The 72,089-nt window shown below is 37.6% G+C and overlaps 1 protein-coding gene across 1 annotated transcript; it reads left to right on the top strand.

Moving 5' to 3' along the window:
• Positions 1–53,178: 53,178 nt before the first annotated feature.
• LOC116261599 (probable disease resistance protein At4g27220) lies at positions 53,179–55,989 on the top strand. The gene has a single exon (XM_031640444.1). The coding sequence runs from the start codon at positions 53,179–53,181 to the stop codon at positions 55,987–55,989; it is 2,811 nt and encodes a 936-aa protein (XP_031496304.1).
• The last annotated feature ends 16,100 nt before the right edge of the window (positions 55,990–72,089 follow it).

Below are 72,089 nucleotides of genomic sequence, written 5' to 3'. Positions count from 1 at the left end.
CAGAGACAAGAAATCAAATTGCAACATATGTTCTTGGCATGATAAGAATTTGTGGTTCTTTTTTACATATTACAGGTTTAATCTTTTCATGTGAGAATGTTCTTCTGTTATCTTCATAGGTTGCAACACATGCCAAATTTGAAACAACGCTTTATAAGCTATCAGCAAATACTGCAATGCATTCATGAATTAAGGAAAAAAATAATTACTTTACTAAATTTAGCACTATATCAAACCCTTCATGCCTTTTCTTCTTGTTTCTAAGATGGAAAACTCTTTAAAAATCATATCAAATCAATTCTGCCTCTTTCTTTCATTTTTCATAAATCTGCGGTGTATATATAACTTGTTTTTGCATTCTATGTTTTCTGCGTTGGTGGGTCTGCAGGTTGAATGTTATAATAAAAGGAGAAAGGAAAAGGGCAAGTTGCACCTAGCGGCAGCTACCGAGGAAGGCTGCACGGAAGCCATGTATGCTCGTGGAATTTTTCTCCTATGAGAACAAGGGTCATCAACAATTGCAGACATGAAATGGCAGGAGAGAGCCGCTAAAGCCGGCGATGGCAGAGATGCCAGCCTGGTCAAAAGCAAGAAGAAGGCTGTGCAAATGCAAAGGAACCTATGGATTGCAGACGGACTCCTATAGCCTCAGCCATCGTACTATGCTGATGATGAGTGCCGGCAGGCTGGCAAGAGGTTAAGAAAGGTTGGTGGTGTGAGGAAGACGAAGAAAACGACAGACACTTTTGCTCATCTCTATGTAGATCGATGTACGAGTAAAATAAATTTGTCAAACAAATCTGATCTAATTTTGGCGACGGCATATAGAAATCATATAGCGTATGTAGTTATTTCATCGAAATGGAATAGATGAATAAATTATTTTTTGTTGCTTTTTGGCATAAATAGGCAGACAGTTTTTTTTGTTAGGAAGCATTGTGAGGTTATGCATAAATAGGCAGGTAGTTTATTCGATTAGAAAGCATTGTGAAGGTGTATATAAATAGACAGGTAGATTTTTCGATTCAAAAGCATTGTGAAGGTAAACATAAATAGGCGAGTAGTTTTTTCGGTTAGAAAGCATTGCGAAGGTGTTCATAAATAGGCAGGTAATTTATTTGGTTAAAAAGTTTTGCGAAGGTGTGCATAAATAAGCAGGTAGTTTTTTTTTTCATTAGTATGCATTGTAAATGTATGCATAAATAGACATGTAGTTTCTTTGGTTAGAAAGCATTGTAAAAAAACTACCTCTTCATAAATACCAAAGAGAGAGAAAGAGAGAACAAGTGGTTTTTACGAATTGAAAAATTTGGTAGGAGTGGGTAGGAGAAGCACCATAGACAAGATCATGAACAAGGCTGCCACGAAGAGACCGATTACTCTTGACGTTTTTCAAGGAAAAGTCATTGTAAAGATCGTAGCACGTGTTGTTTTTTCATCGCTGGCCATGTTGTCGGTTCTTGATCTTGTCAACCTGAAGCTCACATAAATTTTCTGTCATCTACAACAGATTCAACTTTCAAGCACCTTGGATGGATTCTCTAAAGGGTGATGCGCAGGTGCAAGATACTACGTGAAGCTGCAAGGGATAGATGGGTGCTCAGATGAGCCACCATTGTGGATGGATCTCGAAGGCTGGGCTGGTGGCTGTACCAGTAGGGCTTATGGCCGTTGGTATTGGATTGTGCAGTGACAAGAAATCAACTAGCAGCCTATGTTTTTAGCATGATAAGAATTTGGGATTCTTTTTTACATATTACAGGTTGAATCTTTTCATGTGAGAATGTTCTTCTGTTATCTTCATAGGTTGCAACACATCCCAAATTTGAAACAACGCTTTGTAAGCTATCATCAAGTACTCCAACGCATTCATGAATTCAGGAACAAGGAAAAGAACAATTACTTTACTAAATTTTAACAGTATATCAAACTCTCCAAGCTTTTTCTTGTTGTTCCTAAGATGAGAAACTCTTTAAAAATCATATCAAATCAATTATGCTTCTCTCTTTCCTTTTTTATAAATATGCGGTGTATGTATAATATGTTTTTGCATTCTATGTTTTTTATGTTGGTGGGCCTGCAGGTTCCACCTAGCGGCAGCTACAAACGCTGCACGGAAGCCATGTATGCTCGTGGAATTTTTCTCTTATGAGAACAAGGGCCATCAACAGTTGCAGGCATGGAATGGCAGAAGAGAGCCGCTAAAGCCGGCGGTGGCAAAGCTGCCAGTTGTTCAAGAGCAGGAAGAAGGCTGTGCAAATGTTACACACCTATGGATTGCAAACGAACTCCTATAGCCTCAACCATCGTACTGTGTTGATGACGAGTGCGGCAGGCTGGCAAGAGGTGAAGCCTTGAAAGGTTGGTGGTGTGAGGAAGACAAAGAAAACGACAGACACTTTTGCCCATCTGTACGCAGATAGATTTACGAGTAAAATAAATTTGTCAAACAAATCTGCTCTAATTTTGGTGATGGCATAGAGAAATCCTATGGCGTGTGTATTTATTTCATTGAAATAGAATAGATGATTAAATTCTTTTTTATTGCTCTTTTGCATAAATAGGCAGGCAGTTTTTTCGGTTAGAAAGCATTGTGAAGTTATGCAAAAATAGGCAGGTAGTTTGTTCGACTAAAAATCATCGTGAAGGTGTATATAAATATCCAGGTAGATTTTTCCGTTAGGAAGCATTGTGAATGTAAACATAAATAGGCGGGTAGTTTTTTTGGTTAGAAAGCATTGTGAAGGTGTTCCTAAATAGGTAGGTAATTTATTTGGTTAAAAAGTATTGCGAAAGTGTACATAAATAAGCAGGTAGTTTTTTTTTTATTAGGAAGCATTGTAAAGGTATGCATAAATGAACATGTAGTTTCTTTGGTTTGGAAGCATTATGAAAAAACTACCTCTGCATAAATATAAAAGTGAGAGAGAGAGAGAGAGAGAACAAGTGGTTTTTACAAATTGAAAAATTTAGTAGGAGAGGGTAGGAGAAGCTCCCTGGACAAGATCATGAAGAAGGCTGTGACGAAGAGACCGATGACTCATGATGTTCTTCAAGGAGAAGTCGTTGTAAAGATCGTAGCACGCGTTGTTTCTTCGTCGCCAGCAATGTTGTCGGTTTTTGATCTTGTCAACATGAAATTCACATAAATTTTATGTCATTTACAATTGATTCAACTTTCAAGCACCTTGGATGGATTATCTAAAGGGTTTCATTTAAAGAGGATGCGAAGGTGCAAGATGCTACGTGAAGCTGCAAGGGATAGATGGGTGCTCAGATGAGCCACCATTGTGGATGGATCTCGAAGGCTGGGCCGGTGCATGTACCAGTAGGGTTCATGGCCATTGGAATTGGTTTGTGCAGTAGCAATAAATCAACTAGCGGCTTATGTTCTTGGCATGATAAGAATTTGTGGTTCTTTTTTACATATTACAGGTTGAATATTTTCATGTGAGAATGTTCTTCTGTTATCTTCACAGGTTGCAACACATGGTCAAGAGCAGGAAGAATGTTGTGTAAATGCTAAGGGACCTATGGATTGCAGACGGACTCCTATAGCCTCAACCATCGTACTGTGCTGATGGTGAGTGCGGCAGGCTGGCAAGAGGTGAATCCTTAAAAGGTTGGTGGTGTGAGGAAGACGAAGAAAACGACAGACACTTTTGCCCATCTCTACGCAGATAGATTTACGAGTAAAATAAATTTGTAAAATAAATTTGTCAAACAAATCTGCTCTAATTTTGGTGATGGCATAGAGAAATCCTATGGCATGTGTAGTTATTTCATCGAAATAAAATAGATGATTAAATTCTTTTTTGTTGCTCTTTTGCATAAATAGGTAGGTAGTTTTTTCGGTTAGGACGGATTGTGAAGTTATGTATAAATAGGCAAGTAGTTTGTTCGATTAGAAAGCATTGTGAAGGTGTATATAAATAGCCATGTAGATTTTTCGATTACGAAGCATTATGAAGGTAAACATGAATAGGCGGGTAGTTTTTTCGGTTAGAAAGCATTGTGAAGGTTTTCCTAAATAGGCAGGTAGTTTCTTCGGTTAAAAAGCATTGTGAATGTGTGTATAAATAGGCAAGTAGTTTCTTCGGTTAGGAAACATTGTGAAGAAACTACCTCTTCACTCTACAATCGAAAATATTATTTGTTACAGCTAAATGAGAAAGACAACCGATGCATGGGAAGCATTGGAAGCAAGAGAGAGTCATTTCTTTTCTGGCCTCGTTAAGGTCCAAATGAGTTCTGACATCGGCCTGAATCTAACCTGAAATTGCACGAGAGCAATGCAAGGACATAAAAATTTGCTTTCCAGAACCTCTAGAAAATCAAGGAATTGTGCAGTCTACTTGACGGCCATAGTTTGCTACAAGGCTGCACAAATTAACTTAGTTGGGATGACTGAAGCTAGTAGGGCTGCTCGATGAACAGAGCTAATGCTTCAGCTCCTCGATAATCAAATCCTCAAAGAGAAAGCTGAGGACAATTTTGTTTATAATTAAACACAAGCTGAATAAACGTATATTACGATTATTAGTGTGCACTAAGAGTTTCCATTGAAATTATTAATTCAAAAAGTAAAGAGTTTTTAAAATATAAGTCTACAAGCTAAATAATATGAAATAATTTAGGTAATAAGAAATCCAAATTCTTGCCTTTTAAAATTAGGTAACAGTTGACTACGACCAGCATGATCGTCTAGGTACAACTTTGCAGGCTAAAGCTGCAGCTCCAGGCCGTCAGCCTTTCTTCGGTCCACAAGTTGACGATCATATATCATTTCTTCAATTTAAATCTGATACAATTTGTTAATAAGATGTTAATGTTTCTCGACATTGGAGCCAAATTGCAAGCCATTGAATTTCCTAGCTCAAACATAAGTTAAATCATCTCCAATTTCACTAATCAATTGTTGCGCTAATTGGACTTTTCCCGACTCTGAATTTGACATTGAATCCCAAAAACAAAAACAAAAAAAAATCTAGTCGCTAATTCATATTCTAATCAATTTTACAAGTGAATCCATTGTTTGTCTAAACACATCTGAGTTTGATCTTGATTGGATTATGCATACATACAATCTTATTTATTTTTGTGCTTGATAAAAATCGAATCAATTTTCACCCAATTCTAATATAATGTGCGATATTGCCAACTCCAAAATCAACATGGTATAACTACGTATTAACAAATCCAAAAACTTATACAATAAAGAAAAGTCCACGTTTCAATTAAGTCAGCCGTAATTAAATCTAACATCTGATGCTTATTCTACTTTCTGCACAATATCATTGATCTCTGAATTTTTCATCAAAATAAAGTACAAAAAAATTGATTCCACAAAAAAAAATTATATTTTGTTTGACATACAATGTCTCCTTTTTTGCCTAGTTCTTAGATTTTCTAGGCTGGTTAGCAGTAAATTTCCAATCGAGACCCTTTTAGATGATTTTATGTAGTGTTGATAACAAAGATTTTATTAAGTCAAATATGATAGGTGGTGGAGGTACATGCTCTTCAGGGACGGGGAAGGGTGGGGGTTTTGGCTATCTTCTTGGTGGTAGGCGGTGTGATGAAATACTACTCACTGTTTACCTCAAATAACTAAAAAAAAAACTTGTGTGCCGATCCCAAGTGTTGAATCTAGAAAATGAATTACATGGAAAAGATCCATGTTTGCATCTCACAATCAGGTCAGTTGGGTGTCAAGGCATTGAATATGATCCAGTTTTGATGAGATCTGTAGGTAACTATTAGTAATATACTAATATCCTTCCGGGTATGAATTTCATAGTCATTCATACAAGATATTCGTTCTGATCCAAATTTCTAATATTGATGGGCAACTTTCCAATGAAAAGGACATCAATAATTTCTCATTTGTGCCGTATGGACCTGGTCCAGATCTGTCACACGCAGTCGCTTTTGAATTTAGATTTGAGTCTTGTGGCGGTAAGTCCAGTCCAACCAGAATTTCCACTCCGAAGAACAAGGCAGAATAAAGAAAAAAAAACAGTTAATTCAATGTGGCTCAAATAGATTCAGCTGAAAGAACCTACCTTTAGTATGATTGTTCCCATCAGAATCATAATTTTTTTAAGCTGTCAAGTTTGATGCATCATGATTTATGAGCCCTTATTGTTTCTCCCTTCATATGCATTTAAATAGCGCCACTCAAAGCTTACCTAATCTTTACTAAATACACTTTGCAGATCGCATTTATTAATATGTTTTGTCCACCGGGTGATTTTTGGGGCCGTGTGTATCAGTCCACACATATTCATTGAATCAATATAACCACATGTGATCCTTACATTCTTACTGCTGTTTTAAATGCGACTTGACTGGATATGAGCCCAATCTTTAAGTCCACCCCTCGTTCGACACCAGCCGGGTCCCACTCTGCCCACCCCTCTTTATCTCTTTCGTGGACTGGCTTTATCTGATAACTAAGCGGGTCGGAATACTGCCTACCCAATTGTTGACCTCAACTACTAATCAGGTATAGATCTGAACCGGACCTGGATTCGATCCTTTCTAAATGCAACATTTAGTTTAGTTTTAAACATTGTATACTTTTCATCTGTTTCTTTTGCTGATTCATTATCGATTAAGTTAAATCCTGATTTAGATTTGAATGCAAACCTACCGGTAGTAGGACGCTTGTCCTGGTCATATGCGCATGGTATGCAAAGTGAAGCAATGTCTCATCCGAATCTAATTTTGAGATCAAAGAATATTGGATTGTCGATTTGAAGAGAGGTAGAAACTTCCCCTTTCCTCGGTATGCGATTGCTTCGACAAACTAAAGTGTAACACATTTATGTTTGCAGTCTATAAGAGTAGTACTCAGAGGAATCGAACCAACGTTTAGACTTTCACTAGCCCACACCTGCTTTAGCCCCTGCTTTGAAGACAATTGTATGTAAAGACTACACATCTATCTCCATCTTCATCAATGGACAACAAAAGAAAAAAGAAACAATATGGTAGTACATAAGATTGGACCTCTTGGGCTGCTTTAATTTTACTATAGTGGTTTGCCAAGGCATCACCATCCTGTAAATTTAAGTCTGCCTACATAGAGGGGAAGACATAGGTTCACGGAATGGAACTTGCAAAGAAGAAAAGGTGCACTAGCAATGCAAATGCATTCTTAAGACAATTAGTGCAAACCCGAAACCAATAAAGAAAAAAAAAACAAGACTAAAGTATGGGAGAATGCATTTTTGTGACAATAAGTGCAGAATTGAAAGTGTAAGGTTGCGTTTGGTTCACCGTAGATCTGAGATCCATGGTAATCTGAAAACTCTAATATCTCAAATCCATGGATTTGAGATCGGACACCTCCCCTCAAATCCGATCTTAAACTCATGGTTTTTAACATGTAGCATGAATTTGAAATTCATGCTATTAAGATCCTTTGATTGTTTAAACTGACAATCTCTCAAAACACATCTTTTGATGCAACCTCAGGTCAAACACAACCTAAAGGAAAAAAAACAAGATGAAAGATAGAGAGTTGATAATGAATAAGTTTTGGAGATGAGAGGCATGAAAGGATCACAGAAGAAGCATTGGTATAAAAGAAGAAGAAGATAAAGTACAGAAAATGGTTTGAGGAAAAGTTTTTGTTCTTGGATTCCACCATTGAGAACAATGTCAAATGCAGACTCTAGATTTTGTATAATCCTGATTCAGGCCCCACCTTTGCTAAACTTGACGTAAAGTGGCCTCAAGTTGCTGCTTGTGTACATGCTACTTGTGATCACGATCCAATAAAATCCTCCATTCTTAAAAAAGAAATGAAGTTTAACCGGAAACACACCAAAAACCAACTCCCAAGATAATTTCCCCTTTAACGTTAAAATTAGTGTTGCTCATCAATCTGATCAATAGACAAGCAAAACAATCATTCGACAAAGTAGGGATTACAAAACGAAAGAACGCAGAGTAGGGAGAGAGAGGTTGGTGTACCTCAACTTCTTTGAAGGACCACGGCACAGCTGGAGGCAATGTCAAAATGGTATCAAAAGAAGAAGGTATAAACAAGGTTCACCGATTGAATAGAAAAAGGCAGAAAAAAAAAGAAGCAACTGCACAACATAGGGATTAGGAAGAGAAAGAACACAGAATAGGAAGAGAGAAGTTGGCGTACCTCAAGAACTTCTAAAATCAACCATGGCAACGGATGGAGGCAGAGCAGCAGTGGTGGTGGAGAGCACGGTGAGCGGTCGAAGAGGAACCCAAAGAGTCAAAGGAGTCAAAGACGAGCAAGCCCTAAGGGGCAACAAATTTATCTCTCACAAAAAAGTCAGACTCTCCAGGCTAGGAATTTTTTTTTTCAGGGGAAGTTTACTCTGGATTTCATTTTTTACCACATCAAATTTAACGGGGTTTGACAACACTGGTTGCATTTGTACGTTTTTTTCATTTTTCACCTGCTGCACAGTGTTTCCCCCAACAATCAAACGGGGCCTTAATCTCATTCCCTTCACCGCACACACACACACACACATATATATATATGTAGTCTTTTTTAGAAGATTCCTAATTATTTGAATATGTAAATTATATTAATTCTAATTTTTTCTTTACGTCTTTGTGAAAATGACGCTGTCTTTATGATATCTTTCATTGGAAAGTTTTCTTTTGTTTGTTTAGCAATTTCAGGACAATTGGTTTCATTTCAAATTCCTACTACCGCAACTGTAATCCAATTGCTACTTGTTTAAAGCAATGGAAATTGTGGTTTTTAATCTGTTTTCTGTGTGGTCATAAATAAATTAAGCTCCGTCTAGATGTTAAATGGAGAAGCTATCCATGACTTGTGTTGCAGATTATTTTCTTTTCTGGGCTATGTGCAGTGTGGCAGCAACACATCTCCTTCTAGAGTGTTCATATTTTAGAAAACAAACAGTTTAAGTGCAATATTCATCTTCTACATCAAAAGAAATTCTCCAGGAGAGAATCAACACATGAAAAGGGCCTCCTGTTAAGCCTAGGGTCAAGCTGATTAAACCACCTGAACCGGTCATCTACTTAAAAGCAAGGTTCCTTTGCTTGTGGCTTCGAACAAACATTCCTCCATTTGCAATCTTTTTCCTTAGGAGACCACTTTTAATGAAAGGTATCGAGTAAAGGTTTCAAGTAAGCTTAACTTGAGAAAGGAAATCATTAGCTAAAATAGTAAGAATGTGATTTAGTGAAAATGAGTAATGTTGATAAAGAACAATGCAATGATATATATATGTGTATATATGTATATACATATATATATATATATATATATATATATATATATATATATATATGTATATGTATATTTGTATGTGTGTGTGTGTGTGTTTGTGTGTGTGTGTGTGTATTGTCCTCTGCAGATGTAAACTTATGATCTGTGAATTAGTTCAAGTTAACAGTCGAGGCAAATATTCTTTCTGGATTTCTCTTTCAGCACCTTTTTAGATCTTTTTTTCAGATTCAGACCGTCACCTAACATCGATTGGTATCTTCATTACTTTCTGTTTCTTGTTCTGATCATAAGCCATCTGTAATGCACCAAGAACAAGTATATATAATGGTTTTCTAAGTTGTGTTATTGTGCATGCTTATTTAACAAGAAATATTGTAACTTCATCAAGATTTTAAGTTAAAAATCTATTTATTGTGTGATTTTAGCAAGAGTAGTGACATCTTGCTTGCCTACTGAAAAATGATGCTGTAGACAAAGGTACTGCCATGGAATTGAAAAGGAAATTCCTTATCCATTTTTTGTACTTATGTTGTTTACATGATTGGTTGTTTATGTAAATTGGTAAATAGAAAGCCGAATAATTTACCGGTCGTGGTTATTTCATGTTGGATCATTTGGTTCTAGTTAAAGTTTGGGTTTTCCTAACTGACATATGTTCTTGATCAAGATCCATGGCCTTATTTATATTTACCATAGGTGATTAAGTTTAATTTTGCTATTTTAACTGTTTACAAGTAAGGATTACCAAGTATATGGAAGAGAAAAGCCTTGCCAAATAAGGGTATGGAGGTGACATGAAAATCATATATCTCTAATTGCCTGAGGCAATCATCTTATGACCCTAATATAGAATTACATGCATATGAGAACCTGAGAATATAATTAAATTATTTTATTCCTTTGTTACATTTGACCATGAATTCCATAGTTTTGGATGGCAAATATTTAATCGTCTTCAAGCAGAGTGAAAGTAACTGCCCGCTACCCAGAATCCAGTCTTCTTTTTTCTTTACCAACATGTGTTGATTCTCTCCTGGAGAATTTCTTTTGATGTAGAACACGAATTTTGCACTTAAACTGATTATTTTCTAAAATATGAATACTCTAGAAGGAGATGTGTTGTTGCCAAACTGCACATAGCCCAGAAAAGAAAATAATCTGCAACACAAGTCATGGATAGCTTCTCCATTTAGCATCTAGACGGAGCTTAATTTATTTATGACCACACAGAAAACAGACTAAAAAAGCTCAATTTCCATTAAACAAGTAGCAATTGGATTACAGTTGTGGTAGTAGGAAGTTGAAATGAAACCAATTGTCCTGAAATTGCTAAACAAACAAAAGAAAACTTTACAATGAAAGATATCATAAAGACAGCGTTATTTTCACAAAGACGTAAAGAAAAGAAAAAATTAGAATTAATATAATTTACATATTCAAATAATTAGGAATCTTCGAAAAAAGTCTCAAAGAATTATGACGATGATTTCATGATCATATTACCCAGTTACTTTTGAATTGTAAACAAGTTATGAATGTCAGTATATTTCCAAAATATCAGGTCTAGTATTTGGTAATTTGTATAACACATATTAGTGATGTGAAGTTTCTCAAAAGTACATTTCAAGATTGAAAATTCATGCTTGTAATGCATGAGATTAGAGGTGAATGATGAAGATGTCATTGTACAGATACTAAGAACCCATGCTTACAGTGGAATCTATGACTTATTTAAGTTTAGCTATAGTATTTGATTAATATAGCTCTTGATTTAAAATTTGATTTTAAAATTGTGAGCAAAGTGGGTATCCATGAAAACAACTTGTTACTTTGTTAGTGATGTTTAATCAAACTCAACAAATAGAATTTCTAAGAAAGAAAATGCTAAAGCAAAAGCAACTTTTCATAAGGACAAATTACTATGCAGATAGCTTTTTGTTTCTTGGCCAGCCTTACGAGTAGCTGAATCTACCTAATCCCCCATATAGGATGTCCAAATTAATGAAGGTGCCAATTAATGAATGTAAGGTCGATGAGAAGCCACAATTTAAGGAAATTAGCTTTAATGGTAAATAATGTTAACCTTTTTATTTCAAGAACTTGAATAGATGTGTCACAGGAATGCATGTTCATTCTCATCCAATAGAAGGAGTGCATTAATTTGAAAGCATCAACATTTGCTTTTGGGCATTAGTTGGAATTAGGAACTGAATGTTGTGGTTCAGTCTCCTACCAAAATCTTTTTATTCAAAGTAGAAAGTGCACCAATTGGGGAGGGTCCTTTCTGGTGAAATTGCAAGTGCTTGAGCTGTCAATGGCCATTTACAGACTTGAAGCTTCATGAAGTCACTTCTTTCAAGCAGCAGAGAGTTGGTAAACATCTCCCAAATACTTCCACAGTGTGGGACCATATTGGACCCTACCCAAATGTGAAGATTAAGACTTAAAATTGGATCCTGTTGAAGTTTTTTTTTTCTCAAGGATCTATGTATATACTTCTGTCTCATATTTATTTGTTACGCTAGTCGATAGCTTTTTTTTTCAACATAAATTATAGCCAATCAGAAGATTTATTCTGAGTAAGTGAGAGGATTACGACCCACTGCCCGAGACAATCTTTTGTCCACTAGAGGGCATATTGAGATCTACCATACTCAAGTCAGTTGTGGGTCAGGTTAAATGATGATTATTTTTGTGCACCCACAAATAACATTTCGAAGTTTTAAATTGCAAAGTTTTTCTCAAGAATAATAGGCGAGTTTAAAAAAATAGAAAAAATATAAACTTAAAAAAAAACTAAAAAAAAGTGAGAAACTAATAACACAAACATCAAAAGATAAGTAAATTTCAACAAATGAAACATAGAAAACAAAAAAAACTGTTTGGCATTAAAAAGGAGAAAAAATGAAAAAAGTGATAAAAACGAAAAAATTTCTTTGAAAATGTGTTAAAACGTGTTTTTTTTTATTTTTAACATTTTTTTAATTTATCAGGTTTTTTTTATGACTATGTTTTTATGTATGTGTATATGCAAGTATGCACATATTTATATGTACATGTACATGCATGCACGTGCATGATGTGCGGAAAGTGGGAGTGAGAGTTGTTTTCTATTCATGACATGGTATTGAGTAATTGGAACTGTTATGTGTTATTGGAAACCAAACTGATGCTTGCATTGATTACTGTTCACTACCCATCATAACAAGGGTCAAGCATTGATCCTTCATTCAAACAATGTGGGGCAATATTTGGAGTCATCATGATCCAGGGATTTGGAATGAAAACAATGAAAAAGAAAAGGCAGAGATCTAAAAATCAAGGAAACCGGATTATGATCAAAGAGATGAAAATGAAGGAAATCACCAAAACCTAGGGATTGCTCAGCCAAGAAAAATGACATATGTTCAAGAGAATGATCGGGAAATTTCCACCTAGGGACCCAACTCTTAGACTTAAGTTCAAAAAATGGGCTCCACATTTTTATTTTCCTAATATGAGCCAACTTTTGATGATAATGTAACAGATAATGTAACTTAAGTTCTGCAAGTGTCTCATGAATTTGCCCCAAACTTGTTGATGAATTATCAAACATGATGCTAAAAGGTTTCATCTTCTTACCAAACTTGTTGATGTTGTTGTCCATGGGGATGAGACCCACTGCATATTGCTACTGTTAGTGGAGAAGAGATTTGGGTATAATTTGGATGACAAGGATAGAAAACGGGTTTGTTTGTAACTCAGTTTCAATTTGGTTCTGGAAATTTAGTTTTTGGATGTTTGGATGGCAGGCTAAAACTTAGTTTTCTAGACTTTTGCATGCTTAATACCGTTTGGATGATAATAACATGGTTTTTCCATGTTTTGAATTTGGAAAATGAATCTAAAATTAATTTGTATTAGATCTAGATAGCCCAAATCTAAATTCAATTTGCTCACTGAGTTATTTTTTGGAGATTGGTTTTGTGATGACTTAATTTAATATATATATATATATATACGATTAATTTGTATTGAATGTAGAATAACAAAATCTAATCTCAATTTACATGGGTGCATAAAAGCATTGGGTAACAATATCAAAATTATGTATAGACCCAAATCCATGGAGCTGAAATAGACAACTTGTGATACCAATGGTGTAAATAATCATAATAACAGAGTAAACTATATTTGAAATTCTTGGTGCAAAAAAGAATTTTTTTTTTCCTTTCCTAAGATGTTTACAAGCGTTTTAAAAAGAAAAAATGCACCTCAAAAATGCACCAAACAAATGATTTCCTCCTTAACTCTAACTTTTCATAAAATAACAAGATATTTCACTCAAAGCAATCAGTAACAAACCTTCAGTGTTCAAAGTAGCATACTGGATTTGAATCCGATCCATGTAGAACTAATACAAAATTTTAATTCCTCTTTGGGTGGCTGAGTTTCACAATAAAAACACTAGGGATGTCGATGGTGCATAATCTAATGTTTGATTCATTTTCAGATTCAACTAGTTTAAGCTTTTGTAAGAAAAATTTAGATTTGATTAGTAAATTGGATTTGGATTTGTTATATGATTTTCTTTCCAATTTGGACTCGATATCCAAGTCTTTTTTCTTTCTTTTAAAAGACAAATTGTAAGTCGGGCCCAATCCTGGCCTGATGCCTAAAATTCAGGCCCCAGCTCCGGTCCGGCCCAATCAATTTAAATTATAAAATAAATATTTTAATATAAAATCATATATAAATATTAAAAGTATAATAAAATAATTATATATTAAAAATAATAAAATATACTTTAAAATTTATTATTGAGCCCATCTGGCCCAGTCCCATAACATTTCCAGCTGACCGGGTGCCATTTTTTTTTTAAGGCTGCTCGAACCCAACCTAGGCGGAGTATCAGGTAACCCACGACGTCCCAATCTTAATAAATTGTCAACCTCCTACTCAATAAAAAAGAAAAAATATATGTAGTTAATGAATAGAATCGACCTCTCTGCAGCTAGTACATGCTTCGTTCCAGCCAATAAGATGGGCTGCAAATAAGTCACATCTCGTTTGAGGTCTTGTCATTTTCAATCCCTATTCATTTAGCTGTGGCTGATCCAACCCATTTCAAACTTCATCTGATTTCATATTCATGCACTTCCACACAGCCAAGTGGATCTGCCTATTCAGGTGTTGCTTTATTAGGATCAAATTTGTGTTGTAATATATATATATATATATATATATATATATATATATATATATATATAGAGAGAGAGAGAGAGAGAGAGACTGGTAAGAACTAGACCAGTTAGATAAAGGGAAAAAACAGACCCCTTAAAATCAAGTATTGTTATTATTATTATTTTTTTGCAATCTAACCTTATGGTTATGGATATGATTTAAGAGTAATTTGATGAGAAACATACCTTAAGTTAGTAGTTTTTTTTCTTACATAATGTTTTTAATAATAAAAAAATGAACTGTTCATACAACATCAAAACTTGGATAGTAAAAAGATTTTTTTTACAAAAATACTTAAACTAAAGCATGATTTATATTAAATTAGCTTTTATATGGTTTTTATCTCTTACTCAAGTGGTCTGGTATCTACCAATAGATATATATATATATATATATAAACTGATTTATATTTAATTACTGTTTATATGGTTTCTATTTCTTACCCAAGTGGTTTGGTATGTACCAATCATTATATATATATATATCCCTGTGCTCTGGTATCTACGCCGTTGGCAACAATAATGTATTATCATGTTTTAGATAACAGAGAAAGAGATTAATATTAAAACTGTGGCACAGTTAAGAGATTGCAGTCGTCTTATTTCATTCAATTTCCCCTATGGTGGTATGAATTATCAAATCCATTTTGTCTTAAGCTAATTAATTCCACATTATAATTTAGTTAGTTGGTTAAGGTTCATAATAATAAAATTAGATCTTTTCTTATGAAAATATCATGCAAGATGCATCTAGAACTAAATCTGAGAAACAGTATTCCAAACATGTTTAAATTCAAAAAACAAGGGTTGCAAAACAGATTCTCATTTATACATCAAAAACCACAATTAAGGAGCTTGCAAAACAACTTAAGGATTTCCAATTTCATAAATTTATGGGGCATGTACGTTCATCAAAAACTGAAATCATGCGCAAGGTTCCCGATCAAACTGATCAGCAGAAGTGTTGGAGAACAGGACCAAGTCTGTCGTCGTCCCATGCCCCATAGATGTATTTCACATCTGAATCTGCATCGGTGATAATTCATTTATCTATCAGAAATAAACGAAGCTCAAGACTTGGTTGGACTCTTGTTTAATAAGTTTTTGATAATCAATGTCAAACTGGTTCAAGTATTGACCCAAGATGATATATTCATGGGCACAGCTTTATAATGATGGTTAACTGATGATAAAATTTACTAACTGTACAATCTCGTGGAAATTTTCCAGGTAGAAAGCAATAAGGTTAGGTGTCTCGATCTTAAATTTGCTGAGGGGATGATAGGCCTTATTGTCACAAATTGAACAACAAAGGAAAAGCTAAACAAAAAATGGGGAGAACCCTCAACATCCAAATGAGTTCTCCATTTGGAACGTTTATGCATGTTTTTAAAGTCAACCCTCAACATCCAAATTAGAATTGGATCGCATTTTGTGATCCTCTTCAACTATTTTAGGTTTCGGACACAATGGGCCAAAGTACCTCAACTTTTTTGATGCTATATTTTATGCCCGTGCCCTACACATCACCAATAGATAAGAAGCTGTATTCTTCTTCCAATTGTTTTTCCCCTTTGCGTGTAGAGAGTTGTTAAAGAGAACTATTAACAACTCTCTCCACGCAAATGGGAAAAACCCTTTTCCTTTTAAAGAGAACTATTAACAGTTCGTAATAGATTAACTGAACTTGAGAAAGAGCTTCCACGTGGCAGCAATCCAATGGCCGGCTAGGCAGTATAGATTTTCCAACATTTTTATTAAAGAAAAACTCGCTTTCGAAAGAAAAAAGAGATGCCCTTCTAAAGTTAGGCTTCTCAATTTCCAACGCACGTCTTAGTGGTAGACAAAATAGTTTGAGACAAACCTACCATCTTCTTTTAGCCATACTTGTTAAGTTTCTAAATCTGACTTGGATCGGTTGAATATTAAGCAGGTTAGGATCAATGAGTGAGGATGTTAATCGATCGTCGCATATTTGGATTTGTTGGATTGTATCTAAAACAAAAACACTATCCAAGCTCGTGCATTTCCTAAAGCAAACTAAGACAGGGGATTCAGAAAGAAAAAAGAATATGATATTTGAAACAAGATAATCTACTTGTTCCTTGACAGTGTAAAAGGAAAAAGCCCATGGATGCTTGAGTTGCAAATTATACCCAACACCTTCGCCTTTATGTAGGATCAGTGAACTCGCAAGAGGACCACAAAGAGAATCATAGCACACCAGGACCAGCTAAGTCATTTTCTTCCTAGCATAGCATTATTTTCCACACATTTAAAAACAAAAACCACTATTCCATAACAAATACAAATATGTGCTATTAACCGTTCTGCTGATGATCTAAGTGTTGGATCCCATACTAATGAAATTAGTTTTCCATTTGCAGGAGTGACTACATAAACAATTCAGCATTTTACAAAAACCTATCTCTTGAAATTATGGTTTTAAAAAAAAAAAGGTTTCCTCCATTGTTGCCAGGGGTGGGCACCGGGCTGGGCACCCACTGGGTAACCGGTAGCTGGCCCAGTCGGGCCTGGTTCGGGCAGCAAAAACCCGTCCCTGCGAGGGTCGATCCATCCTGGTAATATTTAAAAAATAATTTTTGACACTATACAACAATGGAAAGGGATGTAGCACAAGAGGCATCGGTTCTGGAGGGGATCGATAGGTAGGCAAGCCGCATCATTAATAATGCGCTTAACTTGTCAAAGATGACCCATTCCCAGAAGCCACGCCAAAGCGCAGGCTCAATAAAGAACTCCATTTAGAAAGAATCTACTTTCTCATGTGGGATAACCACGATACCAATTCTCTTTCTTATTCTGAGTCCCCCATGCCGTGACTTCTGCTTATAGTAGTGGAATGAATGGAAAGATCTCTTCGGACGGACTGAGAAAGAACTAGGCTGGACATTTTATTATTTTTAATTTAATAATGTGAATTTTACTATAAAAAATTATTTTATAATTAAAAAATATTTTTTAGATTATCAAACAAGCTGGGCTGGGTTGGGCCTGGGCTTGGGTTTCGGCTATCTGGCTGGGCTCGGACCCCGGTCAGCCGGTAATATTTAAATAAAATATATTATTAATTTTAATTTAATAATTTATATTATACTATTAAAAAAATTTATAATTTAAAAAATATTTTTTTTATTATCAAGCCCAGGCATGGGCCTGGGTTTTGGCTATCGGGCCGGGCCCGAGCCTGAGTCTGCCCGATAATATTTAAAAAATTATTTTTTTATTAACTTTTAATTTGATAATATGTATTTTACTATTTTAAAAAATATTTTGTAATAAAAAATATTTTTTATTATCAAACCGGCCAGAACCTGCCTATTTATGCACACATTCACAATGCTTCGTAACCGAAGAAACTCCCTCTTCATCAGTATCCATCTAATTTTACAAGTTTATGTGCATGGTGATGCCTAGTGCATAAATTCATCTCTCCTTGTAAATTATCACATAACTTAAAAGAGTCCTCTGATCGTGTGTTTCTATGCACATTATTATTGAAAATGAACTATCACATCCACAATATCCTAAAATGTCATCAAATGACATCTTTTATGGATACAATTATCTTCCAAAATCTCACATTTTCCCAGAAATAATACAGCAAGAGGCAATATTTTCTTTTTGACGTAATGTAATTTTATTGAAAAATACATCCTAAAAAAGAAAGACATCTCACTCCTAGGTACAATGAAAGAGATCGCAAAGATATATAGAAGCTCGAGTAATAGCTTTGACCAATCCAGGCAACATATATATAAAAATATAGAGAGAGAGAGAGAGATACCTCATACCGTTTTCCGTACTTTCTCTTCTTTTATACCAATGCTTCTTTTGTGATTCTTTCTTGCCTCTCATTTCATTATCAACTCTCTATCATTCATCTTGTTCTTTTTTTTTAGGTTGTGTTTGATCTGAGTTTGCATTAAAAGACGTGTTTTGAGAGATCCTCAGTTTCGACATCTTAATAGTGAGGTAAGTTGAAAGTTAAATTTTATATCCAATGACATTTCCATTAATATGTAGACATTTCCATTAATATGTAGTTACCAGCACGAAAGAGGAGAAAAGTGTGCTCAGCTAGGGATCTGCCAACTAATTTTAGTGCCACAATAAGCCCAGGAAGAACCACAGAAGCACATCCCTGCAGAAATTACACAACAGAATAAAGTAGCAGTAGATTTTACAAAACTATGTGTTAAGCTTTCTGCATAATTCTAAACCAGGTTGCCTAAACTTGTGTAATAAAAAATTACAAACTGCATAAGCATGCCACATGCATGTGAAACTTGTCTAAACCACTAAAGCAGGTTGTTCGCTTCAATTAGTGCTCTGGTGATCCAAAAAAACCAATGTAATAGCTGACAAGTGACAAGACACAGCCAGATCAACTGAGTTCTTAGCAAGACTGCTGAGTCCTGTAAACAGATTTACTGTCTGCAATATATAGCTGACAAGTGATATGCACATAGATAAATTCTAACAAACAATTAGAAGAAATATGTCACTAAGAGCTTCAATCCGAATGCATGTATACATTTAGTATACATTTCATATAGATGCATTACATAGGAAATGAAAATCAATGATCACAGAAAAAAACACTGAAAAAAACATGATACATTCCAATAGATCACCTTATATATATATATATATATAAACAGTGGCGGAGCCACATATAGGCAGGACCAGCCTCATTTATTTATCCATATATAAATAAACAAAAGAAAATTAGTGGGAAAAGTATAAGTGATCCAAAAATTTGGAGAAAATAGAGAACTTAATATTTTATATATTCAAGATTTAGACTGCGTGTGCTAATGCAATTTTCTTCTGTTTATGGATGCAAAAACATTAAAAAAGCGAAATTGATTTCTTTTTCTTTTTTATCTAAGATAACAACATAATGTATTGACTGTTCAATCAAATATGTAAGCAGACCTTGTACGAGCCTCGGTTTAGCTCCTGGCCTCATAAAGAGTGGGCTCATGCCGGCCCAACACTTGAAACCCAAGCCCTGGCACGGCTCGGTTAATATATATATATATATGTATATATATATGATTAATGATAATAAAATATTATAATTGTATAAAAATTAATAAAAATCATATTAAAAAATTCTAATCCAGCCAAACCGGGCTTAGTCGGGCCACCCGGATTGGCCCGATAACTTATTTGGCCGGCCCAGTAATATTTTTCGAACCCGTTGGATTGCTGCCACGTGGAAGCTCTTTTGCAAGTTCAGTTCAACTATTAAGAACTGTTAATAGTTCCCTTTAAAAGGGAAAAGGTTTTCCCCCACCTACGTGGAGAGACTTGTTAATAGTTCTCTGTAACAGCTCTCTCCACGCAAAGGGGAAAAACAATTGGAAGAAGTATACAACTTCTTATCTATTTACAGAGTGGTGATGTGTAGGGCACAATTGGTGATGTGTAGGGCACGAGCATAAAACGTAACATCAAAAAAGTTGAGGTACTTTGGGCCATTATGTCCTGTAAGAATGATTTAGAATAACCAAAACCTAAAATTATTGAAATGCAGCTACCGTTATAATATTTTTAGATGCATGAACTTCCCCTAGTAAAGTTTTGTTAATAATTTATTATAATTAGAAGTTTGATTAGGTAACATACCGAAAAAAATGCCTTAGCATAACTGTTCATATATATGTTCACATCAATACCGAACATATCGAAAAGTTGGACGAATAAGTTGTAAACGAACCTAAAATGTGAATCATCCTTCGGCATCAATACCGACCAGCACCTTGTGATTATTATTTGCCACCATACTTGATATGCTGAATTGCTCACTAGTCACTCATGTAAATGGAAGACTAATTTCATTAGCAATGGGATCCAACACCTCATGTAAAAAATTTGAATAAAAAAAATATTTAAATTTTCTAAAATGGCCATACCCAGTCTGGTACCCATGTCACCATATACCCATGTACCCACTGAAGTAGCAAAATGCCGTCAACAGGACTCTTTTAGTGTCATACATGTTTTGGCCACTATAGCCACAAGTACAGGTCGGTAACTCAGGTCTTTAGCAATGATGTTTTTTTTTTACTGCTACGATTATTGCTACATCGGCGGTGAATTGGAATTTGTGTTATGGGATATTATAGCGGTGACAATATCACCGGTATGGATCTGTACTACTGTTAGTGACTATGGCGTGAGGAAAGATCTATAACGGTGAATATTCTCACTCTATTAGTTCTATTTATTTTTTTCAAAAAGTGGCACTGCTTATAAGCAAGCAACTTCATAAAGTTCATACCCTCATCAATCTGGGCATAGTTAGAAAGGAACCTATGTGAACAGAAAAAAAGTTTGACGCCAATTGTGAACCATGGTTTGCTGCATACAGGTAAATTCAGGAAGTCATTGAGCAGTAAACTACTGAAGGCTACCTAGATCACAAGAATCAGGACAGAAACATGATTACTATCATTTGTTCAAGAAATGAGCATCAAATATCAACCACACAATTTGGGCTAGCATTCATTTGCAGTGTTTCAGCTAAACCATCTATCTAACAGGAACAAAATATTCAACTTTTGAACAGAAAAATGATAGTATTTACCTACTTCATGAAAAATTTCATTGGCATTAATGGAACAGAACAACTACCTAATCAAACTTCTAATTATAATAAATTATTAACAAAACTTTACTAGGGGAACTTCATGCATCTAAAAATATTACAACTGTAGCACCATTTCAATAACTTCTTTAACAAAAACACTATCCAAGCTCGTGCATTTCCTAAAGCAAACTAAGAAAGGGGATTCAGAAAGAAAAAAGAATATGATATTTGAAACAAGATAATCTACTTGTTCATTGACAGTGTAAAAGGAAAAAGCACATGGATGCTTGAGTTGCAAATTATATCCAACACCTTCGCCTTTATGTAGGATCTCTGAACTCGCTAGAGGACCACTAAGAGAATAACTCCCTTAGAACGGTGTCAAAAAGTATCATAGCACACCAGGACCAGCTAAGGCATTTTCTTCCTAGCATACCATTATTTTCCACAAATTTAAAAACAAAAACCACTATTCCGTAACAAATACAAATATGTGCTGTTAACCGTTGTACTGATCATCTAAGTGTTGGATCCCACACTAATGAAATTAGTTTTCCATTTGCATGAGTGACTACATAAGCAATTCAACATTTTACAAAAACTATCTCTTGAAATTATGGTTAAAAAAAAAAAAGTTTCCTCCATTGTTTTCAGGGGTGGGCACCGGGCCGGGCCCCCACCGGGTAACCGGTACCCGGCCCAGTCAGGCCCAGGTTCGGGTAGGAAAAACCCGGCCCGGTCAGGGTCGATCCATCTTGGTAATATTTAAAAAAATAATTTTTGACACTATACAACAATAGAAAGGGATGTAGCACAAGAGGCGTCGGTTGTGGAGGCGGTCGATAGGTAGGCAAGCCGCATCATTAATAATACGCTTAACTTGTCAAAGATAGCCCGTTCCCAAAAGCCACGCCAAACCGCGAGCTCAGTAAAGAACTCCATCTAGAAAGAATCTACTTTCTCATGTGGGATAACCACGATACCAATTTTCATTCTTATTATGAGCCCCCCATGCCGTGACTTTTGCTTATAGTAGTGGAATGAGTGGAAAGATCTTTCTCTTCATCTCTTCGGACGGACCAAAAAAGAAGGAGGTTGGACATTTTATTATTTTTTAATTTAATAATATGTATTTTACTATTAAAAAATTATTTTATAATTAAAAAAATAATTTTTTTTTATTATCAAACAAGCTGGGCTGGGTTGGGCCTGGGCTTGGGTTTCGACTATCGGGCTGGGCCCGGACCCCCGTCAGCCGGTAATATTTAAACAAAATTTTACTATTAATTTTAATTTAATAATTTGTATTATACTATTAAAAAATATATAATTTGAAAAATATTTTTTTTTATTATCAAGCCATGGCACGGGCATGGGTTTTGGCTATCGGGCCATGCCCAGGCCTGAGTCAACCCGATAATATTTAAAAAATAATTTTTTTATTAATTTTTAATTTGATAGTATGTATTAGAAAATGTTTTTTTATTATCAAACAGGCCGGAACCTGCCTATTTATGCACACCTTCACAATGCTTCCCAACCAAAGAAACTCCCTCTTCATTAGTATCCATGCAATTATTTACAATTTTATGTGCATGGTGTTGCTTAGTGCATGAATTTCTCATTCCTTGTAAATTATCACATATTTTAAAAGTATCCTCTAATCGTGTGTTTCTAGGTACTGATTATTTATATGACTGTCTATGATATCTGAATGTAAAAGAAGAAGAAGTGCAAGATGATGATGAACTCAGAAAATGGTGGTTCAAAATATAATTATTGAAAAGTGTGATGCTCCTGGTGCTTCACTTTTTTTTTCCCCTTGTCCTTTATACCTTATCATTAACATCATCATGATTTGCTTTATATTCTTCAGAATTTGTTAAATATATCTCTTGATGTTCTTTTAGAAGAAGTCATATTGTAACTTTTAAAACCAATGAAACAAAAAAAAAATATAAAGGGAGAACGACAACTAATGACAATGTGATATTGAAGCATCCGACTTGCTGAAAATCAAATGTCAAAACGAGGTTCATGATCGAACGAAAGATGAGGAAACGAACCGCATTCCAAAACAATTGCACCCTTTTCTCAAACCAAATAATCCCAAAACTAAGAGGAAGAAAGAGCGAAAGAAAAAAAAGAACGAAGAAGCTTTCTCGTGCACCAACGGATATACCAGCAATTGTAGCTAAATTTTCAACTTGAATTAAAATTTGCTAATTATAGAATAAGAAACTAGAAGGATGTCAGGTGATCAGTATAGAGATGACAGAAGAGGACCGCAAGCAAAGGATCGTACTCATCGCCTAAAATCAGAAACCAACAGCAGCTTCAACGTGCCGAAGAAATGAGAGCAAAGGAAAAACTAAACAGTATGGAGAATTTCGTTCCCATTGGCTCAATTCCCACAAGTCAAACCACAGCATCACTTATCATCGCCAATTTCACGTGATGTTTCCATTCTTCTCTTCGGCTCTCAGTCATCGTCTTCCTCCTGAAAGAAGCAACATGTATTATAACCAGATAGGACACATAAACTGAAGTAAATCGAATTAAAAGACATAATTTTGGCAGAAATCATCAGAAATAAGAAGCTAAACAATCAGTTAGGGCAAAAAAATGGAAATTGGAAAAAACAAAATCAAACGCAATTGAAAATTAAATCGAACAAAAATACTCAACGGGCCATTCCAGCTTCCATTTCTGAGAAAATGAGAGCGCAAGCCGCTCAGTCAATACTAGCAGATTCAGACATCGGTTTCCACTTATCACCGGCAGCCTTACAAGACGACGGTTAAAAAAATAATCAATAACGAAATGAATCAAGCTAGAAAAAGATATGAAGGAACACAAACTGGCTATCAACAAACAAGATCAAAATAAGTTTAAGCCAAAGTTAGGAAACACACAATAAAGTCGCCGGAGCAACGATGAATGGCAAGAGCAAGCAACTAGGCCCGAAAAAGAGATTAATCAGCAAAGAGATGACATTTCAACACAAAACACGAAAGGGTGACAAGAAGAAGATCATCATACATTTGAGAAGCCGGCGCCAGGAGGGAAAGCGCAAGAACCTCCACCCCCATTGCTCCCGTCTTTTATTCAAGCCAGACTCTCAGCGATCGAACTGCCCCCTTACATACTATACAAGTATGCACAGGTGACACGGCCTAGGCGAAGTGGGATTAGGTAGCATTTCTTAAGACCTCGATGACATTTCAGTCACTTTATGCTGAAATAGGCTTTAAGAACATCATTGTAATAGTCGAATCCACACTCAGTACTGCCTTTCTCCCATTAGAGGTCATTAGGTCTGACCAGCAGTGTGCAATAAGGCCGGATTCAGTAATATTCCTACACCCAAACTGAATTTGAGACGTTGACTCCAAAATCTGACTCGGAACCCATAAGCCTGTGCCATTATGTTAATCAAGCAAACTTTAAGAACTTTGCCATTATGTTAATCTAACCGTGTGAGAAATTCACAGGAAGCAAAGACCACTGTGGCAGATTTTTGGTGCTCAATTTTTTTTTTTATTTTTTGTCTCAAGCGTCCATTTAACTTTTTCTTTGTACATCTGTGTGTGTGTTGTATCACATTGAGACAATGGCAGTCTTCCCTTGTTCTGTATGGACGCTTTAGTGAAAGCCACTTTTTTATTAACTTCACGGCCATGAAGTGCTTGAACTGGTTAAAGACATGATTCCATATAAATCAAAAAACTAAAGGGAAAAGCTCACTGTTCACCAAAGGAGCTAAAAGTGTTAAGTATATCTCTCTAGGCCCTGGAATATGATCACTTTTTCTTTGCCTAACACAAACTCCTTGCCAAACTGTTGTATTTCAGGCCGTAGAGATATACTTAACACTTTTAGCTTCTTTGGTGAACAGTGAGATTTTCCCTATAGTTTTTTCCTTTATATGGAATCATGTCTTTAACCAGTTCAAGAACTTCATTGCCGTGAAGTTAAAGAAAAAGTGGCTTTCACTCAAGCGTCCATACAGAACAAGGGAAGACTGCCATTGCCTCAAGGTGATACAACACACACACAGATGTACAAAGAAAAAATTAAATTGACCTCCAATGGGAAAAAGGCAGTACTGAGTGTGGATTTGACTATTACAATGATGTTCTTAAAGCCTGTTTCAGCATAAAGTGACCGAAATGTCATTGAGGTCTTAAGAAATGCTACCTAATCCCACTTCGCCTAGGCCGTATCACCTGTTCATACTTGTATATTGTGGTGGAGGTTCTTGCGCTTTCCCTCCCGGCGCCGGCTTCTCAATGTATGATGATCTTCTTCTTCTTCTCACCCTTTCTTGTTTTGTATTGATTATTTTTTTAAACCGTCGTCTTGTTTGTTGATAGCCATCGCATGCATTTATGGTTTATTTACAGCTTTAATATATGTATATATATGCTAAAACCTAACACAAATTTTCGTCTGGTGGTACTAGCGCCCCTTGAAATAGAAAGAGGAGAATGTTTGTGCGGGACTTGTCATTGTGTGTCGTATCAAAGAAGCAGTCAAACACTTGCCTAGGGATTACGTGGCTCCATGATTGGAGATCGAATCACTCAAGTTAGACTAGAAGGTTAGTAATTAGACGGGTTTGAGATTCGAGGCTGATCTGAAATCCTTACTATTATTTAGACAAATATTGGATTTCAAAGTTGTAGATCATAAAAGATTTTAGGTTCAAGGTCCTTAGGTGATGAACCATAAGTTTTATCACAGACTTTTTGTCATATCAGCGTATATATGGGTCTCAAATCTGAAGCAACTAAATGCCCTTAACGCCCTGTTTGGTTGGAGAGAAAAAGAGGGAAAGGATGGGAAGGGAAGGAAAGGGAGGGAAAGGAAACGGAAGGGAAGGGAAAGGAATAGAATGGAAAGGAAAGGAAAGAGATGATTTAAAAGCTTATTTGGATAGAAAGGAAAGCAAATGAATGGGAGGGGTAGTGTGGAAATAAAAATACTCTTCCTCTTCCTTTCCTTTCCTTTCCTTCTCTATCGGTCCGATTTGGGAGGAATTGAATTTATACTACACAATCCTTCCCTTTCCTTTCCTTTCCTTTCTCTCCTCTCGCAGCCAAACACACTTTGTAAAAGAATTTCCACCAGAGCGAAGAAGGAAATTAACACACGACAAAAATGCAAGGCGAGGTACATGGTTCGATCATATATTGATCTATGTCCACGGAATGATGATCTTCTTTATTTTTTATTTTTCAACTCTCTTTTTTTTTTTACAGATTTCCTGCCTTTGATTTTATACATTGATTCTAGACGTTGGAGAGTTCAGCGTCTCTTTCAACGACAGGATTTTGTTTCTCTTCATAGTTGTCTCCAATAGGAAATCATGCTTTGTTTCCTTCATTGTTGTTGTGTTGTTTTCGTCAAGAGTATCACCTTCTATGGAGAGAGCCATTGATCCACTTTCTATTGTGGAGAGAGCCGTTGGGCTGTTTTCATCATTTTCGTTAACACCCCCGTCAATCTCATCCTATCATTGATAGGGTTGAGATTGAACTTGATGACCTTTAACTTTGGCGTTATTCAATATCTGAAAAACAGTTATAACAAATTATAGAATGTATTCATTTATTGGCCTTTAGGTACTCCTTTTGGTTATCTGTATGTTAGCTAGGTTTTTCACTATAAAGTTATTTAAGAAACTACTTGTTTAGGTTGTCTAGTCACTGATCTAGGGTTACAAGTAACAGTAACGCTGCAACAGGCAAGAAACAAATTTTCTAGGGATTGTACCTTAGAATAGTGAAACACAGTGCTTATAAAGAGTGGTGAGAACTGAGAAGTGTTATGTTGGAGAGGTGCTCTTACTCCTATGAAAAGCTTGCTTATTTATCAAGTAGACAACATTGCAAATCATCAGTAATATTTTCAACAAACTGTGATGTAGCTGCTATGCCCCAGATTCATCCACCACCAGAAAAATGGCTTATAGCAAATAGCCTATTTTGGAATGGTTTGGGTGCTTGGTGGATGCAGATCTATATTGGTAATTGTTTTCGCTGGTATAGGACAAAATCTCCCTCAACTACAACACCTTCCGCAGCAACCTCATTCTGCTGCTTTTTTGTCCCAGCATTTTCCATCATCTTTGACTTTAGCTGCCATCTGTCGGCTCCATTGTTGCTGTACCTATCGCCTGCAGGATTGATCACCACCTGCCATCTTCTGCCAGAGTTGATGACCATCAAAGCATTATCCTTTTGGTTTCGAGAAGAGGAAGTGTCATTCATCACCAGAGTAGTTGTCTATAGAAGCTATTGTACATTGGAGCTATCTTCGCTAGTCAGACCATCCATTATGTCATTTGAGTTAGAAAGAGAGGTAAATAAAGTACTAATGAGGTCCATAGTATATATTTTTTCATCCAAAATTTTAAGAATTTCAGCAATTATTTGATTGTTTTCTGAATCTTCTGATCAATTTTGACTCTAGATTTGTGATTAGACTTAAATTTGTGCATGATTTAGTTGCATGATTAAATCTAAATTTTGATCCTGTTTGCTAATGGTTCCTTGGTGGGTTTGACATGCTACCTTTATAATCATTAATTCCTTCGGAAAATTGAGAATATTGAATGTTGATCATAAGATTGCAGCAATCTATACTCTTTTGACTAGATGGCTCAGCCATATCTACAGATGTGGACAAAATTATGGTAAATGCCCATTGTCAGCATTGAACACTTAACTTTTTGTTTTCTCCAACTCAAAAATGTTTAACTTTTAACCTTGAGGCCAAGCATTTAGTCTTTTCTTGTCATTCTCCTTTCTCCTCCTGATTTTCCCCACTTTTTCATATTTTTTTGTTTTCGAAACTTTAGAAAGTTTTGGTTTCTACACTCCTAAGAGTATCAAGCTATATAAACCAATTTTTCTGCAAGAGTGTAACTTCATTTGTCAGCAGCAATGTTATCCATATTGTACGATACAAACGCGTATCATACGATACGTATGGTATAGGTCAAGAAAACCTATACGATACGTGTTTGATACACGATACGCGTGCATATTGCACGTGTATTGCCCATATCATGCGATACGGAGGCCGTATCACACGATACATGTGATACACCCCCGTATCGTAAGATGCAGGAGTAAAATGAAAAAGGGGCCCGATGGCCCCCTTTTTTGCGTCTTATTTTGAAACCTATGCTCCTCTCTCTCTCTCTTTCTTGTTTCTAAACACTGCAAGAGACGTGCGAATGAGAGATTTTCTTCATTTGCATCAAGATTTGCTGGTGAAGAAGCTTTATTTCTCATTGTGGGGAGTCTCGGGATAGTGGGAAGCTTGGAGAAAGAGGGTTTTTTGGTTTCTAACACCAAGAAGGTAAGAAATAATTCATTTTTACCGTTGAATCATTCATTTCTCTTATTTCTTACATTTATTTGTATGTTTTTACTTGTTTTGTGAAGATATAATGTCGGATCCTGCATGGTAGTGGTGTACAAGGGTGAATCCCAAAGATAGGTTAAGAGTTAAGTGCAATTATTGTAAGCAAATCATATGGGGAGGGATCTCTTGCTTTAAAAACCATATAGCTGGTACACACAACGATGTGGCTCAATGCAATGGCTCCCAAGAGAACCCATTGTCAACATATGTAAAGCACCAGTGTTGGAGCTTCTTAATGCATTGAAAGCAAATAGGATTGAAAAGGAAATGCAAGATGTAGAGGGAGGATATGGGGACCCACATGAAGAGGAAGAAAGTGAAGGTGAAGATGTTGAGCTTGAAGAAGAAGATGTTGGTGTCAGTTTGGGAACAGTTAAAGGGAAATGCATCATGCATGGAGGTGGTTCTTCTGCAACTACAACCAGAAAAAGAAGAGGTGCAATTGCAAGTTCAGTTTCACGAGGATGTGGCAGGAGTCATGGTCGTACTAGTGGTGGTAGAGTACCTACTATGAGGTCGAGTAATATGTCTGGTTCGATCAAGAATTTTTTTCCCAATTATACTGCTGTTGGTGCTCAGCCTGAGATTCGTATAGCCGTGCAATCAAAGGATATTGTTGAAGTAGCAGATGAAACCATAGGAAGGTGGTTCTATGATGCATCCATTCCCTTCAATGCAGCAAACTCTTATCATTTTCAGCCTATAGCAGATGCGATTGCTAATGCAGCAAACTCTTGGTGAAAGAGATGATATGAAGTTGATAGTTCATAGATGCCAAGAAATCACGAAGTTTATTTATAATCATGCTTATGTGTTGATGAGAAAATTCACAAATGGGGCTGAATTGATTCGACCTGCACAATCACGTTTTGCTATAAATGTTTTGACTATGCAAGGTATAGTCAAGCAAATAACTCCTCTCAGACAGATGTTTTCAAGTGATGATTGGGCTGCATATCCACATGCCTATAAAAGGAAGGCTAGGACAGTTGGGGATACCATCTTTGATACTGACTTTTGGGAATCATGTGTGCACTTATTGAAGATTTGTGTACCGCTAGTGAAAGTCCTCATATTAGTTGATAGTGAAGATAGATCTTCTATTGGATATTTATATGAGTCTATGGACAGAACCAAAGAGGCCATTAGAGATAATATGAAGGGAAAAAAGAAGTTGTACATGCCTATATGGAAGATTATAAATGAAAGGTGGTCTGGACAACTTCATCGCTCCCTTCATGCACCAGCCTACTACCTAAATTCTGTTGTTAGATATCTGCCCACTTTTAAGGACAGAGAGGTTGAGTATGGCATGTTGGATTGCATTGAGGTATTAGTAAGTGATAATAAAGAACAAGACGCTATCCATATGTCAATCAACAAATATGATACAGCTTCTGGTGTCATGGCGAGAGACACAACAGTTCGATGCAAGACAACTATGTGTCCAGGTATTAAAAAAAGTGACTTTATACTTTTTGTTGTTTAGCTTCTATTCTACCTTCTCATATATTTATTCTTTCTCATTTTTACTTTCCATCTGTTATTAGATTTGTGGTGGGAAAGGTTTGGGTCCGATTGCCCAGAATTAAGGAAGCATGCAATTAGAATCCTCAGCCGAACATGTAGTGCAACAGGATGTAAAAGAAATTGGAGTGTATTTCAGCACATCCACAGTAAAAAGAGGAATGGACTGAAACATAAAAGGTTGAATGACCTTGTTTACATTCGTTATAATATGAAGTTGAGACAAAGGTAAACATTTGTTATACAAAATAGAAAATTCTAATATATATTTTAATTTCTAACAATTTATTAAATTTTTCTCTTGTTAGGCAACTAGAAACAACATCTATGAGGAAGCATCACATTCAATATGATCCTATCAACATTGACCATTTTGATATATTAGATTCTTGGGTTGAAGAAGGACCATCTGCAATACTTGATGAGGACGATCTTGATGTTTTGAACCTTAAAGGAGCAGCAGGGATTATTGAAGCAAGAGAGGCTGGGGAGCAATGAAATGTTGGTGGCATTCCATTTGCAACAGAGGGGATAGAAGAAGCACTTAATGAAGAAAATGAAGAAGGATGAAGATGATGATGCAAATGACGATTGACGAAGCTTTTTGTTGAATCATGAAATATGATAACTATGTCTATATGTTTTGACTTCTGAACTTATAAATTGTGATGTAATCGAATACTCTTCGGCTGCTTAGTATGTTATTTTGATTTTGAATGTTTGATTTCTTATTTTGGAATGTGTTGTTTATATTCATACTTCATAGTTCATACTTTATATACATGAATGATGAATGTTCCTTTAAATACATTTTTCTTGATTTTTTTCTGATTTTTGCTTTTTTTTGGATTTTTTTAGAATTTTCTGATTTTTTCTATTTTTTAATATTTTTTACAAATTAAAAAATTAATTTTACGATACATTAGGATACAATTTATGATACGTTACAATACGACGTATAGGTTGGCCCGACCGATACATGATATGATACGACAGTGATAACATTGGTCAGCAGTAACTTATAAGTATACCAAGTTGAAAGGATATCATAAGTGGTCAATTTAGGAAGTAAAAAATTTGACACATTGGCAAATTTTGGTGTTAGGAGAATCTGGCATTGCTAAAATGCCATTAATTGCCTTTTAAAGCTATGCATTTATCTGGATAGTAGCAGTCATTGTTGTTTGTTTACCTATAACAGCAGCAGTACTAATTGCCACAACCTGAATACCTATATCTACAAAAGCTAGCAATACCAAATATTGACATTAGGAAAGTGGCATATGTTTTGCATTGCTTCATCTGTGTGTATGCTTCAGCTGCCTTGCTTATTGGCAACATTCACTTGTTTGGTGTTCTTTAATACTTCATATTAGCATACCAAGGAGTTTTCATGTAGATTTCATAAAGTTTACACACACACTCACACACATAATTTTTTTTTTTTTTTGGGTTCAATCATCAAAACCCAAAACATGCTTATATGATCTGTTTAGCTGGGTGTGAACTTGCAATGTGCATCCCAAAGGCGTAACATTTATTACCACTGATGGCATTACCTTTGCTTTGTGAACGAACTGAACCTACTGTAAGATACTCTGAAAGTGTCTTAATTTACATAACCTTTTCTTTGTCATGCTTGTATTAGGATAATACCATCAGATTATCTGCTTTTTCATGCTGTCAGCACTTCTATTCTTGTTTGTTTGTTAATTATTTGCTGCTAGGCAGGAAAATTGATTACAAGTCAGGGTATTGCAATGTTTCTTCTGCAAATGAGCTGCTCTTCAAGGGGCTTATCATTACATTCTTGTGTCGAACAACAATAGATTCCCGTTGTCAATAATTGCAGTCCCTTAATGTAGAGGTCCTTTTGGTGACCCGATTTACTATTTGATCCAGTTCAGTGTCAATATTGAAATAGGTCGAATCAGATCATAATTAGGTCGAACCAATATGATCCAAATCAATAATACACGAGGGTGGGTTGTAATTGTAAGAGATTAATATTCATTTCTTAGGGCTGCACACTAGCCTAGTCAAGCCCGAGCTTAGCCAGGTCCAGGATTCGAGCTCTTTATAGCAAGCTCGAGTTCGAGTCAACTACATAAAATCGAGATCTAACTCGGCTCGTTTAACCCATTTGACTAGTTTAGACGTTAACTTGTTTAGCATGACCTCCTGTAAGCATTAACTCGTTTTACTCATGTAACTCCTTTAACTTGTGTAACTTGTGAAACCGGTTTTGACAATATTATATAGAGTACCAGTTTCAAGTCGAGTCGAGTATAAACAAGTTGAGTTCTTGAAACTCGAACTCGATTTGTTTATCATTTCGAGTATCTTTGTAAGCTCAAACTTGGCTCATTTATAAACGAGTCGAGCGCGAGCTGATTTTTTCGAGCGAGTTAGGGTCGAGCCCAAGTTGGCTCGACTCAATGTGCAGCCCTAGCCATACCCAGATCCACCTAAATAGACATTTCATGGGGAGACTTCTGCTGCTCCGACGCATTGACAAGGCCTTTATTTTGAAATGGAAATTAAGAAAAATAGCAACAGAAATCATATATGTTAGGTGCATCCGATCTAATTAAATGAAATATCATTTATTTCCATAAAAAGTATAATTAATATTTGAAAGTTAATTAAAGAAATAATTTCTCCTGATAAGATAAATAGCTGCACAGAGGGATTGAAAAGACTACAGTGAATGAAAAAGATAAGTTGGCCATTGGTGTTGTGGTGGTACCAATAATTAGTGGTGGAGCAAGAAATTTTTCATGAGTGAGGTTGAATGGTTTCTAAAATTTTGACGGGAGCAAATAAAATGTTTTTACATGTAAATTTTAGAAAAAAAGAGGGGAGGGGGGCCTAGGGCCCCTGCCGCCCACTGGCACCATCTTGTCAGTAAAAATCTATTTTGAGAAAAAAAAGAAAAAAAGGATGACAAGTAGGTTATGGTTGTTGCCAACATGTTCACAAGTCGAGTTTGAGCTAAGAGGTAAGCTGAGTGGGCTCGAGCTAGGCATGTGTGCCATAAGCCAAGCTAGGGTCAAGCTAGTTGATTAGTTCGTTCTTGGCTCAAGCTTGAGTTGATTAGCAGGAGCTGAAGAAACTCGACTCAGCTTGGTGAAGTATGAGTCTATAAATTTGATTTTTAAATTTTTTGTGGAGGCACATTTAGAAAAATAAGCAGGGCGATTTGATGGAAGGAAAGAAGTTTGAAGTGAAGGTGGTTTTGACAAAGGGCAGACTCAGGTGTGGGCTAGATGTAAGTAATTGTCCATACAAAACCCCAAAAACAGTTTGTTTTTATATTTTCATTTTGAGTATTTTTTATTTATATATATACATATTTAAAAAATTTAAATAACTAGTGCCCTTTAACTATAATTTTAATAATATTTGGGAACAAATAACGGTTAAAGACTTCCGGAATTGCAAAAACGGTAAAACTTTTTCAAAGGGAAAAAAGTTACGTTGTCTGAAACAGGGCGAGAAAAAGAAAACGACCCCCATGATTTTTAGTTGCCTGAAAATAAGATGTTTAGAGTCGTTCATTTTGTTGTTGAGTGAGGATCTTTCAATGGTTGCTCAAAGAATCAGTCTACATTTTTTGTTGGGAAGTTATTTTTGTCTCTGCTGAATGTGAACAACTACTTCTAATTATAACATAAAGTTTACTTAATGCTTGACGTTGCGTCAAATATATAGCGGATATTGGCGCTCTAACCAAAACAAATTCTATTTTGGCTATTAACTTCTCCATTACTATGTTCTGACCCTTCGTTCGGAGGTCACCACAGACTCGAGGACCACTCGTGCCTACCCGAACTCTACATCGGCTGGGTTCTGGACCAATGACCTGCTATTTTCCTTCATGAGACCCAATCCCCTCGAACCATCAGACCCAGCATTGACTGGCAATCCATCACTTGACCATCTTTGCCTATCTTCTGACTTTGGGCCCTGGAGGAGAAAGGGAATAATGAAAGGAACCAAGATTGAAATGAGGGGAAGGAAAAGGAATGGAAAGCACCTGCAGCGTACAAGCAGAGGAGTCTTTAGGTAGTCTTTCCCCATTGATTTCCAAGTGGGACCTGCCCATTTTCTTATCAAAAGATGAAGCCAGGACAGGAACAACTTCTCGAACCCTATGCCGAGATCTACCCTGCCCAATGCATCATGGACCTTGGGTGTCTCCTTGGCTCCATGGCTAACAAACGTCAAGCATTAAGTCAACTTTATGTTATAATTCGAAGTAGTTGTTCACATTCAGCAGAGACAAAAATAACTTCCCAACAAAAAATGTAGACTGATTCTTTGAGCAACCATTGAAAGATTCTCACTCAACAACAAAATGAATGACTCTAAACATCTTATTTTCGGGCAAATAAAAATCATGGGGGTTGTTTTCCTTTTCTCACTTTGTTTCAGACAACGTGACTTTTTTCCCTTTGAAAATGTTTTACCCGTTTTTGCAATTCCGGAAGTCTTTAACCGTTATTTGTTCTCAAATATTATTAGAATTATAGTTAAAGGGTACTAGTTATTTAAATTTTTTAAAGACATCTATATATAAATAAACAATACTCAAAATGAAAAATATAAAAATAAATGGTTTTTGGGGTTTTGTATGGACAATTACTTACATCTAGCCCATCCGCCCTTTGTCAGAACCACCAGGTTTTCACTTCAAACTTCTTTCAATCCATCGAATGCCCCACTTATTTTTCTAAATGTACCTCCACAATAAACTCAAAAATCAAATTTATAGATTGAAAAAACATTGTTCGATACACAAATTGAAACCATAGTTGAATGTATTTTCAGCCATGGTCTTTCTTGTCGCTATTAATTAAAGTGGTTGTAGCAATAGCTATTGTGGTTATTTACTTTTTGTCATGGTTTAGACCATAGTCACAAATAATGTTTCAGAGTTTTAAACAGTGGGGTTTTTCTTATGTATAATACAGTGAACTTTAAAAAAAATATGGTAAATTTTTTAAAAAATTAAAAAACTAAAAAATTAGGGCAAAATAAAATAAGTGAACTACTAATAACACAAACATCAAAAGTAAGTAGATTTGCAACACATAAAAAATAGAAAATAAAAAAAACTATTTGGCATTGAAAATAAAAAAATGAAAAAAGTAAAAAAAAATGTTAAAAACTTGTTTTTTTCATTTTTAACATTAAAACTAATGTTTTTTAAATGTTAAACGATTATTTAATTTATCACATTTTTTTTCAAAAAAAACATGTTTCTATTACTATGATTTAGACTATAGTCATTGTAACTTCCAGCAATGATTTACCTGAACTACTAGCTATGGTTTTAGTTGTGGCTGTTACTTTTATTCAAGCTCACCATATTATATCCGAGAAAAACCTCGTCGTTTAAAACTGTCATTATTTGTGACTATGATTAAAATCAACCAGCCCATGGTCACATGAGTTTTTTTTTTTCAAATTTTGTGAATGAAAAAACCGTCACAGAATTCTGTGACTGTAATATATTGGTCACCATTTTTATCTGTAAAATTCAACATTGGCAATAGTTTTTAACATCACGAAATATAAAAATATAAAAATAACTCAACTGACAATAGATGTTGGCGGAATAATTTTAATTTCACTATGTAATGTGTATATGGTCATTTGTCTCAGTTGAAGGATGTCGCCTTTACCCCTTTTCCAGTCAAAGGACCATTTCTATCATTTTGCCTCTCTCATTTACGACGATTTGTGGTACCTACAAATGGAATCTGTTTTGCATTATTACAAAACAGATTATCACATATCTTAAAAGTATCCTGTGATCGTGTGTTTCTATGTATATTATTATTCAAAATGAATTGTCACATCCACAATATCCTAAAATATCATCAAATGACATCTTTTATGGATACAATTATCTTCCAAATCTCACATTTTCCCAGAAATAATATAGCAACAGAGGTAATATTTTCTCTTTGGTGTAATATAATTTTATTGAAAAATACATCTTAAAAAAGGAAGAAATCTTCTCCCCTAGGTGCAGTGAAAGAGATCGCAAGAATATATAGAGGCTTGCTTAATAGCTTTGACCATTCCAGGGAACATAGAGAGAGAGAGAGACCTCATACCGTTTTTTGTACTTTCTCTTCTTCTTTTATACGAATACTTCTTTTGTGGTTTTTTTATGCTTCTCATCTTTAAAACTTATTCACTATCAACTCCCTATCTTTCATCTTGTTTTTTTTCTTTAGGATGTGTTTGATCCAAGGTTGCATTAAAAGACGTGTTTCGAGAGATCTTTAGTTTAAACAAACTGAGGATCTTAATTAATAGCATGAATTTCACATTCATGCTACATGTTAAAAACCATGAATTTAAGATCGGATTGGAAGGGAGGTGTCCGATCTTAAATCCATGGATTTGAGATATTAGAGTTTCCAGATCACCATGAATCTCAGATCTACGGTGAACCAAACAGAACCTTAAAGAATGCACTCTCCCATGCTTTATTCTTGTTTTCTTTTTTCATTGGTTTCGGGTTTGCATTTATTGTCTTAAGAATGCAGTTGCATTGCTGGTACACCTTTTCTTCTTTGCAAGTTCCATTCTTTGAACCTATGTCTTCCCCTCTATGTGGGTAGGCTTAAATTTACAGGATGTGTTGCCTTGGCAAACCAATGTAGTAAAATTAAAGCAGCCCAAGCGGTCTAATCTTGTGTACTACCATATTGTTTCTTTTTTCTTTTGTCATCCATTGATGAAGATGGAGATAGATGTGTAGTCTTTACTTACAATTGTCCTCAAAGCAGGGGCTGAAGCAGGTGTGTGCTACGTGTGGTCTAAACATTATTATACATGCCATTTTCGAATGGTGTGTCATTTGTCTGAGCACCCATCTGTCCCTTGCAGCTTCACGCAGCATCTTGCACCTACACATCCCATTTGAATCAAACCCATTAGAGAATCCATGCAGAGTGCTTGAAAGTTGCATCTGTTGGAGATGACATAAAACTTACGTGAGCTTCATGTTGGCAAGATCAGGAACCAACAACATGGCCGATGACAAAAAAACAATGCGTGCTACGATCTCTACAACGACTTCTTCTGGAAGAACATCAAGAGTCACTAGACTCTTCATGACAGCCTTCTTCATGATCTTGCCCATGGTGCTCCTTCTCCCCTCTCTTACTAAATTCTTCAAATTCGTAAGAACCAGTTTCTCTCTCTCTTCTATATTTATGAAGATGTTGTTTCTTCGGTTAGGAAGCATTGTCAAGGTGTGCATAAATGGGTAGGTCCACCATCATATAATGTATAAGATATCTGATAATCCAAACCCATTATACTTGATCGAGATATTGTAAGATCTACATTTGAATTGAATGCTTATCAACTCGTAGAAAGATCAAATAGTACTTTTTTGATATATCTGAGTCCAGACACTCAGATAATTATGGACTTGGTTTAAGAATCCAATCGCAATTGATCTTCATATATTTCTTGAGAAAACTAACTTTGAGTATTCCAGATGGATCCGTCGGTTGCTTGTATACCATTCTCAGTCTGCAACTCCTCATCATCATCTTCATCTTTACTCACTTCCCAATCATCTTCCTCCCTGACTTCCTCACTCCTCACAAACTTGTATTCGAGAACTGGGTGGCCATGGTTTCCTTCCTTGCCATGGGAGGAGCATGGAGTTTCTGGTAGCCATTCTTCCTCTTGACGTATTCGTCATAAATTTCTGGGGCTGGGCTCGAGGTGCCCAAAAATTTAGACTCCCCAACAAGGACGATGTTGATGACATTGGAGACAACAAACTGGGATTTTGAGCAAAGGATGTAACCCATCATGTTGGGAGACTTGATGAAGAAGCAGAGGGGAGAAAGCCAGAGAGGGCTTGATAAAAATAAGCCTACCATGATTGGTGTCACTGCGTAGAAGGCCAGCATGTGGAGATAATTGGTCTTCTTGTACTTGACCATGGCTCTGAATTTCTCAACTTTTATGGGGTCTATAGCTCAAGAGATGTGCAGTAAAAGAAAAAGAGAGAGAGAATGAAAGAAAGAGAGCTCACAATCCGGATAAAATTTTGGGAGCGGGATTCAAGTTCATTGAATAGGAGAGAAGATAGAGAGAGAGCAGAGGAGGAATTCCATATGAGAAAATAAGTCAGGCGGGGGAGTTTATATAGCATTGAGGAAGATGGTGGTAGTGGTTTTGCTTCAATATGCTGCCTTTTAGAGAGAGAGAGAGAGAGAGAGAAAGAGAGACTGCTCTCTCTCTCTCTCTCTCTCTCTCTCACAAAGGCAGCATCGTTGAAGCAAAACCACTACCACCATCTTCCTCAATGCTATATAAACTCCCCCGCCTGATTTATTTTCTCATATGGAATTCCTCCTCTGCTCTCTCTCTATCTTCTCTCTGTTGGATCTTCCTATCAAGGAGAAGAGGAGATCACGTTAATCAATTACGACATTCTTGGAAAGAGATGAGGAGATTGCGTCGATCCTGGACAGAGATTTTTGGAGATATCTCTTTCAAGCTTTTCTGGTTTATCCCTAACCTTTCTCTCCCTCTCATCTTTAGCCGATTGTAAATGCTGCTATAAATATCTCCCTTGTATCTCTGATTGTTTTAAGTTCTGAATAAACAAGAGCTCCTCTCTTCTCTCGTGGATGTAGGCTAACATGCAGAACCACGTATTTTTCTGTGTGCTGTGATTGATTATGAATGTGGTGTAACAATCACAAAGTTTTCATCACTCTCCTATTCAATGAACTTGAATCCCGCTCCCAAAATTAAATCCCGATTGTCAGCTCACTTTCTTTCATTCTCTCTCTTTTTCTCTTTTACTGCATATCTCTTGAGCTATGGACCCCGTAAAGGTTGAGAAATTCAGAGCCATGGTCAAGTACAAGAAGACCAATTATCTCCACAAGCTCACCTTGTAGGCAGTGACACCAATATTGGTGGGCTTATTTTTATCAAGCCCTCCCTGGCTTTCTCCCCTTTGATTCTTCATCAAGTTTCTCCTGTACGTCTTCCTTCCCAACATGATGGGTTACATCCTTTGCCCAAAATTCCTGTTTGTTGTCTCCAATGTCATCGTCATCGTCCTTGTTGGGGAGTCTAAATTTTTGGGCACCTCGAGCCCAACACCAGACATTTACAACGAATACGTCAAGAGGAAGAATGGCTCCCAGAAGCTCCATATTCCTCCCATGGCAAGGAAGGAAACCACCATCACCACCCACTTCTACTAAGACAAGTCTGTGAGGACAGAGGAAGTACAGGGAGGAAGATGATTGGGAAGTGAGTAAAGATAAAGATGATGAGGAAGAGTTGCAGACTGAGAAGGGTGTGGAAGAAGAGAGCTATACATGCAACTGACGGATCCATCTGGAATCCTGAAAGTTAGTTTTCTCAAGAAGTATATGAAGATCGATCGCGATTGGATTCTTAATCAAATCCAGAATTATCCGAGTGTTCGGGCTCAGATATATCGAAAAAGTAATATTTGATCTTTCTACTAAGCATTCAATTCAAATGTAGATCTTACAGTATCTCGATTAAATTAAATGGGTTTGGATCATCAGATATCTTATGCATTTCATGATGGTGGACCTGCCTATTTATGCACTCGTTCACAATGCTTCCCAACTGAAGAAACTACCTCTTCATAAATGTAGAAGAGAGAGAGAGAGGAACTGGTTCTTAAGAATTTGAGGAATTTAGTAGGAGAGGGGAGAAGTATCACTTATTGTGCCTTCCATGTCCGGAACAATTAGCACTCTCAGCTCTCCTAACTGAGTTATAAAATATGGCCGGCAGATTTCAGCTTTATTATATGCATATATATGCTAAAGCCTGAAATTAACTTAGTTGTTAATTCATGTTCTAAACAATTTTACAAGCGGATCCATTGTTTGTCTAAACACATCTGAGTTCGATCTTGATTGGTTTATGCATACATACAATCTTATTTATTTTTCTGCTTGATAAAAATCTAATCAATTTTCATCCAATTCTAATATAATGTGCAATATTGCCAACTCCAAAATCAACATGGTATAACTAACTACGTATTAACAAGTCCAAAACTTATATAATAAAAAAAATCCAGGTTTCGATTAAGTCAGCCGTAATTAAATCTAACATCTGTTGCTTATTCTACTTTCTGCACTGTATCATTGATCTCTGAATTTTCAATCAAAATAAAGAACGAAAGAATTAATTCCACTGAAACAAATATATATATATTTTTTCATATAGTGTCTTCTTTTTTTGCCTAGTTCATTAGATTTTCTAGGCTGGTTAGCAGTAAAGATTCCAATCGAGACCCCTTTAGATGATTTATGTAGTGTTGATAACAAAGATTTTGTTAAGTCAAATATGATAGGTGGTGGAGGTACCTTCAGGGACAGGGAAGGGTGGGGGGTTTTGGCTTTCTTCTTGGGTGGTAGGTGGTATGATGAAATACTACTCCATGTTTACCTCAAATAACTAAAAAAAAATTGTGTGCCGATCCCAAGTGTTGATTCTACAAAATGAATTACATGGAAAAAAATCCATGTTTGCATCTCATGATCAGGTCAGTTGGGTGTCAAGTCATTGAATATGATCCAGTTTTGATGAGATCTGTAGCTAACTATTAGTAATATACTAATATCCTTCCGGGTATGAATTTCATAGTAATTCATACAAGATCTGGGTTCTGATCCAAATTTCTAATATTGATGGGCAACTTTCCAATGAAAAGGACATCAATAATTTCTCATTTGTGCCGTATGGACCTGGTCCAGATCTGTTACACCCTGTCGCTTTTGAATTTAGATTTGAGTCTTGCAGCAGTAAGTCCAGTCCAACCGGAATTTCCACTCTGAAGAACATGAATCTCTTTCCTAACAAGGCAAAATATAGAAAAAAAAAAACACTTAATTTAATCTGGCTCAAATAGATTCAGCTGAGAAACCTACCTTTAATATGATTTTTCTCATCAGAATCATAATTTTTTTAAGCGTCAAGTTTGATGCATCATGATATATGCACCCTTATTGTTTCATGCATTTAAATAGCGCCACTCAAAGCTTACCTAATCTTTATTAAATACACTTTGCAGATCGCATTTATTAATTTGTTTTGTCCACCAGGTGATTGTTGGGGCCGTGTGTATCAGTCCACACTTATTCATTATATCAATATATAACCACATGTACACCTTAGATTCTTACTGCCGTTTTAAATGCGACTTGACTGGATATGAGCCCAATCTTCAAGTCACCTCCTCGTTTGGTATCCCCTCTTTATCTCTTTCCTGGACCGGCTTTATCTGATAACTACGCAGGTCCGGATACTGCCTACCTAATTGTTGACCTCAACTACTAATCGGGTATAGATCTGAACCTGACCTGGATTCGATCCTTTCTAAATGCAATATTTAGTTTAGTTTTAAAACACTGTATACTTTTTATAGCTGATTCGTTATCGATTAAGTTAAATCCTGATTTAGATTCGAATGCAAACCGGATGCTTGTCCTGGTCATATGCACATGGTTGCAAAGTGAAGCCAGTGTCTCATCTGAATCTAATTTTGAGATCAAAGAATATTGGATTGTCGATTTGAAGAGAGGTAGAAACTTCCCATTTTCCCCAGGGGTATATGATTGCTTCGACAAACTAAAATGTAACACATTTATGTTTGCAGTCTATAAGAGTAGTACTCAGATGAATCGAACCAATTATTAGACTTTCACTAGTCCACTAACCAGACCAGCTACACTACACCCCTTGAAGTAAAGAGTTGATGATTGATTTTAAAGGTATATAATTCAACTACTCATTGAAGATGACATCAGTTTCATCATATGGAACATGAAATGGATTGGATTTGCCCTTAACCTCAATGCCTTTGGGCTGATCACTTGTGAATGATATGAGCATTACATACTCCATATGCCTTTGGGCTGGAAGCAATGCACCCTCACTCCGGTAGTGGAATTTCCTCCTGCTCATTGAGACATAAATACATTGGGATTTAGATCTGCAGTATAAAAATAGCAAAATATTTGTATAGGATTTGATCCGTGACCTGTCCAAGGGGACTGGAATCTTATAAAAATTAACCTGATATGCATGGTGTTTTTTCTTTACTAGCCTATTTTATTTGCTAGTAAAAGCAGTATTTTTGTCTTAACGATTATAATATCTTCTATGAGCCGGCAATGTTTCTATGTAGATTCTTGTCCAAAAGTTTCATCAAATGTCTGCAAGCATGAAGTTAAAGGGAATTAGGACAGACCAAGAAAAATATGAAAATTAAGAACGAAAAAAATTAAAAATCTTTACTTTTTTTTTTGAAAGGGGAACTGTCCCTACACCCAACATGATTATCCATTTGTTTAGCACGTCATATTTTTGTGAAAAAAGATAATGCATGTGTTTATTTGCTTAAAATCTTGTCACATCCACACCTAAATTGTATTGAGTCAAGTGCATCGCCTTTTATTGGCATGTCAACGTTTCATTTTTACAGATGCCGTTATTCATCATCTACCAATGTCATCACTTTCAATTGTGTTTCTGGGATCCAATGTAATGTTAAGCTTGTTGATAGAACACATTTAGTCCTAAAATTAATTTTTGACTTTTTCATTCAGCCTCCTTTTGTTTGAATTTCTATTTTATGCACCGTTACAAAATAACATTCATTTGCCCCATTGTGGCTAGAAGAGTTAGTGGAAGTCTGAACATAAGGCATATTTGAATTACATATTTACTTAGACAAACCTGTCTCCTTGAGATGACCTTTAACAGGTATAAATTTCAAATCAAGCAGTCATTTAACAGTTCTTTATACCAGATGTCAACTTTTTACTTACACAAGTTGTAGAGCTTTTTTTTTCTTTTTAACTTTAGAGGTATTTTAATCTTCTGACTTCTATTCTAATTTCTAAGTATTGACAGGAGATCTTTCTAACAGCTATTATAAATGATCAATGGACCCTTTTAACATCATCATGGATTAGTGGAAGCCTCCTCAATGATGGTGACATGAGCATGACTCGAGGCCACGTCCCATTGCTGGCCAGCTGGAGGATTAACTAAGAGGCATGAGGACGATCATCTGGACTTGTTCAATTCTCTGATATATAAAAGGATGCCTTGCTCTTGTTCACTAGTATCCATCTGAAAATCCCATTACCTGTAATGGCAGCTACCATCTTGCTGGTTTAAGGGCGGACCAAAGAAAAGAATCATAATGGCCTGCGGCTGCATCCCCATCCCGTCCGATGCCATCCGTAAATGCCTTCTTGCATCGCACAAATGGACGTACGTCCATGCAAGGAGGCATGCGGGTCTGGGAATGGAAAACACTGAGCTAAGAAAGATAGAAGTGCTTGTAAATAACTTGGTAAGAGACGAATATCTTAAAGGTAGAGATATTCGACAAGAGGCAGAAGAGTGGTGGAAGAAGACTCAGGAGCTAAAGGATGAAGCAGAGTGCATTTTCAAAGGCTTTCCGGATGCCCAAGGGACATGCACCTGTTACCGTGGCTTGCCCAACTGTTGGTATTGCTACCGACGGGCGAAAGCGGCTGAGCACAAACACAGGGAGGTGCAGCACATATAAAGAAGGTACCTTTGGAGGCGGAACAGGTGTCAAGGCCTCCAGAAATCGATTGGTCACAGCCACTCATCCCGGAACCATTGGACGGGCAAGATACTGCTATTCGCTTCGTTAAGGAAATTTTGGACAGCATACAAGATGCCAGGATATCAAGGATTGGCATCCACAGAATGAGGGGAGTCGGCGTGACTAGTATCGTGAAGCATGTGCACAACAAAAGCTAAAGAGTTTGACTTCGTCATGTACATCGTAGTAGGCAAGGATCCGACTACAAATGCCTGCAACAGAAGATTGCCTGCTACCTAAAGCACTCTTTTCGCCAAAGGAGCACATCTAAGCGAAGGAGAAAAACTGATTTCAACAAAAATGAAGGGCAGAAAGTACTTGTTGATATTAGATTATGTCTGGCAAAGCTTCGATATACGTGTGTTGGGAGTTCCTAATCCAGTGAATGGAAGCAAAGTTGTGGTCATAAGTAGAACCCTTGATGTATGCGATGCCATGCAAACAGGCAGAAACATGAAGGTGGAAGCCATGTGCTGGAAAGATGCGATGTCCCTATTCCTTCATAACAGAGGGGATGTGATCAAACAGCCAACTATAGAAAAAATTGCAATGGAGGCCCTTAGGGAGTGCGGTGGTCAGTTGGAAAGACCTGTCCCGGGCCCGAGCCAGATGCTTCAGCCTGGGTCGGCCCGACCAGGGTTGATCCAGCCTGGTTATATTCAAAAAATAATTTTTTATTATTTGTTAATTTAATAATGTGTGTTTTACTATTAATAAATTATTTATAATTTAAAAAATATTTTTTATTATCAAACAGGCTGGGCCGGGTTGGGCCCGAACCCGGGTTTCGGTTATCGGGCTGGGCCCGGGCCTTGATCAGCCAGGTAATATTTTAAAAATAATTTTTTTTTTATTTTTTAATTTAATAATTTGTAGTTTACTATTAAAAAATTATTTTATAGTTTAAAAATATTTTTTTTATTTTCAAGCCCCAGCTCAGACCTAGGTTTCGGCTATCGGGCCGGTTCAGGGCCCGGGTCAGCCCGATAATATTTAATTTTTTTATTAATTTTTCATTTGATAATATGTATTTTACTATTTGAAAAATTATTTTATAATTTAAAAATATTTTTTTATCATCAAACGGGCCGAGACCTGCCTATTTATGCATACCTTCACAATGCTTCCTAAACGAAGAAACTACATCTTCATAAATATAAAAGAGAAAAAAAAAAAAAAGAAACTGGTTCTTACGAATTTGAGGAATTTAGTAGGAGATGGGAGGAGGAGCACCATGGGCAAGATCATGAAGAAGGGTGTCATGAAGAGACTAGTGACTCTTGATGTTCTTTCAGGAGAAGTCATTGAAGAGAATCCATGCAGAGTCCTTGAAAGTTGAATATGTTAGAGATGACAGAAAACTTACGTGAGCTTCATGTTGGCAAGATCAGAAACCGACAACATGGCCGGTGATGAAGAAACAACGCGTGTTACGATCTCTACAAGGACTTCTCTTGGAAGAACATCAAGAGTCACTAGTCTCTTCATGACATCCTTCTTCATGATCTTGCCCATGGTGCTCCTCCTCCCCTCTCCTACTTAATTCCTCAAATTCGTAAGAATCAGTTTCCCTTTCTCTCTTTCTTTTATATTTATGAAGAAGTAGTTTCTTCAGTTAGGAAGATTGTGAATGTGTGCATAAATAGGCAGATCTCGGCCATTTGATAATAAAAAAATAATTTTTTAATTAGAAAATAATTTTTAAAATTGTAAAATACATATTATCAAATTAAAATTGATAAAAAAATTATTTTTTAAGTATTATCGGGCTGGCCCGGGCCTGGGCCTGATCCGATAGCTGAAACCCAGGCGTGGGGTTTTGTATGTTTTTTCCTTTTACTCTGTCAAAGAACAAGTAGATTATCATGTTTTTTTGTTTCTGAATGCCTGTCTTAGTTTGCTTGAGAAAATGCATGTGCTTGGATAGTGCTTTTGTTGAAGAAATTATCTTAATGTTGCAACAGTTGTAATAATTAGATGCATGAGCTTCTCCTAAATAAAGTTTTGTTAATAAATTTATTATAGTTAGAAGTTTGATTAGGCAGTTATTTTGTTCAGTACTAATTCCAATGGAAACTTTCAAGAAGTAGGTAATGCTATCATTTTTCTGCTCAAAAGTTGAATATTTTATTTCTTTTAGATAGATGGTTTAGCTGAAACAGAGCAAATGAAAGCTAGCCCCAAATTGCGTGATTTATATTTGATGTTCATTTCTTGAACAAATGTTAGTAATCATGTTTTTGTCCTCATTCTTGTGATCTAGAGAGCCTCCAATGGTTAACTGCTCAATGACTTTCCTGAAATTACCTGTATGCAGCAAATCATGGTTAACAATTGGCATCAAACATTTTTTCTGTTCACATAGATTACTTTTGAACCATGGGCAAATTGATGAGGGTATTAACTGTATGAAGGTGCTTGCTTTATAAGCAGTGCCGTTTTGTTAAGAAATATAAATAGAACTAATCGATTGACAATCTTCATTGGCATAGATCTTCTTTCTTCACGCCATAGCCATTGACAATAGTACAGATCCATACAAATGATATTGTCACTGCTAGAATATCACATAACAGAACTTACGATTCACCGCCAATATAGCAGTGATCGTAGCAGTCGAACAAAACATTATTGCTAAAGATATGATTCACCTGACCTGTTCCTTTGGCTAAAATGACAAAAGCTTATGTCACTTTAGAGTCCTGTTGACGACATTTCGCTATTTTAGTGGGTACATGGGTAAGGGTGGGCATCAAGGCCCGACCCGGGCGGTTTGATAATATAAATTTTTATAATATAAAATAATTTTTTTGATAACAAAATACATATTATTAAATTTAAGAATAGCAACCGAACAAAGCATCATTGGTAAAGACCTCTATGGATATAATGGCAAAAGCTTATATCACTTTAGAGTTTTGTTGACGCCACTTTGCTACTTTAGTCGGTGCATGGGTAAGGGTGGGCATCGGGGCCCGACCCGGGTCGGTCTGTCAGGCCCGAAACCAGGGCCACACCCGGCCTGGGCCGTTTGATAATAACAAAATCTTTTAAATTATAAAATAAATTTTTATAACATAAAATATATTTTTAATAATAAAATACATATTATTAATTTTAAAAAATAGCAGTCGAATAAAACATCATGGCTAAAGACCTTATTCACTGACCTGTACCTATTGCTATAATGGCGAAAGCTTATATCACTTTAGAGTTTTGTTGACGTCATTTTGCTACTTTAGTGGGTACATGGGTATGGGTGGGCATTGGGGCCCGGTCCCAGCCTTTTGATAATAAAAAAGTTTAAATTATAAAATAAATTTGTATAATATAAAATATATTTTTAATAATAAAATACATATTATTAAATTTAAAAAATAACAGTCGAACAAAACATAATTGGTAAAGACCTGGTTCACCTGACCTATACCTATAGCTATAATGGCGAAAGCTTATATTACTTTATAGTCCTATTGACGTCATTTTGCTACTTTAGTGGCTACATGGGTAAGGGCGGGCATCGAGGCCCGGCCCAGGTCGGTCTGTCGGGCCCGACCCTGCTTGGGCCGTTTGATAATTTAAGAAATTATAAAATAAATTTTTATAATATAAAATATATTTTTAATAATAAAATATATATTATTAAATTTAAAAAATAACAGTTGAACAAAACATGATTGATAAAGACCTGATTCACCTGACCTATACCTGTAGCTATAATGGCGAAAGCTTATATTACTTTAGAGTACTGTTGATGCCATTTTGCTACTTTAGTGGGTACATGGGTAAGAGCGGGCGGGCATCGAGGCCTAGCCCAGGTCAATCTGTCGGGCCCGACCTGGCTCGGGCCGTTCATAATTTAAAAAAAAATAAATTATAAAATAATTTTTTATAATAAAAAATATATTCTTAATAATAAAATACATATTATTAATTTAAAAAATAACAGTCGAACAAAACATCATTGCTAAAGACCTGATTCACCTGACCTGTACTTATGGTTAGAATGGCGAAAGCTTATATCACTTTAGAGTCCTATTGGCATCATTTTGCTACTTTAGTGGGTACATGGGTAAGGGTGGGCATCGGGGTCTGGCCTTGGTCAGTTGGTCGGGCTTGAAATCCAAGTCCGGGCCCGACCCATCCTTGGCCGTTTGATAATAAAAATAAATAAATTATAAAATAAATTTTATAATATAAAATATTATTTTTAATAATATAATACATATTATTAAATTTAAAAAATAATATTTTTTTTTTAATTATTGACTCGTTGGATGTCGGGCCAGGCCAACCCCGACCCGGGTTGTTGGTCGCCTGTCTGTTTTACGGTGAAGAAGAAAAAACAATGTAGAAGAAAGAGAAGTGAAAGGCAAAAATGAAAAAAAAAAGTTTTGAAACTTTCTTTATGCGGTTAAAATGAAAATTTTCTTTCCACCCAACCCCACCCCACCCTTTTAAACTATTTTCAAAATGGTCGGAATAGTTTTTCAAAATTATCTATATGGCTAATAGTTTTAAAATTTTTCAAAACACAATCTTGATAAAATTTTGGCATCTAAACGGACAGTAAAAAAAACTGATAATTGTTGTTTGAACCTGAAGAGTTCAAGCGAAATCCTATGTGCGTAAACAAAGAAACCATTTTTATGAAATGATCAAATTTATAATTTTTTAATTAAAAAGATAATATTAGGTACCACCTTACCAACATATCCGAAAACGCCATAACCGTACCCAGACCTAGGAGACATAGATGTGGGTTGTACGTATGGCAGTATGTAATACAGCAACTGCATCATTGACAACTTCTATTCATATAGGGGCGGGGCCAAGGAAGGGCCCACATTATGCCTGGGCACTGGGTCGGGCTACCGCCGAGTACCCGGTACCTGGCCCGACTCGGGCCTGACAAAAAAAGGAACCCGGGCCAGCCCGGTAATTTATTGGGCTGGGCTGGGTTGGAACGATAAGGCCGGATGGGCTCGATAATGAATTCTTTAAAAAAAAATTTTTAATTTATATATATATTTATAATATTTTATTGTGATTAATTATACTTATGTCATTTTTTTAATATATATTTTCAAATTTAACTGGGCTGGGCTCATGCTCAGGTTTTTCAAATCGGGCCAAGCCCTAGCCTGGCTTTTGGATGTCAGACCGACCGAGGCGGCCGGCCCAGCCCGATGTGCAGGTTTAGCCAACATGGGCCATGATCCCACCTAAAAAAAATTTAAAGACATTATATATAAATTTTAGAGAATTTTATTTGTCCTATATAAAAATTTTTGAAAAATAATATTTCCACCCATATCAAAATTTAAAAATTTTAATTTGGCTCCCTAATGAAAAATTTTTACCTCGGCCCCTGTATCCATGGCTGTCATCACCAAATAGATTTTTGGATGCAACTTAGAGGTAGATGAGCAGCTCGATTTGCACATGCATGTGAGGTTTCACTCAACTAAACCAAACAAAAACGCAAAAGTCTCCAATTACGAAATTGGTGGTCTTAAAATTGTGGTCAACGTGCGAAGCATGACATATTATTACAACCCTGCAGCAGTGCCAAGCGAGCTAATCTCCTTCCAAAATTTATACTGACCAAAAATAGGACGAATAAATAGCAGAAGAGCATAAAATGTGAATCATCCATCCATATCCATGCGGACCAGCACCTTGCGATTATGAATGGCCAACAAGATAAGGGCAAGAAGGAAAGAAAAAGAAAGGAGGACGCAACCATTCAATGATCGAGCACGTTTTGGTCCTCATGCACAAGATTCTTCCAGCTGCTGTCACGGGTTGGCCGGCTAATCTCCCTCACGATCTGGCAGTCCAGCAAAGCTCATATATTGAATTTGATTCTTTAATGAAAGAAATGAAGAAGTGAACTGTGCATATGTTATCTTCATGTTCCAAAAGATAACAATTGGTCACTAAGGAATCATACTTTTAAGTGCGTAAACTAGATTTTTACAAATCAAAATAGTTCGGGCTATACGTTGATTTAGTTTTTAGAGATTAAATCTTATTTACCTATATTAGGAATATGAATTTTGTCTTGATTTTTAGGATTTTTAAGAATAAGGCCGGCATTAATGTCTTTAGTTTGTTAAGTGTGCTGCCAATGTGTGCACTCTTAGGAGGTCACCAGTTGATTCGTTTCCTGAGTTTGCGTTCAGTACAACGCGTTAGCTATTTTGGCGTAGTCATGCATGTTTGCAATTTGAAGAAGACACGAACTTAAGCCAATTAAGTATTGGCCCCATAGGGGAGTGTGGCAGCTTACGACAAATCTCTCGGTGTGTTGAGCATGCAAACCAAGAACAAAAGATCAATTAAGCAGCGGCTCCATCCATGTCACGTGGGTGCGGGTGCTTGTGCGGGTGCAGGTGCCCGTACGGGATGTGGAAAGTTCTAAAAAAAATTAGGTGTGGGTGCGGCAAGAGCATATAAATATAAATAAATGTGTGTATATATATATATATATGTTATTTGTTATATAAGTAATTATATTTTTCTATATTTTTAAACTTTTTTTTTATTAAGGTTACGTTGAATCGATATATCAATGAAAACTCGATCAAAAAATTTTTGAGAACAGCTAATAACGCTGTGTTGGACCGCTCAAGCACCAGCATCAGGTGCCGTGTGACTCAGGGCTCCATCCTCTCGGGTGTTCCTTTGTCAATGCTGTCATAAAAACAGAAGAAAGTCGGTGCCGCAAGGGTAGACCACTTAAATTGCAAATCTAGATATAATTTATTAGACATAGTGGCTACATACGTCTCTTACAAAACAACCTGGTATTATATATACCGAAAGGAATTGAAATGAGCTGGCCAAGTCCATTGCCAGTTGAGTTCTTTTTCATTTGATGAATCTAAAAACTGTCAAAAATAGGGCATTATGCAACCACAATTCATTGATAACAGTTTTTAGTGGCAGAATGTGTCATTTGTGACAGTTTTTTGCATTGTAAAATATAAGAAAAGTTCATGCAGGAATTGGCATTATCTTCACACACACTGTCACGGGCCGAGTTTCTCCAGCCCGCGCGGCGCCGAAGGTGTTCCCCAAAGCCTTCGGCCAGCCGTCTCTCTCTTAAGCTAGCGGAAGCATTCATCTTTTCTTCGGGACTGTGGACTAAACGAGGAGTGCTAAGCACTCGGCACACCATCACCCAGGTTTATCCCATTGTCGACCATCGGCAAGCCGTGGCCATGAGGCCCTGTCAGAACTTCGCCATTCTTCCAAGTGTCTATCTACATCCAAACGAAATCTGGGTGGGGGTAGACTCTTTTTGGGAGGAAGTCCCCAGCCGAAGCCAGTTGACGACTATATGTCATTAAGTAAGGCGGTCGACCATCGCCCTACTCGACGATGAGCATTCACTTGCTCACCCCCGCGTGACTCTACGCGGTTGTGGAACGTAGCGTATGCACCCACTGGAGGAATTGCCCCTAACCCACGCGCACCCCCTTGTGTATTCAAACACTACTCGTGGGGAACCCACTGGATTCCCCAACGACGGACTCGCACTTCCAAAGGGACTGCTGATCTTGATGCATTTAAACGCCTTGTCACTGCACCACCGCGCTGCACATTCCACGTGCATTGCTTTCTGCTTCACTCGGCGACCGATTGATCCCACATGCCTTCCAACTATGCCTAAGCTGGCCAAGCAGCATTACCTTTTACTGGCTTGGCCGGGCCAGACGCAGTCGACCGGCAACACACACACATATGTATAATTTGCTCCCTTTTTTGTTAAAGGCATTTTCATCATTTTTTGCCTCGTCATTTAGGGGAGAGTGAGTTGTGTGCATAAGGGCGGTGTAGACATCAAAAAGAAGGTGGGAGGTATGGTATTATGAGGATTTTTAAAAAAATGGTTTTTTGGACTTTTTAGCCTTTTTCACTAGCTTTTTTATTTTTATAAAAAACAAGCTTTTACGATTAGGTGTATTGGTATTTGACAAATTTTTTGTGCATCCGAAGTTGCATAGAGCTTGGCATTGGTGGCAATCCATGGTACTGTGGATTGAATCTTTGTTGCATTTGATGAGCAGCAAGAGCATACGTGTTCTTTAGCAAACAAGAAGTAAAACGTTGTAGCCTAAGGAAGATGTACCGTTATGCAACGCAAGCCCACTTTGCGTCTAGCAAAGGTAGGGCATGAATCAGAAGCATAAAAAAAGCTAAAGTCTGGCGTTTGAAATTATTAGCAACGGCAAATCCAAAACCAAAAAGTTTCCCTTCAAAATAAAAGTAAGCACAGGTTTTTCTAAGCAATGGGATTTATAATATTAATCAACAAGGAGTAAGTACAAGCCATGGGATTCATACTGTTTTTAGCTTTTGCTTTTGTGCCTTGCTTCTGTCCGCCCTTTTTGCATGCTCGTGACTTCATGCCATCCCATAATCTCATTGGCTTTGCAGTAAATTCTCATTTGAAGGATTGAACACATAAACAACATCTGCTTCAGACCTTGCAACCAGACGAGAAAAGAGACAGAGACAGCAACAGGAAAGAATCTGGACATGAAATTTTTTCTTTTGTTGAATGGTATCCTTTGATTCGTTTAAAATATTTTCATCCTTGCCAAAAGTAAACTTTTTTAACTCTTCCAAAAGTTCCTTTTGTTTTTAAATTTAAAGGCCTTTCATCCTCTGAATTCAAGTATTTGCAGAAAGTCCTTCGACAGCTATTATGGGTGAATAGACCTTTTTTTTGTTGGATAGTGGCCTTAAACTCTATCTTCACATCTAGTAGTTACTAGATAATCTTGCTAAACAGTTATTGAATAAAATCAAGAGATTTACATCCAAATTAAAAGATTTACGTTACCTCCTTCTAGCCGTAACAGTTGCTCGGCATTGAAAAACCCTGAGAGGCGTCTACAAAAGCCAGCTAATCTCAAACTTAAGGTTAATCATGAGATTACCCTACCCGGCACCTCCTACAAGCAAACCAGTGAATAAGCAAACCCGTGAATAACCTATCTCTGCTTACATTTTTCTCTCTTCCTTTTCTACTTCCTTTCACTCCTCTCCTTCACTTGGTGTTGCTGCTGCTTCTTCACGCACAAACTAGAGAAGCTGCTAGTGAACCTGCTGCGCAGAGTGAATCAAGGGTGTCGTTCCACTGCTGTCAATACAACACTTTTAACATCACCAAGGATGAATGGAAGCCTCCTCCATGATGATGATGACATGGGCATGACCCACAGTCACGTCCCAACACTGGCCAGCTGGAGGATTAACTAAGAGGCACGACGAGGACCATCTGGACTGGTTTAATAAGAGGACACTTGCTCTTGTTGATCAGTAACTGTCCAAAAATTCCATTACCTTAGTGGCCGCTAGCTTCTTGCTGGTTTAAGGCGGACCAGGGAGAAGGATCAGAATGGCCTGCATCCCCATCCCGTCCGACTCCATCTTTAGATGCTTTATTGCGTTGCTCAAGTGGACGTATGTCCATGCATGGAGGCATGCGCGTTACCTGAAGAACCACGAAAGGAACTATGCAACTCTGAGAAGAGAAAACGATGAGCTAAGAAAGATGGAAGTACTTGTAAACAACTTGGTGAGAGATGAGGATCTTAAAGGTCGAGATATCCGACGGGAGGCAGTCGAGTGGCAGAAGAAGACTCTGAATCTAAAGGCTGAAGCAGAGTACGTTCTTAGAGAGTTCCAGGACGTCCAAAGGACGTGCACCTGTTGCAGCAGCTTTCCCAACTATTGGTATTGCTACCGACGGGGGAAAGCAGCTCTGCGCAAACACGGGGAGGTGGCCGCACATATCAAGAATGCGCCATTGGAGGCAGAACAAGTGTCAAGGCTTCCTGCAATCGATTGGGCTGCGGGACTGAACCCGGAAGCATTGGATGGGCAGGAGACTGCTCCTCGCATCGTTAAGGAAATTCTGGACTCAATAGAAGACACCATGATATCAAGGATCGGCGTCCACGGAATGGGGGGAGTTGGCAAGACTACCATCGTGAAGCATGTGCACAACAAAGCTAAAGGGTTTGACTTCGTCATGTACATGGTAGTGGGCAAAGATCCTGACTACAAACATCTGCAAAAGAAGATTGCCCGCTATCTATACCTCTCTTTGCCAGAAGGAGCAGATCAAAGTGAAGGAGAAAAACTGATTTTAGCAAGGTTGAAAGGCAGGAAGTACTTATTGATACTAGATGATGTATGGCAAGGCTTCGATGTACATGTGTTGGGAGTTCCTGATCCAGTGAGTGGAAGCAAAATTGTGGTAGTAAGTAGATCTCTTCATGTATGCCATGCCGTGGAGACTGGCAAAAACATCAAGGTGGAAGTCATGTCCTCTAAAGATGCAATGTCCCTATTCCTTCATAAGACAGGGGATGTGATCAAACAGCCAACTATAGAAAAAGTTGCAATGGAGGTCCTTAAGGAGTGCGGTGGTCTGCCGATAGCGATCGCCACAATAGGGGCGGCCCTGAGGAACAATGACGAGGTCGGGGTGTGGGAGGATACTTTGAGAGCTCTGAAACAATCCACTGGTGAGACCCAAGGTATGCAGCGAAACGTCTTTGAGATTCTAAAGTTAAGTTACAATTTCTTGGATGAGACCATCCAAAGATGCTTCTTATATTTGTCAATGTTTCCTGAGGACGAGATCATATTCACATACTTCTTGAGCGTGAATTGGCATCTGGAAGGTTACATAGGCGGTAAGATGAGTATCAAGGAAATCGTCAATAAGGGTCGGACCATAATCTCCAGGCTTAAAGATGTCTCCTTGTTGGAAAGTGCAGGTTATGCTCAAAACGTAAACATGCATGACCTGATTAGGGACCTGGCCTTGTACATCTCATCATCTGGAGATGAACCCATGTGTCTTATAAGGACGAGTAGAGGAGTGCGTAAGGCACCGACAGAGGAAGAGTGGAAGAAAGCAAAGAGAATATCACTGATGAGGACTTCGATAGAGCAACTACCGAACAGGCCGGACAGTCCCCAACTGAAAACGTTGTTATTTGAAGGATGTGAGGGACTAACAAGCATTCCATGTAGTTTCTTTGATTCTATGCCTGCACTAGAAATACTCAACCTCAACGGAAGCATGATCAAGAGGCTGCCTGATTCTCTTACCAATCTAAAAAGTCTTCGGGCTCTATACTTCTATGGTTGTAAAATGTTAGAAGACATATCAGCTGTAGTAAATCTTCCCGAGCTTCAAGTGCTAGACCTATATTTGACGGGTGTAAAAGAATTGCCTGATGGCTTTGTAGACCTGAAAAAGCTGAGGATCCTAAGGATGGGCTTTACTTTTAAGCTTTGTAAAATACCACCTAATTTGTTTTCTAATATGCCTCTCTTAGAAGTACTCAACATGTACCGAAGCTACGGTCTCTGGGACACGGGTTTGGAAGGAAGTGCTTCAGCTGACCTGTCGCAAGGAAGACTAAATCTAGAAGACCTTGCAAACATAGAAAATTTGAGTTCTGTGGAGCTCACCATCAATGAAAGTGGTGAAAGCATTCAGAGGCTTATGGATAGCAAATTGATCGGTCGCCTTGAAGGACTGGCTCTACAGTGTTGCCTCAATTTTGAGGGGATTGATTCATCAAAGGCAGAAGAAGCGGAAAGACTGAAGGCATTCATGGTGCAATCGTGTCCAGAATTAAAGAAAATCATCAGAGGAACCGACCCCAATAAGGTTATATTTCCAGACCTACGTTTACTTCAGTTGGAGGAGTTGCCAATGCTAGAACACGTTTCTGTGGAAACGGAGGCACATATAAGCTTCTTGAAGTTAGAAAAGTTGACGATTAAAGGCTGCAGAGTGTTGAAGACCATCTTTACGTATGAGTTGTTGAAACAACTGCAAAACTTAGTTCACTTCGAGGTATCAAACTGCCCTGAGATGGAGAATGTTATTGAAGGACAAGTTGGAGATGAAGATGAAGTCTTCCCCAAGTTGACAAGTTTCAGTATCTACAATCTGCAAAAGTTAACCACCATATATAACGGTGACTTGAAACTCAAAGCCTTGGCATCCATAGAGGTCAGCAAATGCCCATTGCTAAAGAAGCTTCCTCTAGATGCCCAGAATTGCGGGAAAATAAAAAGTGTCCAGGGAGAAAAGGAATGGTGGGAAGGATTGGAGTGGAAAGAGGAGAGCACCAAAGCTGCACTCCAGAAGTACTTCATCTTAAAGCCTACAAATGCATAAGTGAGTGTCGATCGATTGTAAGAAAGCAGTTCTGCAACAGCATTACCTACCTCCAGATTCATATATGATGATGCATCCATGAAGTTGGTCTATTTATAGTTGGAATTCCAATAAACATTTTATCTTAACTTTCTTCCTGATTTCTAATTCCTTCTTGTTTTGCTTGGCAGTGGCAGCTAAATGTTAGGCTTGGCGTTCGACTATTTGGTTGCCGCTGCTGTGCTTGATAATGTGAAGATTGCTATTAGTTCCTGGGATGCTTTTGATAGTTTCTTCTTCTTGATATTTTCATCTTGCTTTATGAGGTGCAATAAAATTTTCGTACTTCTGTTTTTCTGTTCATGGGCGTGACGCCTTGTGTTGTTTAATCCCTAATTCTAGTTCTGGTTTTGTGTGTTTTTATTTCATACCTGATCTATTTCTGTTGACGATTTTTTTCTTTTGGCATTGATCCTTTCCGCTGTCTGTTTTAATTCCAGTGACAAATAAAGATGATTTTCCTTATTTTCTTCCAAATTAAAAGAGATTGCCGAGTGAAGCAGATCATTAATCTTTCATAATGGCCATCTTATTTGCCTACTTTGTGTTCTCAGAGAGGCTACCTTTCGTATGGCATCGTTCGGGAATGGGCTGATAGAGTCAGCTACCTATGACCAACGAAATTTTCCTATTTTATTCAGTGTCCTATGAAGTGTAGGATGAGAAACGTAATAAAGGTATTACGTTGCTTACTAATTCCAACAAGATCATGAACATGAATGATAATCCAATTCTCGTTTATGCATCGAAAACCACAATTGAGGAGCTTGCGAAACAACTTAAGGCTTTGCAATTTCACGAATTCATAGGCAATGGATGTTCACCAGAAACTGAAATCATATGCAAGGTTCCCGATCGTCAGCCGAAGTGTTGTAGACAAGACCAAGCATTATCGTCGTCACATGTCACTATAAAAAGTTCTCTTTTATATTAACCATGAGCATGTTTCATCGTTACTTGTTTGTTAACGAAAATGAAGGAAACAGCCCAACGGTTCTCTCCACAATAGAAGGCGATACACTTGACAAAATTGGGATAGCAACAATCAAGGAAAGAGAGCACGATGACAAGAAGAAATTTCCTATTGGAGAAGACTATGAAGAGAAATAAAATTTCAAACGTTGAAAGAGATGTTGGATCTTCTAGCATCAAACATAGTTGTATAAAATCATAGCAGGAAACTTGTAATGTGTAGAGTTGAAAAAATTCAAAAATATGAAAACCATCATTCCTTGGATGTATATCAATATGATTGAACCACGTAATTCCCTTTGCATTACTGTCGTGTGTTGATCTCTCTCTTCTTCTTTGAAATTCTTTTATGGTATCAGAGCCATTGTATCATCGTTAAGGATCAACTTCTGTCATGACGTCCTCTTCATACAACAACACACATGGAAGTCAGCTGAATAATGGTACGAGAATTCCTTCTTCTTATTTACTGCAACATCCAAATCATTTGCAACTCTCTCGGCATCAAATTGAACAGTGAAAATTATCTGGTATGGGAATCTCAATTTACACCCATACTCCTGTCATTTGATCTGATGGGGTTCGTTGATGGAACAAAACCTAAACCAGAAAAATACAAGCCTGGCATGACAGAGATAAGCCAAGACTATCTCAATTGGCTGCGACAAGATCAAATCCTACTATGTTGGATCAAGTCATCATTATCTGAAAACATTCACGCTGGATTGAAAACTTTGGCAGAAGTTTGGAATGCGCTGAAAAACTCTTATGCTGCTCATTCACGGTCTAGGGTTATACAGTTGAAATCTCAGTTGCAAGATTTGAAAAAGGGCAACATGTCTATGGATGCATATTTTCAGAAAATAAGAGTTATAGCACATCAATTTGCTATATTATCTAAACCTGAAGATGAAGATGATTTGGTTTTATACATTTTGAGAGGTTTGCCAGTCGAATATCTTGCTTTTAAGACAAGCATGGAGACACGGAAAGAACCCGTTAGCCTAAACGGAATTTATGGCCTCCTACTTATGCAAGAGGCAAATCAAAAGGGCCATGATGATGAATTTCTGCCCACTGTGAATAACATTTTCAAGGGACACAATGAGAGGCAACATACTTACCGTGGTCGAGGAAAATATTTATACAAAAACAGAAATTTTCAAGGCAAAGAAAGGCCAATATGTCAGATTTGTGAGAAGACAGGGCATGTAGCTAAAAATTGTTATACTTACTTGAATCTCGTCAAAAACAAGAGCCCAAATCCTCAAGTGTTCCATGTTGTCACTGGAAACTCTTCAAATCAGCCAGTTCAGGATGACAATTCGTATCCCGATTCAGGTGCAACCCACCATGTCACCAATGATATAAACAAACTTTTAATACATTCAGCGGCGGTGGCCAGAGCAACTGACGCTCTGCGCTTGGAGGTTGAGCGGCGAAGGGGTCTCAGATAGAATCCCCCGGCATTTGCCGGGGGGATGGAGATGACAGGGTTTGATGATGTACAACTCGAGGGAGAAGCAAGGGCCAGATCGAGTGGTGAGAGAAGCCCTGCGCACGGTGGTCGGGTGGATAAAGGGGAAATTAGATGGAAACCCTCGACGACGGCTGGAGGAATGGATATGAGTGGGACGATGGACCTGGATGATAGGGTCGAGTTCCCTGTTTTGGGGAAATCGGCTGGTATCACCCACACGAAAGGAGTTGTGTGTGAGAAAGATCACCGGAACAACATGGAGGTAAATCGAGGCTCAGCCTCCATGGATGGGCTGAATGAGGCGCGGTCTCAGCAAGGGAAGGGTGATGCCGACGCCACCCCCCACAGGAGCGGGATGCAGGGATGGGCTAATGTTGTTGCGGGCAGTCAGGATAAGGAACTGGATGCCTGTCCGGAGGCGACTATTGATAGGTCAGGAGATGAACCTACAGTGGTGTTCCCTGCAGAAGCGTACCAGAAAATGGAGGACATATATCCTTTTGCAGCTGTGGCTGGATTCTACGAAGGACGATCAAGCACAAGCATGGATTACAGGTATGTTTTTCAGACTTTACGTAAGCTTTGGGTGAATGTTGTATGTCCAAAGTTTTCTGTCATTGGGAATGGGCGGTTCTTGGTACGAGTGAGTTCTGAGGAAGAGCTCATGGAGGTTCTGCGCAGAAAATGGGTTGTGGGAGGTCGCATTTTCATTGCAAGTCGGTGGAAACCAGGAACTGAGTTACGTTTGCATGAGGAGGAGGCTGTTCCTTTGTGGATTCGTCTACCTCAACTTCCAGTGTTGTTTTGGAACTCTTATAGCTTTAAAGCCATAGCACAGGGGCTGGGCACATCGTTTGTTAGGGCAGATGAATGTACTTTGCAAAAGGAAAAACTTGGGTTTGCGAGATTGTGTATTAATGTTCCCCTCAACTTTCAACCTGTGGCCAAAATCAAGTTAGAAGCGAAGGAAACCAAGCTTGTTCAAGATGTGCTCTATGAATCTAAAATTAGGTTCTGTCATGTTTGTGGCACAACCTCACACTATGAGGATATGTGCAAGTATAGAGGGACCACCTTGAGCTCAAGTACTGAGGCGCAAGCCTGGAAAAAGGTCCTAGTGCCTAAAAAAGCTAGAGGAGGCATTCAAAGAAGCAACCCTGGCGAACAGGGGCTTCATGCTAATAGATTCGCAGCCCTCAGTAATCAATTCCAGGAAGGTCATGGAAATGATGTGGGTACTAATCTTCCTAGTGGGGGCAGAGAGGGGAGTGCTTCCTCTACTAAGCAAAAGGAGGATAAGAGGGCTGAAGATACAGAAAGTAAGAAGTATAATAAAAGAGGGATGAAAGATGGAAAAGACCACACAGATGGGAAGGAAGAGGGAAGCAGGATGGAGAGCACTAATATACGGATGTCCAATCCCTTCTTCAGTCTTACAGAGATGATAGGCAACAATGCTAGGGACCAAGCTGGCCCTTCCAAATTCAGATTTGTAGCTGAATCCAAAGGCTTCAAATCAGTTAAGGGGAAGGATGGTGACATGTCTAAGCAGGAACTGCCCAATCAAGGCCCAACCATTACAGGTAGACAAGGGGAGGCCGCTGAAGATAGGCAGAGGGGAATCCGAAAGTCTACTAGGTTTGCTAGCAAAGGGAAGAAAGGTCAGCCTCCTGGAAATAAAATTTTTAGTTTTGAAGAGGCCCTTGCACATAGCTGTAATGGATCCAAGAAAAGGAAAAAGGTTAATGATAATATGCACCATGTATTTATGGATCTCCCTCAAGGTGAGGGCAATGCAAGAAATGAAAATGACATGGTACTAGTGACAGAGGGTACAGCTAAGGAGGCACCGACAACTCTTGTTCATGAAAATCCTTAGTTGGAATATCAGAGGCCTTGCTAAGAGGCCTGCTCAACATGAATTGAGCCTTATCTTAAGCAAGTTCAAACCCTCAATTGGTTTTGTCGTGGATTCTATGATTACCACCCATAGAGTAAAGGTAATTATGGAAAGATATCACACTTATAGGTATGTGACTAATGCTGATGGCCCTGACGGAGTTGTTAGAATCTTATGCATGTGGAATGAAGAGGAGATGGAAGCTTCCCACGTGGTGGCTGACCAGAATTGGGTGGGTGTCTCTTTCCGTAGAGTAGTTGACAATAAAGTTTTCGTTGTGTTTGGTGTATATCTGCCACCAAGATTCGGGGAAAGACTTCAAAGCTTCTATCATCTTGAAGATCTTGTGTCTAGAGTTGAGGGACCAGTTTTGCTTATTGGTGATTTTAATGCCATGCTAAGCAATTGTAACAAATCGGGATCAGCACCCTCAGCTAGCTCCTATTTATCCTTCAGTCGTTTCATTTATGCTTGCAGGTTAAAGGAGGTTGAAGACAGAAATAAGAAGTTCACTTGGTCGAATCATCGACAAGGTCAAGACTCGGTGCAATGCAAGCTGGATTGGTGCCTAATCAATGATGAGTGGATTACTAGTTTTGGGAGGGAGGGCTGTCTTCAGGTTCAAACGTATGCCAGCTCGGACCATTGTGCCCTTATCTATCAAATCAGGGATGTGAGTGATGATCATAGGGGCAACAAGCCTTTCAGATTTTTTAAGCCTTGGTTGATGGACCAAAAAGGTAAGGACGTGATGTTCGAAGCTTGGAGAGGAGAAGTTAGAGGGTGCCCCATGTTGCGTCTCCTTATCAAGTTGAATCGACTGAGACTGGCTGTGTTAGAATGGAATAAAAAGTCTTTTGGTGACCTCAATAGTACTATTGCTAATCTTCAAGCTAGCTTGGAGGGTTGTAGGGTTCGTGTGGAACAAGGTATTGAAGGCGCGCTAGATGATGAACACAGGGTCAGGCAGCAACTCGCTCAGGCCCTTCTCATGGAAGAGGTAATGTGGAAACAAAGAGCTCGGATACGTTGGCTTGCGGAGGGCGATAAGAACACAGCATTTTTTCACGCGATGGCTAAATTTAGGCAAGCTAAAAGGAGGATTAGAAGCCTTCAATGTGATGGGATAGAGTATGTCCATAGCTCGCAGATTCTTGAAGGGTGCACTGAGTACTTTAAAAGGGTCCTAGCCGAGGATGAAGCGCACGGCAATTTGTTTGACGGTATTGATAACACTCCTTCAGTCTCTGAGTCTGATAATTCACATCTATTACAGCCTATCTCAGAGGAGGAGGTAACGGTTGCAGTGTGGAGTTTAGACAAGGATAGCGCAGCTGGCCCGGATGGCTTTCCCAATTACTTCTTTCAAGAATGTTGGGTGATGGTAAAGACTGAAGTAGTGAGGGCTGTGCAGGATTTTTTCTCATCCGGAAAAATGGTGCGAAGCATCAATGAGTCTATGATATGTCTCATTCCCAAAAAAGCTAACTCCAAAAAGGTTGAAGATTTCAGACCCATATCCTTGTGTAACACTATTTATAAAATCATAGCTAAAGTTATTGTAAACAGAATGAGGGGCATTCTTAGTCATATTATCAATGTTAACCAAGCTGCCTTTTCGAAAGGAAGACACATTCATGACAACATCATGTGGGTGAACGAGACCATCAATTCTAAGGAGTTTTGGGACAAAGGAGGCTGCTGCCTCAAACTTGATTTAATGAAAGCTTATGACAGGGTCTCCTGGGTTGGCCAACAGCATGCAGTTTTTGGGATTTCACTACAGATGGATTGGAAGAGTCATGAAGTGTGTTTCCTCTGTGTCTTATGCTGTTCTTGTGAACGGCAGGACCGGAGAGAAATTTGATGGGAGGCGCGGCCTGCGACAAGGTGACTCTTTGTCACCCTATCTATTTCTTATTGTTATGGAAATGTTTAATCGAAGGATCATCAAGGAAACAATTAGCAGAAACATTCAGGTCCCAAAAATCAGGCGTGTGAGGCCTAGTGGATGTGCTATGCTGTTTGCTGACGATGTCATTCTGGTGGTTAAGGCCACCAAGAATACTATTACTACTATTAAACTCATTTTGCAGAACTTCGAGCGATTGGCTGGCATGAAGGTGAATGAGCATAAGTCTGAAATTTTTGCCAGAACCATGATTGATTACCACATGAGGGAAATTCAGTGTATCTTGCCCTGGTCTAATGGCAGCCTCCCTTCGGAGTACCTCGGATTACCTTTGTTTTTGGGCAATCTTACCGAAGATATTTGCTTCCCACTTCTTGATAAGGTGGAGAAGAGGTTGGTTGGTTGGAAGGCAAGAGTTTTGTCTTATGCAGGCCGGATTTGCCTCATACGTTATGTGCTCTTGACCTTGCCTTATTATTGGATGATGGCCTTTAGAATTTCTAAGGTTGTTTTAAAGCGTATCGAACAAGTTTTTATAAAATTCTTGTGGAATGAGGAAGACGGCTCAAGACACATCCATCTTATTAATTGGGAGCGTCTTTGTTTGCCTATTGAGGAAGGTGGAGTTGGCATCAGAAGGCTGGAGGATGTTAATAGAGCGATGCTTGCTAGCAGGTGTTGTCGGATGTTAAGTAGTAGGGACCCGTGGGCTAATCTCTTTAAGGACAAATATTTAAGTTCTCACAGCCTTTGGACACTCAAGAGATCTCCTAGGCCAAGTTGGGGCTGGAAAGGTTTGCGATGGGGTTGGAGTTGGATTGAAAGCAGAGTAGAGTGGAAAGTTGGGAATGGGGAAAAAATCAGATTTTGGATTGATCGTTGGTCGGGACAAGTCCTTATCAGCAGGATTGATGGTAATCATTATATACTAATGTACAGTGATGCCAATATCAGCATTAGTCAACAAACTCGTGCCAATCATGATGGTCCATCCTTTGCTCTAGCTGTGCAGCTTGGAGTCTCCCATGCCAGCATTAGGCTAAGAGATATAGAGGACATGCTTGTTTGGAGTGATGATGGCAAGGAGAGCTTTAAGGCAGGTGAAATTTTAAATAAATGTCGAAGTCAAGGTGTTAAGGAGTGGTGGCGAAGGAAGCTTTGGGTTAGTTATGCCCCTGCTAAGAGCTGCTGGCACTCTTACATAGCCTGTGAAGGCAGACTGCCCACTCTTGATAGGATTCAAAAGACTGGAATTCATCTTGCTAACCGTTGTTCATTCTGTCATTGTGAGGAGGAGACTAATGCCCACGTTTTAATTAATTGCAAAGTTGCTAAGGAAGTTTGGAGGTATATTGCTGCAAAGTTCGATAGAGTGAAATTTCCCCAAGGTTCAATTGCAGAAGCGTTCAAGCGTTGGCTCCAAGCGAGGATAAAGGAAAAATGGAGGCGTCGGTGCTGGAGGATGACATTTTTAATAGTTTGTTGGAAATTGTGGTGCTTCCGAAATAGATGCTTCCACGACAGCCTTCCACCCCAGGTTGGCAGGTTCAAGGAAGATGTTTGGAGGAACTGCATAGACAGCTTCTCCTCTATCAAGTGGGCCACTGAGGATGATATTAAGCTGAGAATCTGGACTGAAACCGGGCTCAACACTGTGAACACCATTGGGGCTAATAGAGAGGGGATGTTAATTAATATTGTTAGCGCCTCCACTCGGCAGGGTCCTAACATAGCGGGTTTAAGTTATGGAGATGATGGACAAATGGGTTGTGCCGTCATTATTAACGTGTGTGGTAGGATGCACGAAGGAGAATGGGCTGTCTTGGAACGCATACTCAGTTTTCATAAAGATTATGGAGGTGACTATGTTATTGTCTCCCCCATTAAAGAGTGGGTAAGGAAAACTCGACAACAACTGGAAGGTAGAAGACTACATTTTTGCTGGAATGGGTGTCTTCAAAATGTTCACATGTGTATTTCTGTAAAGCAGGGGGCTGCGACTGTTGACATAGGTCGTTTAATTATGGAACATGCCAGTGATACTCATGATTATTTTGCTAATTTGAAAATGTATATGCATAGACCGTAGGATATGGTTGTCCTCATTTTTTGTGAAGGGTTGGGTCAATCCTTTGTGCGTATTGTTGAGGTCCTTTCTGGCCTTCCCTTGTATATATCCATTTTGTTGGAATAAAGGTAGGGAGCCTAACCCCCAATTTTGTTGGAATAAAGGTAGGGAGCCTAACCCCCAAGCAAGCTCTTTACTTCAATACATTCAGACTACCGAGGGAGAGACACTCTAAAGGTTGGCGATGGAATAGGTTTGTCTATACTCCACATTGGTTCGTCCATGCCTACTAGAAATTTAATTTTAAATGATATATTGCATGTTCCAAATATAACTAGGAACTTGTTATCCGTTCAAAAATTTTGTAAGGATAATGATGTTTATATTGAGTTTCATCTTAACGCGTGTTATGTTAAGGACCAAGTCAGGAAGGTACTGCAGCAAGGAACCAGCCAAGATGGTTTGTACAAAATTAATTTTGCAACAAAAAATAAAGAGGCCATGTGCAGCAAAAGAGCATCATTGGAGACTTGCATAAAAGGCTTGGCCACTCTGCCTTTGCTATAGGTAGGCATGTCTTGAATGGTTTTGATTTATGCTATGATAATTTGCTTCCCTCTACTTTGTGTGAAACATGTCATAAGGCAAAAAAACAGGAACTCCCTTTTCAAGTTGTCTTATAAGGCACAAAAACCCTGTCTTATAAGGCACAAAAACCCTTTGGGATTATCTACTCTGATGTTTGGGGACCTGCCCCGGTCATAGGAACAAATGGTTATCGTTACTATGTTTTTTTTTTTTTATGCATATTCTAGATATATATGGTTTTATTTGCTTAAATTGAAATATGATGTTAGAGCTGCTTTTAAATCTTTTAACGCACTAGCTGAAAATCATACAGGGAACGAGATTAAATATTTGTATTCTGACGGGGGTGGTGAGTATCAAAGCCTACAACTATTCTTATCCAAAAATGGCATCGAACACTGAAAAAGCTACCCACACACTCCCGAACAGAATGGCATCGAACTCCGACTACCCACACACACCCGAACAGAATGGGAATGCTGAAAGACGGCACAGGCACATCATTAAAATTGGCACGTCTTTACTAGCCGAAGTAAATATTCCCAAAATTATTGGACTTATGTTTTCAATTCTGTTGTATAAGTTATCAATCGCATGCCCACCAAAGTACTCAATTATCTTTCACCATTGGAAAAGTTATTTCAAAAAATCTCAGATTATAATTTTCTTAAGGTCTTCGGTTGTGAATGTTACCCTCATTTGAGACCTTATGTGAATCACAAACTTGATTTCAGACATGAAAGATGCGTATTTCTTGGATATGCCCCTCAACACAAGGGTTACTACTGCCTGAATTTAAAAAATAAAAAAAGTTTACATCTCGTCATGTTGTTTTTAATGAAATGCTTTTTCCTTTCAAGGAATTAAAACTTAATGAGCAGCATGTTTCTAGTGATCAACAGCCACCTTAATATGTCCCCATGTTATTTTCAAACAATAATCACTTGAGAGACACCAATGATCATAGTAGTGATATTGAGGAGCACCATGATACGTCCAACCTAGAACAAAGTCAAAGCCTCCCCAACCATGATGATTAAGTCGATTTGATACAATCTAGCTCAAATGAGAGACATCAAGACGAAGCCCAACCTGAAATTGTCGAGCCATCATTGAACCTATTAGAACCCAAAGTATGACAACACGATCTCAAGCTGGTATAGTGAAGCTCAATACTAAATATACAATTATGAAACCCATATAGCAACCAAATATTCTTTAGTCCTATCTACAATATCAAATTTGACTACTAAGTTCAAACTCAATACTCTTTAAGAAGCTCTCGCGAGTAGACATTGGAAAGAAGCTATGAAAAATGAACATCTTGCTCTTCTCAAAAATCAAACTTGGAGTCTTGTACATACCTCTAGTGCCAAACATATTATAGGATGCAAATGGGTTTTCAAAATCAAAGGAATGGTTGATCGTTTGCTAGAAATGTACAAAGCCAGACTTATAGCCAAAGGATATAGTCAAAAAGAAGGGATTGACTGCACTGAAACCTTCAACCCAGTTGTCAAACCCACAACCATTAGAACGATACTCACTAGTACTTTGAGTCACAGGTAGAAAATCAATCAATTGGATGTCCAAAATGCTTTTCTCCATAAAACTCTAGAAGAAGAAGTTTACATGTCTCAACCACCCGGATTTGAGGATAAGAATTATCCTAATCATATTTGTAAGCTACATAAAGCACTATATAGCTTGAAGCAAGCGCCAAGAGCTTATTTTTCACGTCTAAGTACTTTTCTTCACAAGATGGGTTTTCAAGGAGCCAAAACAGATACATCGCTTGTCATCTACAAAGATCCAAACGTGGTCATGTACATCCTCATTTACGTCGACGACATCATATTGACGGGAAGTTCAAATTTGCACATTCAAAAACTGATTGCAGCTTTCAAATCAGAATTCGCAATCAAAGATATTGGAGATCTACACTTCTTCTTGGGCATTGAAGTAAAAGATACACCTCAAGGCTTGATTTTGTCTCAACAGAAATACATTTTGGAGCTACTCAAGAAAACAAATATGGTAGGAGCCAAACCAATTTCTACACTCATGGCTACATCACCAACTTTGACAGCACATTCAGGGTTTTCCTTTTATGATCCAAGCCTATATAGAAGCATAGTTGGAGTTCTACAGTATGCTACAATGATTAGACTAGACATATCTTTTGCAGTGAACAAAGTTTGTCAATATATGCATAATCCAACAAGCATCCATTGGGCTGCCGTGAAGCAAATATTAAGGTACCTAAAGCAAACTTTTGATTATGGATTATGTCTAAAGCCATGTACGGAAATGGGCTTTTCAGCATAAAGTGATGCGGATTGGGCTGGATGCCCAGATGACAGAAAATCCACTAGCGGCAATGCAATCTTCCTTGGAGACTTTGTCTCTTGGGGTTCAAAGAAGCAAAATGTGGTGTCTCGCTCAAGCACTGAAGTGGAATACAGAGCCATTGCTAATGCAACAACTGAAATTACTTGGATCCAATTTCTATTGCAAGAACTTAGAGTAAAATCATCACGAGATTCCATTCTTTGGTGTGATAACATTGCAGCTACATATCTAGCATTACATCCAGTATATTATTATAGATGCAAGCATGTAGAAATCGATCTTCTCTTTGTTAGAGACAAGCTTGCAAAAGAAGAATTGGTCATTAAGTATATTTCAACCAATGATCAGATTGATGACTTATTGACAAAACCTTTGTTAAAGCAGCCGCATGGAGCAATAATGCCAAAGATAAAGGTCATCAAGTTCAATCTGAATCCTATCAAAGACCGGATGAGATTGACAAGGGGTGTTAACGAAAATGAAGGAAACAGCCCAATGGATCTCTCCACAATAGAAGGCGATACACTTGACAAAATTGGGATAGCAACAACCAAGGAAACAGATGACAAGAAGGAATTTTCTATTGGAGAAGACTATGAAGAGAAATAAAATTTCAAACGTTAAAAGAGACGTTGGATCTTCTAACGTCTACAATAGATGTATAAAATCATAGCAGGAAACTTGTAATGTGTAGAGTTGAAAAAATTCAAAAATAAGAAAACCATCGTTCCGTGGATGTAGATCAATATGATCGAACCATGTAACTCCCCTTGCATTACTGTTGTGTGTTGATCTCTCTCTTTTCCTTTGAAATTCTTTTATACTTAACCCGCTTCTCATCTTTATAACCATGGTTGACTGATGTTGACATTTACTAGGTTCGAGTATCAAATATTTCTCCTTGTTTGCATATGAAAACATAAAATAAGGTGATTATGAAACAAAACTAAAACTGAAACAAAACCAAAACTGAAAGCAAATAGTGGGTTCGGGTGCTTGAAATCAAAAGGCAATAGTTGACATTAATAAACCAGAAATAAGGCCATTCCAGTTGCATAGCGTCGGGCTTGAATATTCAAGATGCACCTATGTCCTTAATTCCCCTAAATGGCTCACTCAATCCGAAGTGATTACCTGAAAAGGGGTGTGCAGAAAAAAATTGGTGCATAAAAGTAAAAATGACTAAAATACCCTCATTAAAATAATAAAAAACTTTTTAAGATGTAAAAGAAGATTTAAAAATAAAAAGGTCTTAAATATCCACTTCCTTTATAAAAATTTCAAAAATGCTCCCATGACCCCTCTCTTGGTGTATATATACTTGTGTTGTGCACGCAACTCAATCTCCACTTATACAAGGATACCTAGCTATTACAATCCAACATTCACGATTGCATACATCAAAAAAACCTTCATCTTGTGAGTGTCCCATAAATATGCTTAAAAGTTTGAGGCAGATTGGTATAATACTAGAATTGTTATTTATGAACTTGTTTTAATCTTTCAAACAAATTCATGAAACACTTATAAAATTTTTTTGGTACCAAACGACCCTTAAAAGAACACATTGAGCATCAAGTGGACCCAGCTAGTACTTTGTCTGATCCATACTCAAAGATGAGTCTGAATATTCTTATAAAGGCTAAGATAGTCAACTGGATCCTCTATAAACTTTATGAATTCAAGTCAGCAAGGAAAAATAGGAGCATTTGCACCTTCAATAACCAATATTTTTAAACAAAAAAAGTAAAAGAAAAGCTTACAACGACATGCATACAATACACTTAACTAACTTAAACTAGGGTTACATTAGGATTAGTTACAAACCTACCCGTGCCTCTTCTACCAACCGCCCCAAGAAAAACCTGAAACACCCTAATGAATTTTACGTGAAATTAAAGAATCAGCAACATTGATCTAATCAAGAAATTAAACTAATTCTTACAAAGCAAACCAAAACCTAAAACAGGATAGTGACTGTTTGGATTGACAAGCTGTATGGCCTTGAGGTGGGTTGTATTCAACATATATTTGCTTCATGTCCCCAAAGGGGTTGATAATATGAATAAGGTGGGGGCTGGTAGGCGGTCAGTTTCCATTTTGAATCTTTCAAAGATGTTGATAATATATGAATAGGGTGGGGTCTGGTAGGCGGTCAATTTTTATTTTGAATATTGGAACATTAATTCTTTGTACTGCAAAAGGAGAGTCACTGATGCGCAATTGAAGCGCAATGGGAGGATGACACATTGAGACTGAAAATAGGCTTTGTACTCTAGAGGAATGTGGGGTTAAGTAGGGCCTTTGGCATAGTGCCAGGCGGCAGGTTTTCCTGCACTAGGTCCGGTCCCACTTGTGGAAGATTTATGTTTCCATAATATTCCAACAAAAATTCTTGTTTCCTTCATCCAACAAAAGGCAGACTTGAGATCTTGTTCTTAGAGGTTTATGTGTTGGGAGCCTCAATAGCACAAGAGTTGTGTTCAGGTAAGGTTAGGCAGCTGGCTGGGCCCATGCCCAGAAAAAGGGGCACCGGAATAGGGCTGGCCCGGTTGGGCCCAATAAGCCCAAGTGGGATAGTGTATTTTATATTTATTTTATTAATTGATATATATAATATTTTATTACGATTAACTACATTTATATATTATTTTATATTAAAAAATTTTAATTTAATCGAACAGCACTCAAGCACGGGTTTGAATGGTCGGGTGGGCCCATAGGGCTGCACACGAGCCAAGTCGAGCCCAAGCTTGCCCAGCTCGAGCTCGACTCGACTCAAAGAGCTCGTACTCGAGCTCGAACTCAAACTCGAGTCGAGTTCCCTTGAGTCAAGCTCGAGTCGTTTAACTCGTTTAGTTTAGGCATTTACTTGTTTAGCGTTAACTCATTTAACTCATTTAGCTCGTTTAGGCGTAATTTAACTCGTTAACTCGCTTAACATAATTTATGGCAATAAGTGTAGATTACCCTTACTCTTATGAACATAAAATTAGGAACAATATGCCAAGGTAATAACAATTTGGTGTGCTCACATAATTTCAGAAATGCGAAGTGCTGTAAAATGTAGCTGCTATTACAAATAATCAGTGATAAACCTCAGCAGCTAGGAACTGAGCTCAGAAAGAAATTAAGAACAGGAGAAGAAAAGACAGCCCAGAAGATGAATCCCGATGATGAAGAAATGGGGCCTCCTTAAGAATATCTGCTCGGAAGAAAGAAACCTCTCCAATTCCTATTGTTGATTCAACTTGTCGCCACTGGAACATCTTTTTCACTTTCAGGCCTTGCTGCTTCTGCCACAGGTGGTATAGCATCGACTTCATATTGCACCGTCTTAAAAAAAAAAAATGGAACAAAGAACACAGATCATGGTCATTTAGAAAATTAGAATATCATGAATAAGAATACCATCTTTAAGAAGGCATGTATAGCTAATGAACTGACATGGTACCTTCTTGAAGAACTTCGAATAAGAATTGTCTCAGATGAGTCTGTATAACCCAGCAATGCATGTACAGAAATAGGCAAAGCAGCAATTGACTCATCTTTGTTTTGGACAGGCAATGAAGAAGATGGGTACATGTCTGTTCCCATTCCCAAGCAGTTCCCTCTCTCTTTCAAAATTGCAAGTTGATATCCTAAACAATTGTACACAACAATCTTCAGCAAAGAATAGTATGTAGATCACACAACCTTTTCATGTACTAAATATTTCAACATTTCTCACAACAAATAAGGTTGAGAAAATATGAAGATATACATGCATGTGTATATCTACTGCATCGAATGGCACCATATTTTCACTAAAATATAAAACATCAAAATTCTAGTGGCCATGTATGCGTCTACTGCATCCACTAAGCCTTTTAGCATATACAAAATATTCAACTTTGTTGACCACCTTACTAAGTATATATGAACTAGTTTGTGTGCATGATGATGGAACAACCATAGGGCAAGTAACTAACACTAGTTTAAGAAAGTATCACATAAAATAGTCGGAGGATTTGTACTGATTATAGGTGAACTTCACATACATAAATGATTAAATTGCTAACATGAACAGTTCTCATGCTATAACTGGTAATGATTTTCGACCTTAAACTCAACAAGCATGTGAGTTTCAGCAAATTGCGGTGTTGCAGGAAATCGAGTGGTACAGAAATCTGACGTCTTCCCTACTGACCACCTGGAAAATGGTTATGCTTGCAAACCATTTGGAAGAAACAAAAAGACAAACACCTACAACAGGTCTGCCACTTATCAAGCTCATGCAGAACATTGGATTAAAGAAATGGCTGGTGCAGATGACAATCCTAACAGGTGTAACAAATATGTAGAAGGTTGTACAGCAAAATCATTGAAGGTAATTGGAGTCTAACGTAAGAACTATGTGCATGTCTGTGTGGTGTGTATAAATATTTGTTACTTTAGAGAGAAAGAGATCCAGACATAAAGAGTTGACGAATACGGACATCCTGAAGAATATAGAAAGTTAATCAAAAGTCAAAAACTATTTTCAACATCATGCTTTGTCCAATTACCTGCTCTGGTGTACCTTTACTAACTCATGCATTTTTCCATGACTGTCAATATACGTTAGAGCCATTCATTTGTCAGTTCGCTTTGTCCAACAGGAAGATTGTTCGCTCATGAACAACGCCATGCTATCAATATGGTGAAATTCGTACAACATCCATGCTATCAATATGGTGAAATTCGTGGCACTGAGGAAACTGAAAACAATACGATAAGTTCAAGAAAATGGAATTATACACATCAGGAA

The sequence above is a fragment of the Nymphaea colorata genome, chromosome 1 (assembly GCF_008831285.2).
Source record: "Nymphaea colorata isolate Beijing-Zhang1983 chromosome 1, ASM883128v2, whole genome shotgun sequence".
Lineage (NCBI taxonomy): Eukaryota > Viridiplantae > Streptophyta > Magnoliopsida > Nymphaeales > Nymphaeaceae > Nymphaea > Nymphaea colorata.
Note: the sequence above shows the minus strand (reverse complement) of the source record. Positions and strands in the feature narration are given on the sequence as shown.

What these genes read in the sequence shown, in the direction of transcription:
- LOC116261599 (XM_031640444.1), top strand. Translation starts at nt 53,179, where the DNA reads ATGGCCTGCATCCCCATCCCGTCCGACTCCATCTTTAGATGCTTTATT.